The sequence below is a fragment of the Hypanus sabinus genome, chromosome 15 (assembly GCF_030144855.1).
Source record: "Hypanus sabinus isolate sHypSab1 chromosome 15, sHypSab1.hap1, whole genome shotgun sequence".
In the NCBI taxonomy this organism is placed as follows: Eukaryota; Metazoa; Chordata; class Chondrichthyes; order Myliobatiformes; family Dasyatidae; genus Hypanus; species Hypanus sabinus.
The window spans coordinates 91,583,510-91,655,598 of record NC_082720.1 but is presented as its reverse complement, the minus strand read 5'-3'; the positions used below and the strand labels follow the sequence as shown (position 1 = coordinate 91,655,598).

The window sequence follows — 72,089 nt, the reverse complement described above, 5'->3', positions numbered from 1 at the left end:
TGTGGGGTGGGGGGTCATTTCCTTGCTGTTACTTGTGGGGTGGAGGGGTCATTTCCTTGCTGTTACTTGTGGGGTGGGGGGTCATTTCCTTCCTGTTACTTGTGGGGTGGGGGGTCATTTCCTTGCTGTTACTTGTGGGGTGGAGGAGTCAATTCCTTGCTGGTACTTGTGGGGTGAGGGGGTCATTTCCTTGCTGTTACTTGTGGGGTGGAGGGGTCATTTCCTTGCTGTTACTTGTGGGGTGAGGGGGTCATTTCCTTGCTGTTACTTGTGGGGTGGGGGGTCATTTCCTTGCTGTTACTTGTGGGGTGGAGGGGTCATTTCCTTCCTGTTACTTGTGGGGTGGAGGGATCATTTCCTTCCTGTTACATGTGGGGTGAGGGGGTCATTTCCTTCCTGTTACATGTGGGGTGAGGGGGTCATTTCCTTGCTGTTACTTGTGGGGTGGAGGGGTCATTTCCTTCCTGTTACTTGTCGGGTGGAGGGGTCATTTCCTTGCTGTTACTTGTGGGGTGAGGGGGTCATTTCCTTGCTGTTACTTCTGGGGTGGGGGGTCATTTCCTTGCTGTTACTTGTGGGGTGAGGGGGTCATTTCCTTGCTGTTACTTGTGGGGTGAGGGGATCATTTCCTTGCTGTTACTTGTGGGGTGGGGGGTCATTTCCTTGCTGTTACTTGTGGGGTGAGGGGGTCATTTCCTTGCTGTTACTTGTGGGGTGAGGGGATCATTTCCTTGCTGTTACTTGTGGGGTGGGGGGGTCATTTCCTTGCTGTTACTTGTGGGGTGGGGGGTCATTTCCTTGCTGTTACTTGTGGGGTGAGGGGGTCATTTCCTTGCTGTTACTTGTCGGGTGGGGGGTCATTTCCTTCCTGTTACTTGTCGGGTGGGGGGTCATTTCCTTGCTGTTACTTGTGGGGTGGGGGGTCATTTCCTTGCTGTTACTTGTGGGGTGAGGGGGTCATTTCCTTGCTGTTACTTGTGGGGTGGAGGGGTCATTTCCTTCCTGTTACTTCTGGGGTGGAGGGGTCATTTCCTTCCTGTTACTTGTCGGGTGGGGGGTCATTTCCTTGCTGTTACTTGTGGGGTGGGGGGTCACTTCCTTCCTGTTACTTGTCGGGTGGGGGGTCATTTCCTTGCTGTTACTTGTGGGGTGGAGGGTCATTTCCTTGCTGTTACTTGTGGGGTGGGGGGTCATTTCCTTGCTGTTACTTGTGGGGTGGAGGGGTCATTTCCTTGCTGTTACTTGTGGGGTGAGGGGGTCATTTCCTTCCTGTTACTTGTGGGGTGGAGGGGTCATTTCCTTGCTGTTACTTGTGGGGTGGAGGGGTCATTTCCTTGCTGTTACTTGTGGGGTGGGGGGTCATTTCCTTCCTGTTACTTGTGGGGTGAGGGGGTCATTTCCTTCCTGTTACTTGTGGGGTGGGGGGTCATTTCCTTGCTGTTACTTGTGGGGTGGAGGGGTCATTTCCTTCCTGTTACTTGTGGGGTGGAGGGATCATTTCCTTCCTGTTACATGTGGGGTGAGGGGGTCATTTCCTTCCTGTTACATGTGGGGTGAGGGGGTCATTTCCTTGCTGTTACTTGTGGGGTGGAGGGGTCATTTCCTTCCTGTTACTTGTCGGGTGGAGGGGTCATTTCCTTGCTGTTACTTGTGGGGTGAGGGGGTCATTTCCTTGCTGTTACTTCTGGGGTGGGGGGTCATTTCCTTGCTGTTACTTGTGGGGTGAGGGGGTCATTTCCTTGCTGTTACTTGTGGGGTGGAGGGGTCATTTCCTTGCTGTTACTTGTGGGGTGAGGGGATCATTTCCTTGCTGTTACTTGTGGGGTGAGGGGGTCATTTCCTTGCTGTTACTTGTGGGGTGAGGGGGTCATTTCCTTGCTGTTACTTGTGGGGTGAGGGGATCATTTCCTTGCTGTTACTTGTGGGGTGGAGGGGTCATTTCCTTGCTGTTACTTGTGGGGTGGAGGAGTCATTTCCTTGCTGTTGCTTGTGGGGTGGAGGGGTCATTTCCTTCCTGTTACTTGTCGGGTGGAGGGGTCATTTCCTTGCTGTTACTTGTGGGGTGAGGGGGTCATTTCCTTGCTGTTACTTGTGGGCTGAGGGGGTCATTTCCTTGCTGTTACTTGTGGGGTGGGGGGTCATTTCCTTGCTGTTACTTGTGGGGTGGAGGGGTCATTTCCTTCCTGTTACTTCTGGGGTGGAGGGGTCATTTCCTTGCTGTTACTTGTGGGGTGAGGGGGTCATTTCCTTCCTGTTACTTGTGGGGTGGAGGGGTCATTTCCTTCCTGTTACTTGTCGGGTGGGGGGTCATTTCCTTGCTGTTACTTGTGGGGTGGGGGGTCATTTCCTTCCTGTTACTTGTCGGGTGGGGGGTCATTTCCTTGCTGTTACTTGCGGGGTGGGGGGTCATTTCCTTGCTGTTACTTGTGGGGTGGAGGGTCATTTCCTTGCTGTTACTTGTGGGGTGGGGGGTCATTTCCTTGCTGTTACTTGTGGGGTGGAGGGGTCATTTCCTTGCTGTTACTTGTGGGGTGGAGGGTCATTTCCTTGCTGTTACTTGTGGGGTGGGGGGTCATTTCCTTGCTGTTACTTGTGGGGTGGAGGGGTCATTTCCTTGCTGTTACTTGTGGGGTGGGGGGTCATTTCCTTGCTGTTACTTGTGGGGTGGGGGGTCATTTCCTTGCTGTTACTTGTGGGGTGGAGGAGTCAATTCCTTGCTGGTACTTGTGGGGTGAGGGGGTCATTTCCTTGCTGTTACTTGTGGGGTGGAGGGGTCATTTCCTTGCTGTTACTTGTGGGGTGAGGGGGTCATTTCCTTGCTGTTACTTGTGGGGTGGGGGGTCATTTCCTTGCTGTTACTTGTGGGGTGGAGGGGTCATTTCCTTCCTGTTACTTGTGGGGTGGAGGGATCATTTCCTTCCTGTTACATGTGGGGTGAGGGGGTCATTTCCTTCCTGTTACATGTGGGGTGAGGGGGTCATTTCCTTGCTGTTACTTGTGGGGTGGAGGGGTCATTTCCTTCCTGTTACTTGTCGGGTGGAGGGGTCATTTCCTTACTGTTACTTGTGGGGTGAGGGGGTCATTTCCTTGCTGTTACTTCTGGGGTGGGGGGTCATTTCCTTGCTGTTACTTGTGGGGTGAGGGGGTCATTTCCTTGCTGTTACTTGTGGGGTGGAGGGGTCATTTCCTTGCTGTTACTTGTGGGGTGAGGGGGTCATTTCCTTGCTGTTACTTGTGGGGTGAGGGGGTCATTTCCTTGCTGTTACTTGTGGGGTGAGGGGATCATTTCCTTGCTGTTACTTGTGGGGTGGGGGGTCATTTCCTTGCTGTTACTTGTGGGGTGGAGGGGTCATTTCCTTGCTGTTACTTGTGGGGTGGAGGGGTCATTTCCTTGCTGTTACTTGTGGGGTGAGGGGGTCATTTCCTTCCTGTTACTTGTGGGGTGGAGGGGTCATTTCCTTCCTGTTACTTGTCGGGTGGGGGGTCATTTCCTTGCTGTTACTTGTGGGGTGGGGGGTCATTTCCTTCCTGTTACTTGTGGGGTGAGGGGGTCATTTCCTTGCTGTTACTTGTGGGGTGGGGGGTCATTTCCTTGCTGTTACTTGTGGGGTGGAGGGTTCATTTCCTTCCTGTTACTTGTGGGGTGGAGGGGTCATTTCCTTGCTGTTACTTGTGGGGTGAGGGGGTCATTTCCTTCCTGTTACTTGTGGGGTGGAGGGGTCATTTCCTTGCTGTTACTTGTGGGGTGGAGGGGTCATTTCCTTGCTGTTACTTGTGGGGTGGGGGGTCATTTCCTTCCTGTTACTTGTGGGGTGGGGGGTCATTTCCTTGCTGTTACTTGTGGGGTGGGGGGGTCATTTCCTTGCTGTTACTTGTGGGGTGGAGGGGTCATTTCCTTGCTGTTACTTGTCGGGTGGGGGGTCATTTTCTTGCTGTTACTTGTGGGGTGAGGGGGTCATTTCCTTACTGTTACTTGTGGGGTGGAGGGGTCATTTCCTTCCTGTTACTTGTGGGGTGGGGGGTCATTTCCTTCCTGTTACTTGTGGGGTGGGGGGTCATTTCCTTGCTGTTACTTGTGGGGTGGAGGGGTCATTTCCTTGCTGTTACTTGTCGGGTGGGGGGTCATTTTCTTGCTGTTACTTGTGGGGTGGAGGGGTCATTTCCTTCCTGTTACATGTGGGGTGAGGGTGTCATTTCCTTGCTGTTACTTGTGGGGTGGAGGGGTCATTTCCTTCCTGTTACTTGTCGGGTGGAGGGGTCATTTCCTTGCTGTTACTTGTGGGGTGAGGGGGTCATTTCCTTGCTGTTACTTGTGGGGTGGGGGGTCATTTCCTTGCTGTTACTTGTGGGGTGAGGGGGTCATTTCCTTGCTGTTACTTGTGGGGTGGAGGGGTCATTTCCTTGCTGTTACTTGTGGGGTGAGGGGGTCATTTCCTTCCTGTTACTTGTGGGGTGGAGGGGTCATTTCCTTCCTGTTACTTGTCGCGTGGGGGGTCATTTCCTTGCTGTTACTTGTGGGGTGGGGGGTCATTTCCTTCCTGTTACTTGTGGGGTGAGGTGGTCATTTCCTTGCTGTTACTTGTGGGGTGGGGGGTCATTTCCTTGCTGTTACTTGTGGGGTGTAGGGGTCATTTCCTTCCTGTTACTTGTGGGGTGGAGGGGTCATTTCCTTGCTGTTACTTGTGGGGTGAGGGGGTCATTTCCTTCCTGTTACTTGTGGGGTGGAGGGGTCATTTCCTTGCTGTTACTTGTGGGGTGGGGGGTCATTTCCTTCCTGTTACTTGTGGGGTGGGGGGTCATTTCCTTGCTGTTACTTGTTGGGTGGGGGGGTCATTTCCTTGCTGTTACTTGTGGGGTGGAGGGGTCATTTCCTTGCGGTTACTTGTCGGGTGGGGGGTCATTTTCTTGCTGTTACTTGTGGGGTGAGGGGGTCATTTCCTTGCTGTTACTTGTGGGGTGGGGGGGGTCATTTCCTTGCTGTTACTTGTGGGGTGGAGGGGTCATTTCCTTGCTGTTACTTGTCGGGTGGGGGGTCATTTTCTTGCTGTTACTTGTGGGGTGAGGGGGTCATTTTCTTGCTTTTACTCGTGGGGTGAGGGGGTCATTTCCTTGCTGTTACTTGTGGGGTGGGTCATTTCCTTGCTGTTACTTGTGGGGAGTGAGGGGCTAAGTGACTTTGGGTTCTAACATTTAACTGCCAATCAATCTTTGGGTCACTCCTCTTCTTTCATGGATGTTTGCGAAGAAGAATTTCAGGATGTATATTTTGTACATTTTTCTGACATGAAAGGTACTTATTGAACCTATTCTGATAGAGGTGGGTGAGACTAGAAGTAGTGGGCATAGCCTCAGGATTCGAGGAAGTAGATCTCGGACAGAGATGAGGAGGAACTGCTTTTCCCAGAGAATGGAGAATCTGTGGAATTCTCTGCCCAGTGAAGCAGTGGACGCTACCTGTGTAAGTATATTTAAGACAAGTTTGGATAGATCTTTGCACAGTAGGAGAATTAGGGTTATGGGGAAACAGCAGGCAGGTGGAGATGAGTCCACGGCCGGATCAGCCGTAATCTTATTGAATGGTGGAGCAGGCTCGATGGCCGACTCCTGCTCCTAGTTCTAGCCCAGCGAGGGAGAGGGAGTGCTGCAGGCTTGCTACTCCTCTCAGTAGCAGAGCTCAGCCAATGTGAGATATACTTCTGCTGCTCGTGACAAAAATCAACAACTTGAATACGAATGTGGAGCAGTACAGCACAGGCCCTCCCGCTCATAGTGTTTACCAACCTTTTAACTTGCTCCAAATCAAACCACATCACCATCCATTTTTCTATCATCCATGCAAGTTTCTCAAATGTCCCTAATGTATCTGCCTCTACCACCACCCTGGAAGCAGGTCCCATGCACCCACCACTCTCTGTATAAATATCTATCTCTGACATGCCCCTATACTTACCTCCAGCCACTTTAAAATCATGCCCTGGTGTATTAGCCATTTCGACCCAGGGGAAAGGAATCTCCCTGTCTTCTCGATCTGTTCCTCATCACCTCTATTGGCACCTCACATCCTCCTTGTCTCCAATGAGAGATGCAACAGGCTGGGACTGTTCTCCCTGAAGAGATGACCAGACAGAGCTATTGGGGCAGATTGAATAAAAACTAATCTTAAACTAAGTTTCAGATGGGAGGAAGGAGGTTGATAGGCTATCTGAAAGGTGAGTGATATCCGAAACTCACTGCCAGTGGAGGTGCCCAGACTTTGACTTCTCCAGTCACACCCAAGGGTCTTGGCCCCAAACATCGACTGTACTCTTTTACATAGATGTTGGGTTCCTCCATCATTGCTGCTTGGATTTCCAGCATCTGCAGATTTTCTCTTGTTTTTGAGTTATCTGGACTGCCTGGACTAGAGCCTGAGGAGACGTTTGTTTCAGAGTGCAGGAGGCTGAGGATAGAGATTTCTAGTCATACCATGCATAGACAGAATCTGTTACCCAGGGTAGAAATGTCAAATACCAGATTACCTGTGTTTAAGTGTAGAGGTGTGGGGAGTCCATTGTTTACTTATGCTGCACACTTCATGCACTTTGAATTACATTTTATTATTTATAGTAATATTTTGGTTTACGTGCTGTGTGATATGTTTTGTGGGTGCACTGTCGTCCAAGAGAATGCTGTTTTGTTTTGTAGTAAATGTGTGCAGACAGATTACAATAAACTTGAACTTATTAACTCTTTCAGAGAGCATGACACACACTGCCTGAGTGTTGGAGGCAGAAGCACCCAAAGCACTGAAGAACCACGGTGGCACAACGCTGCTGCCAACAGTGAATGGGTTCAATTCCCGCCAATGGCTACAAGGAGACTGTACATTCTCCCCATGACCGCATAGGTTTCCTCCGACATTTCAGAGGTATGGGTTGGAGGGTTAATTGGGCACCGCTACGCTGATGCAGCCGGATCCATTAGGACATGTTGATGCTGGGGGTGGGAGAGAGAGACACCTGGTGGGGAGAGGCTGTATTGCACATGAACGCCGACGACCGAACATAACACACAGGAGCATAATTAGGCCATTCAGCCCATCGAATCTGCTCTGCCATTCCATCATGGCCGATCCCAGATCCTACTCAATCCCATACACCTATCTTCTCGGCATATCCTTTGATGCCCTGACCTATCAGGAAACGACCAACTTTCAGCTTAAATATACCCACGGAAATGGCCTCCTCTGCAGTCTGTGGCAGGCCATTCCAGAGATTCACAACTCTCTAGCTAAAAAAAATGCCTCCTTGCCTCTGTTCTAAAGGGTCACCCCTCAAATTTCAGGCTGTGCCCGCTAGTTCTGGATACTGCCATCAAAGGAAACATCCTCTCCACATCCATCCTTTCAACATTCCCTAGGTTTCAATGAGATCGTCACGCATTCTTCTAAATTCCAGCAAGTACAGGCCCAAAGCTGCCAAACACTCCTCATATGTTAACCCCTTCATTCCTGGAATCATCCTCGTAAATCTCCTCTGTAATCTTTCCAATGACAATACATGATTGTGGATGAGAGGTGACCTGATAGAGGTGTATAAGATATTGAGAGATGTTCATCCTGTGGATAGTCAGAGGCTTTTTAATAGAACATAGAATAGTACAGCACAGTAAGGCCCTTCAGCCCACAATGTTGTGCCGACCCTTAAATCCCACCTCCCATATAACCACCCCCCCACCTTAAATTTCTCCATATGCCTGTCCAGTAGTCTCTTAAATTTCACTAGTGTATCTGCCTCCACCACTGATTCAGGCAGTGCATTCCATGCACCAACCACTCTCTGAGTAAAAAACCTTCCTTTAATATCCTCTTTGAACTTCCCTCCCCTTACCTTAAAGCCATGTCCTCTTGTATTGAGCAGTGGTGCCCTGGGGAAGAGGCGCTGGCTGTCCACTCTGTCTATTCCTCTTAATATCTTGTACACCTCTATCATGTCTCCTCTCATCCTCCTTCTCTCCAGAGAGTAAAGCCCTAGCTCCCTTAATCCCTGATCATAATCCATACTCTGTAAACCAGGCAGCATCCTGGTAAATCTCCTCTGCACCCTTTCCAATGCTTCCACATCCTTCCTATACCAAGGCAACCAGAACTGGACACAGTACTCCAGTGTGGCCTAACCAGAATTTTATAGAGCTGCAACATTACCTCGTGACTCTTAAACTCTATTCCTCAACTTATGAAAGCTAACACCCCATAAGCTTTCTTAACTACCCTATCTACCTGTGAGGCAACTTTCAGGGATCTGTGGACATGTACCCCCAGATCTCTCTGCTCCTCCACACTACCAAGTATCCTGCCATTTACTTTCTACTCTGCCTTGGAGTTTGTCCTTCCAAAGTGTACCACCTCACACTTCTCCAGGTTGAACTCCATCTGCCACTTCTCAGCCCACTTCTGCATCCTATCAATGTCTCTCTGCAATCTTCGACAATCCTCTACACTATCCACAACACCACCAACCTTTGTGTCATCTGCAAACTTGCCAACCCACCCTTCTACCCCCACATCCAAGTCACTAATAAAAATCACGAAAAGTAGAGGTCCCAGAACAGATCCTTGTGGGACACCACTAGTCACAACCCTCCAATCTGAATGTACTCCCTCCACCACAACCCTCTGCTTTCCGCAGGCAACCCAATTCTGAATCCACCTGGCCAAACTTCCCTGGATCCCATGCCTTCTGACTTTCTGAATAAGCCTACCATGTGGAACCTTTTCAAATGCCTTACTAAAATCCATGTAGATCACATCCACTGCACTACCCTCATCTATATGCCTGGTCACCTCCTCAAAGAACTCTATCAGGCTTGTTAGACATGATCTACCCTTCACAAAGCCATGCTGACTATCCCTGATCAGACCATGATTCTCTAAATGCCCATTGACCTGATAGAGGAGTCCAAGATGATGAGAGGCATTGATCATGTGGATAGTCAGAAGCTTTTTCCCAGGGCTGAAATGGCTGCCACATAAGGACACAGGTTTAAGGTGCTGGGGAGTAGGTACAAAGGAGATGTTAGGGGTAAGTTTTTTTACTCGGAGAGAGGTGAGCGCGTGGAATGGGCTGCCGACAATGGTAGTGGACGCGGATACCATAAAACCAGATAGACATACTTTATTGATCCCGAGGGAAATTGGGTTTCATTATAGTCGCACCAACCGAGAATAGTGTAGAAATATAGCAATATAAGAAACCATAAATAATTAAGTAATAATAAGTAAATTATTCCAAGTGGAAATAAGTCCGGGACCAACCTATTGTCTGACACTCCGAGGGAGGAGTTGTAAAGTTTGATGGCCACAGGCAGGAATGACTTCCTATGACGTTCAGTGTTGCATCTCAGTGGAATGAGTCTCTGGCTGAACGTACTCCTGTGCCTAACCAGTACATTATGGAGTGGATGGGAGTCATTGTCCAGGATGGCATGCAACTTGGACAGCATCCTCTTTTCAGACACCACCGTCAGAGAGCCCAGTTTCACACCCCCAACATCACTGGCCTTACGAATGAGTTTGTTGATTCTGTTGGTGTCTGCTACCCTCAGCCTGCTGCCCCAGCACACAACAGCAAACATGATAGCACTGGCCACCACAGACTCGTAGAACATCCTCAGCATCGTCCGGCAGATGTTAAAGGACCTCAGTCTCCTCAGGAAATAGAGACAGCTCTGACCCTTCTTGTAGACAGCCTCAGTGTTCTTTGACCAGTCCAGTTTATTGTCAGTTCATATCCCCAGGTATTTGTAATCCTCCACCATGTCCACACTGACCCCTTGGATGGAAACAGGGGTCACCGATGCCTTAGCCCTCCTCAGGTCCACCACCAGCTCCTTAGTCTTTTTCACATTAAGCTGCAGATGATTCTGCTCACACCATGTGACAAAGTTTCCCACCGGAGCCCTGTACTCCTCCTCATCTCCCCCACTGATGCATCCAACAATGGCAGAGTCATCAGAAAACTTCTGAAGATGGCAAGACTCTGTGTTGTAGTTGAAGTCCGAGGTGTAGATGGTGAAGAGAAAGGGAGACAGGACAGTCCCCTGTGGAGCCCCAGTGCTGCTGACCATAGAACACTACGGCACAGTACAGGCCCTTCAGCCCTCCATGTTGTGCTGACTCATATAATCCTTAAGAAAGTACTAAACCCACACTACCCCATAACATTCCATTTTTCTTTCATCCATGTGCCTGTCCAAGAGGCTCTTAAATACCCCTAATGTTTTAGCCTCCACCACCATCCCTGGCAAGCCATTCCAGGCACTCACAACCCTCTGTGTAAAAAACTTACCCCCGATGTCTCCCTTAAACTTCCCTCCCTTAATTTTGTACATATGCCCTTTGGTGTTTGCTATCGGTGCCCTGGGAAACAGGTACTGACTGTCCACCCTATCTATGCCTCTCATAATCTTGTAGACCTCTATCAAGTCCCCTCTCATTCTTCTACGCACCAAGGAGAAAAGACCCAGCTCTGCTAACCTTGCTTCATATGACTTGTTCTCCAAACCAGGCAACATCCTGGTAAATCTCCTCTGCACCCTCTCCATAGCTTCCACATCCTTCCTATAACGAGGTGACCAGAATTGAACACAATACTCTTTAAGTGCGATCTCACCAGAGATTTGTAGAGTTGCAACATGACCTCTCTACTCTTGAACTCAATCCCCCTGTTAATGAAGCCTAGTAACACATTAACTATCCTATCAATCTGTGCAGCAACCTTGAGGGATGTATGGATTTGAACCCATACCCTTTGTTCATCCACACTCTTAAGTAACTGACCATTAATCCTGTACTCAGTCTTCTGGTTTGTCCTTCCAAAATGCATCACCTCACACTTGTCTGGATTGAGCTCCATCTGCCATTTTTCTGCCCAACTCTGCAGCCTGTCTATATCCTCTTGTAACCTTCGACAACCTACAGCTCCATCCACAACTTCTCCAATCTTAGTGTCATCTGCAAACTTACCCATCCTTCCACCTCTACATCCAGGTCATTTATAAAAATCATTTTGTCTGATTTTATCCCTTTCCATAGCTGTGCTGATACAATAGGGTCTTTGAAGAGACTTTTGGATAGGTATACGGTGCTTAGTAAAATAGAGGGAAATAGGTAAACCTAGTAATTTCTAGGGTAGGGACATGTTTGGCACAACCTTGTGGGCTGAAGGACCTGTATTGTGCTGTACATTTTCTGTTTCTATCCTTTCTGAGATTTGGGGCCCAAAACTGTTGACAATACTCCAAGTGTGGCCTGACTAGTATCGTATAAATACTCAGTATTACGTCCTCATTTGATATTCTATTCCCCTTTAAATAAATGCCAACATTGCATTTGCCTTCTTTACCACAGACACAACCTGTAAATTAACCTTCTTGGGGTCTTGCAAGAAGACTCGCAAGTCCCTCTGCACCTCTGATCTTTGAACCTTCTCCCACTAAAATAATAGCCTGCATTATTGTTCCTTTTACCAAAATGCAGTATCATACATTTCCCAACACTGTTCCATCTGCCACTTTTTGCCCATTCTTCCAATTTGTCCGAGTCCTGCTGTAATCACATTGCTTCCTCAGCACTACTTACCCTTCCACCTATTCTTGTATGATCACAAACTTTGCCACAAAGCCATCAATTCCATGATCTAAATCACTTTCAAACAATGTGAAAAATAGCGGTCCCAATACTAAGCCCTGAGGAACACCACTAGTCACTGGCAGCCAACCAGAAAAGGCCCCCTTTATTCCCACTCACTGCCTGCTGCCCGTCAGCCATTCCTCTAACCATGCCAGTGCCTTTCTTGTAACGCCATAGTATTTTATCTTGTTAAACAGCCTCATGTGTGGCATCTTATCAAATGCCTTCTGAAAATCCAAGTAAATGACATCCACTGCCTCTCCTTTGTCCACCCTGCTTGTTACTTCCTTGAAGAACTCTAACAGATTTGTCAGACAAGATTTCTCGTCACAGAAATCTTGCTGACTTTTTTTATCATTAGTCTCCAAGTAGGTCGAATTCTTAGTATTAGACTCCCAACACCTTCCAACCATTGAGGTTAGGCGAACTGGTCTATAATTTCCTTTCTTTTGCCTTCCTCCCTTCTTAAAGAGTGGAGTGACATTTGCACTCTTCCAGTTCTCTGGTACCATGCCAGAATCAAGTGTTCTTGAAAGAACATGACCAAGGCAAAGGGCCTCAGCCCGAAACGCTGACTGTACTTCTTCCTATAGATGCTGCCTGGCCTGCTACATTCCACCAGCATTTTGTGTGTGTTGACCAATGCATTCGTTATTTCTTCAGCAACTTCTCAAGTCTCTGGGATGTAGTCCATCTAGTCCAGGTGACATTTCCACCTTAAGACCTTTGAGTTTGCCCAGCACTTTTTCCTTTGTAATAGTAATGGCACTCACTCCTGCTCCCTGACACTCACGGACCTCTGGCACATTGCTAGAGTCTTCCATATTAAAGGCTAATGCAAAGTACTGTACTCATTATAACCATATAACAATTACAGCACGGAAACAGGCCATCTTGTCGCTTCTAGTCCATGCCAAATGCTTACTCTCTCCTAGTCCCACCAACCTGCACTCTTGCCCATAACCCCATTCCTTTCCTGTCAATATACCTATCCAATTTTTTTTTTAATGACAATATCGAACCTGCCTCTACCACTTCTACTGGAAGCTCATTCCACTCAGCTACCACTCTCTGAGTAAAGTTCCCCCTCATGTTACCCCTAAACTCTCAATAATGTCCTCTTGTTTGAATCTCCCCTACTGTCAATGGAAAAAGCCTATCCACGCCAACTCCATCTATCCCCCTCATAATGTTATCAAGTCCCCCCTCAACTTTCTACGCTTCAAAGAATAAAGACCTAAATTATTCAACCTTTCTCTGTAACTTAGGTGCTGAAACCCAGGTAACATTCAGGTAATTCTCCTCTGTACTCTCTCTATTTTGTTGACATCTTTCCTATAATTCAGTGACCAGAACTGTACACAATACTCCAAATTTGGCCTCACCAATGCCTTGTACAATTTTAACATTACATCCCAACTCCTATACTCAATGTTCTGATTTATAAAGGCCAACATACCAAAAGCTTTCTTCACCACCCTATCCACGAGATTCCACCTTCAGGGAACTATGCACCATTATTTCTAGATCACTCTGTTCTACTGCATTCCTCAATGCCCTACCATTTACCATGTATGTCCTATTTTGATTAGTCCTACCAAAATGTAGCACCTCACATTTATCAGCATTAAACTCTATCTGCCATCATTCAGCCCACTCTTCTAACTGGCCTAAATCTCTGCAAGCTTTGAAAACCTACTTCATTATCCACAACGCCACCTATCTTAGTATCATCTGCATACTTACTAATCCAATTTACCACCCCATCATCCAGATCATTAATGTATATGACAAACCACATTGGACCCAGTACAGATCCCTGAGGCACACCACTAGTCACCGGCCTCCAACCTGACTGACAGTTATCCACCACTACTCTCTGACATCTCCCATCATTGATGAAGACTGTTGAATCCATTTTACTACTTCAATATTAATACCTAACGATTGAACCTTCCATGTGGAATCTTGTCAAAGGCCTTACTGAAGTCCATATAGTCCACATCCACTGCTTTACCCTCATTAACTTTCCTAGTAACCTCTTGAAAAACAATTCAGTAAGATTTGTCACACATGACTTTCCACACACAAATATGAGGGGTGATTTGGGGACTAAGGTAGAAGCAGTCCATTTTAGAAAACCTAGCACATTAATTGTTTCAACATAGTCCCCTACATTTACACACTTAGTCCAGCGGTCATGGAGCATACGGATCTTGGACCTCCAGAAAGTGCCCACAGCAGGGGTGACTGATAAGTTCGTGGCCTAAGGTAGAAGGAGATGAGTTATACAGCTCTCGTTACATACAGTAACTACTTGAACATGCAGTTCAACTCTGAGTGATTATGTAGAAAGTTTGAAGTTAATAACTCATCGGGTGATTGATAAGTTCATGGCCTAAGGTAGAAGGAGATGAGTTACTGGCTCAGTCACGATGAGACAGTCACACACAATGGGGCAGATGGCCTAATTCTGCCCTCATATCTTTTGGCCTCCAAAAATTACACCACCTCACTCCATAGGAGCAGGTACAGCTCTGGGGTGTGTGGCACTATGACCGACCAGCTCGCACCCCTTTATACTACCTCTCCTGGATAAAAGGTCTCAACCCAAAACGTCGATGTTTATTCATTTCCATAGCTGCTGGGTTACTCCAGCTTTTGGTGTGTGTTGCTACAAATTTCAGCATCTGCAGTCTCATGCCCCAAGAAACACCAGGTCTCCAGTGTTGTCTGAGTACCTGATCGAGTAGAGTGGCCAGTCACTGGTGTGTCCCTCCCCAGGTAGTGACTCATACAACAGGTGGCCGCTGATGCTGCTGATTTTACACCCAGGCAAAGGGCGTGGTGAGTGTCCACCCATCTGCTCTGGGGGAGTAGCCTGTGTTTTACCGAGACCTGTACTTAATCTAAGACTTGGTGCCCTCTGGGCAGGATGCTCACCACCTGTGGAGAGGGGTGTGAAGGTGGCCAAAGGGACAAATGGAAACTGAAGGAGTGGGCTGCCCATGTGTGTCTGTGGCCAGAACTTCAGGTTGCCCATCACAGGGCCAAGTGTTTCACTCGCCAGGACCTGTATCACCCACTGGGATACGTCACCATTACATCTGTGAACATATCACCTTTTATAACACCCCCTTCTGCCACCTCCACTGTCCCATTATCCCCTCCCTGGGTTCAGATGTACAGTGACGCTCCCTCCACACCGTCCCATCTCATACTCCCGGGGTCAGACAGAGTGAATCTCCCTCCACACCGTCCCATCTCATACTCCCGGGGTCAGACACAGAGTGAATCTCCCTCCACACACTCCCGGGGTAAGACATGGAGTGAATCTCCCTCCACACCGTCCCATCTCATACTCCCGGGGTCAGACACAGAGTGAATCTCCCTCCACACACTCCCAGGGTCAGACACGGAGTGAATCTCCCTCCACACCGTCCCATCTCATACTCCCGGGGTCAGACATAGAGTGAATCTCCCTCCACACCGTCCCATCACACACGGAGTGAATCTCCCTCCACACTTCCTATCTCATACCCCCGGGGTCAGACACAGAGTGAATCTCCCTCCACACTGTCCCATCTCATACTCCCGGGGTCAGAGTGAATCTCCCTCCACACCATCCCATCACACACTCCCGGGGTCAGACACAGAGTGAATCTCCCTCCACACCGTCCCATCTCATACTCCCGGGGTCAGAGTGAATCTCCCTCCACACTTCCTATCTCATACTCCCGGGGTCAGACACAGAGTGAATCTCCCTCCACACCGTCCTGTCACACACTCCCGGGGTCAGACACGGAGTGAATCTCACTCCACACCGTCCCGTCACACACTCCCGGGGTCAGACACGGAGTGAATCTCCCTCCACACCGTCCCGTCACACACTCCTGGGGTCAGACACGGAGTGAATCTCCCTCCACACTTCCTATCTCATACCCCCGGGGTCAGACACAGAGTGAATCTCCCTCCACACTTCCTATCTCATACCCCCGGGGTCAGACACAGAGTGAATCTCCCTCCACACTTCCTATCTCATACCCCCGGGGTCAGACACAGAGTGAAGCTCACTCCACACTTCCTATCTCATACTCCCGGGGTCAGACACAGAGTGAATCTCCCTCCACACTTCCTATCTCATACCCCCGGGGTCAGACACAGAGTGAATCTCCCTCCACACTTCCTATCTCATACCCCCGGGGTCAGACACAGAGTGAATCTCCCTCCACACTTCCTATCACATACTCCCGGGGTCAGACACAGAGTGAATCTCCCTCCACACTTCCTATCTCATACCCCCGGGGTCAGACACAGAGTGAATCTCCCTCCACACTTCCTATCTCATACCCCTGGGGTCAGACACAGAGTGAAACACCCTCCACACCGTCCCATCACACACCCCCGGGGTCAGACACAGAGTGAATCTCCCTCCACACTTCCTATCTCATACCCCTGGGGTCAGACACAGAGTGAATCTCCCTCCACACCGTCCCATCACACACCCCCGGGGTCAGACACAGAGTGAATCTCCCTCCACACCATCCCATCACACACTCCCGGGGTCAGACACAGAGTGAATCTCCCTCCACACTTCCTATCTCATACTCCCGGGGTCAGACACAGAGTGAATCTCCCTCCACACTTCCTATCTCATACTCCCGGGGTCAGACACAGAGTGAATCTCCCTCCACACTTCCTATCTCATACCCCCGGGGTCAGACACAGAGTGAAACACCCTCCACACCGTCCCATCACACACTCCCAGGGTCAGACACAGAGTGAAGCTCCCTCCACACCATCCCATCACAAACTCCCAGGGTCAGACACAGAGTGAATCTCCCTCCACACCGTCCCATCACACACTTCGGGGGTCAGACACAGAGTGAAGCTCCCCCTACACCATCCCATCACACACTCCCGGGGTCAGACACAGAGTGAATCTCCCTCCACACCGTCCCATCAAAAACTCCCGGGGTCAACAATAGAGTGAATCTCCCTCCACACCATCCCATCACAAACTCCCAGGGTCAGACACGGAGTGAATCTCCCTCCACACCGTCCCGTCACACACTCCCGGGGTCAGACACGGAGTGAATCTCCCTCCACACCGTCCCGTCACACACTCCCGGGGTCAGACACGGAGTGAATCTCCCTCCACACTTCCTATCTCATACCCCCGGGGTCAGACACAGAGTGAATCTCCCTCCACACTTCCTATCTCATACCCCCAGGGTCAGACACAGAGTGAATCTCCCTCCACACTTCCTATCTCATACCCCCGGGGTCAGACACAGAGTAAAGCTCCCTCCACACCTTCCCATCTCATACTCCCGGGGTCAGACACAGAGTGAATCTCCCTCCACACCGTCCTGTCACACACTCCCGGGGTCAGACACGGAGTGAATCTCCCTCCACACTTCCTATCTCATACCCCCGGGGTCAGACACAGAGTGAATCTCCCTCCACACTTCCTATCTCATACTCCCGGGGTCAGACACAGAGTGAATCTCCCTCCACACCGTCCCATCACAAACTCCCGGGGTCAGACATAGAGTGAATCTCCCTCCACACCATCCCATCACAAACTCCCAGGGTCAGACACAGAGTGAATCTCCCTCCACACTTCCTATCTCATACCCCCGGGGTCAGACACAGATTGAATCTCCCTCCACACTTCCTATCTCATACCCCCGGGGTCAGACACAGAGTGAATCTCCCTCCACACTTCCTATCTCATACCCCCGGGGTCAGACACAGAGTGAATCTCCCTCCACACCATCCCATCACACACTCCCGGGGTCAGACACAGAGTGAATCTCCCTCCACACTTCCTATCTCATACTCCCGGGGTCAGACACAGAGTGAATCTCCCTCCACACTTCCTATCTCATACTCCCGGGGTCAGACACAGAGTGAATCTCCCTCCACACTTCCTATCTCATACCCCTGGGGTCAGACACAGAGTGAAACACCCTCCACACCGTCCCATCACACACTACCGGGGTCAGACACAGAGTGAAGCTCCCCCTACACCATCCCATCACACACTCCCGGGGTCAGACACAGAGTGAAGCTCCCCCTACACCATCCCATCACACACTCCCGGGGTCAGACAGAGTGAATCTCCCTCCACACCATCCCATCACACACTCCCGGGGTCAGACACAGAGTGAAGCTCCCCCTACACTGTCCCGTCACACACTCCTGAGGACACAGACAGTGAAGCTCCTTCTCTCACGGCAGTGAGTTCTAAGGTTGGGAAGACAGATCAACAAGACCACAGAAAGGCGAAAATCAACGCAATTCATCAGTTTACGAAGTAGAGTGTGGATGAGCTGTATGAAATGTAAATAAGAGAGAACCTCAGGTATAATAACACAACTGTTTTTATTTAATTCACTGCCTGTAGGAAGTGTGGAGAAGAGCAGTATCAGGGGTCACGTCTCAGAAGTGAACCAAATCTGTGCTTCCCATGCTCAGTAGCAGGAAAGAGAGCTCTGCAGCAAGATTTGGGAATGGATGCTGACAGGTGGGAAAACACAATCCTGCAGTTTACTACGAGCAACACAAGAAGATATGTTTCAAACTGTCAGAAATGGTGCATCAGATTGGCTGGAGACAGGGAGTAGGGCAGGGATACATGACTTCACTGGACCAGCGCAGAGTGCAGCTCCAAGAAACCAGGATAGGGCAGAGAATACTCCGGGACTGATGGAATTCCTGTGTCTGCGAGGGGAGAGGAACAAGTGCAACTCCGAGAAATCAGGGAAGGCAAAGAATGCTCTGGGGCTGATGGAATTCCTTTGTCTGCAAAGGGAGAGGAAAGAGTGCATTTCCGAGAAAACAGGGCAGGGCATGGGACTTTGGGACTGATGTCTGAAATGACGGAATTGTTCCACGATGTCCAGGACAAGGGGGATGTTCCAGGAAATGAAATTCCTGTGTCCGTGAAGGGGATGACAGAGTATACTCTGGGCCATGATGTCTGGGACAAGGGACAAGGGGGCTGTTCCGAGGAGGGTAGGAGGATGATCTACAGTTACTGGAGTGTGGGATTTGACAGGATGCTGCCAGAAATATACACTGTTGCTCTGGGCTGAGAATGGGAGAATTCAGAGTCTTTAAAGCGGCCATCCCAGAGACTGTTTAGTGACTGAGTACATTCGAGAATAGACAGGAGAGAGGATGAGGTACACATCAGCCACGTTTCTGAAGGTGATGCACTTAGCAGGGATTCAGGGGTTTGAACCTGCTCCTCGTCTGTCTCTTGGACAGCAGGCGTCAGCTGAACAGTCTCGATGTTGAGCAATCAGCACTTTCGGCTGATGGGTTGTGTTTGGGAAGTGAAAGAAAGCCAAATGCACTCGGACACTCCTCCCATCAGTTGCAACAGTTTGTACCTACAGTGGTGAGGATACAGCCGGGACTGAGGGTGAGCTGGGTGTGGTCCCACAGGGAGAGATAGAAGAAAGCCAGCCAGCCAGCCATAGCCACGTACACAACACCCTGAACCACTTCCCACCTCACAGAGCTGGTTGTTTGATTCCAACTGTAATGCTGGCTGGGTACCTCAGACAGATTTTGTGCAAAAAGGAAGCTTTCACGCAAAACGGACACGATTACAGAGCAGGGCTGGACAGGAACTATTCGTAGAGCGCACACATTTGCTGTAGAATTTACCTGGGCAGGTAAACCCAAATGTATAGACAAATAACGGCACACAGTGCCCAGGGTCAGCTTCCGGTCGGGGGCAGTGTCGCCGAAACCTTCCAAACACTGCTTTTGCATGGAATCTCCCCTCCTACCACCACCCCCAGCACTGACTCAATTCGCCATCTCAGTGAAAGACCGTCTGCTGCCATTGCTTGTCACGGAGAAAAGGCCAAAGACAGCGTTTCAGGCCCAGCCGGAATGGGGTCCTCTGTCCAATTCCCATCCTCTCCAGGCGTGAGCAGTCCAGGCGGGCATCGTGAGGTCGCAATGTACCGGTGGGAGGGGGATCCGTGACCTGGAGGAGATGAAGACAAATCAGTGTCATTACCAAAATACCTGAAGCATTGTGCGGAACTCAGCACCAGTAAACGCTTGTGAGGGCAAGGCAGAGGGGCCAGAATGGGGTATATACCACTCATCCTTCCAATAATCACATACCTGCTCTCCAGTGTTGGCACGTGGCCAAGTGGTTAAGGAGTATGTCTAATGATCTGAAGGTCACTAGTTCGAGCCTTGGCTGAGGCTGTGTGTGTGTCCCTGAGCAAGGCATTTAACCACGCATTGCTCTGCAACCACACCGGTGCCGAGCTGTATGGGTCCTAATGCCCTTCCCTTGGACAACATTGGTGGTGTGGAGAGGGGAGACTTGCAGCTTGGGCAACTGCCGGTCTCCCATAAAGAAAACCTTGCCCAGGCTTGAGCCCTGGAAACTTTCCAAGGTGCAAATCCATGGCCTATGGAGACTAACGGAGGCCTGCACACACACACGCGCACTCACGAATGCACACACCTGCTCTCCATAACCCTTAACAGCACAGGTATAGGAGCAAAATCAGGCTATTTAGTCCATTGAGATTCGGAGCAAGAAGGCTGCGAGTGGAAGGATTTCAGGAGCTAAGGCATTTTACTACTCGGGGTAAAAGACAGACACGACTACGCAGGCGTGTGGCATCAGCCAGAGCGGGAAAAGTTTAAAAAGACCGCCACATCCAGCGGGTACCGCTTGGAGCGGGCAGTGGAGTGACAGGCAACAGAGTAATAGGGTTTTGGCTCATGGGCTTGGGCGGTAACAGGACGAGGTGAGGTTTACCTGTGTTAATTGCAGAAAAGAAGTATGTGAGTGAGGCCAGTTTTCTGTGCTCGGTGTCAGATGTAGGGGGTCCTGGAGAGTCTCCCAGCCACCAGGACAGCCATATCTGCACCCGGTGTGTCGAGCTACAGCTCCAAAGGAACCGCGTTAATGCAGCTCAATGACCTTCGTCTGGTCAGGGAGAGCAAGGAGGTCATAGAGAGGAGTTATAGGCAGGTGGTCACACCAGGGCCACGGGAGACAGACAAGTGGGTCACAGTCAGGAGGGGGAAGGGGAAGAGTCAGGTATTAGAGAGCACCCCTGTGGCTGTATCCCTTGACAATAAGTACTCCTGTTTGAGTACTGTTGGGGAGGTGGGGGGGGGGGGGGGGGAACAGCCTACCTGGGGGAAGCAGCAGTGGCTGTGCCTCTGGCACAGAGTCCGGCCCTGTGGCTCAGAAGGGTAGGGAAGGGAAGAGGAAGGCAGTAGTGATATGGGACTCCATAGTTAGGGGGTCAGATAGGTGACTCTGTGGATGCAGGAAAGAAACTCGGATGGTAGTTTGCGTCCCAGGTGCCAGGGTCCGGGATGTTTCGGATCGCATCCAAGATATCCTTCAGTGGGACAGAGAACAGCCAGAAGTTCTGGTACATATTGGTACCAATGACATAAGTAGAAAAAGGGAAGAGGTCCTGAAAGAAGACTACAGGGAGTTAGGAAGGAAGTTGAGAAGCAGGACCGCAAAGGTAGTAATCTCGGGATTACTGCCTGTGCCACGCGACAGTGAGTATAGGAATAGAATGAGGTGGAAGATAAACGCATAGCTGAGAGATTGGAGCAGGGGGCAGGGATTCAGATTTCTGGATCATTGGCACCACTTTTGGGGCAGGTGTGACCTGTACAAAAAGGATGGGAATTCCAGTGGACCAACATACTGGCTGGGAGGCTTGATAAGGCTACTGGGGAGAGTTTAAACTAGAATTGTTGGGGGGTGGGAACTGAACTGAAGAGACTGGGGAAGAAGAGGTTGGCTCACAAATAGAGAAAACTTGAAGACAGTGTGTAAGGCAGGATAGGCAGGTGATAGAGAAGGGATGCGCTCAGACGGACGGTTTGAGATGTCTATTTTAACGCAACGAGTATTGTGAACAAAGCGGATGAGCTTAGAGCATGGATCAGTACTTGGAGATATGATGTGGTGGCCATTTCAGAGACTTGGATGGCTCAGGGACAGGAATGGTTACTTCAAGTGCCGGGTTTTAGATGTTTCAGAAAGGACAGGGAGGAAGGCAAAAGAGGTGGGGGCGTGGCACTGTTGATCATAGATAGTGTCATGGCTGCAGAAAAGATGGATGTCATGGAGGGATTGTCTACGGAGTCTCTCTGCGTGGAGGGTAGGAACAGGAAGGGGTCAATAACTTTACTGGTTGTTTTTTATAGGCTGCTCAATAGTAACAGGGATATCGAGGAGCAGATAGGGAAACAGATCCTGGAAAGGTGTAATAATAAGAGTTGTTGTGATGGGAGATTTTATTTCCCAAATATCGATTGGCATCTCCCTAGAACAAGGGGTTTAGATGGGGTGGAGTTTGTTATTTGTGTTCAGGAAGGTTTCTTGACACAATATGTAGATAAGCCTACAAGAGGAGAGACTGTACTTGATCTGGTATTGGGAAATGAATCTGGTCAGGTGTCAGATCTCTCAGTGGGAGAGTATTTTGGAGATGCTGATCATAATTCTATCTCCTTTACAATAGCACTGGAGAGAGATAGGAACAGACAAGTTAGAAAAGCGTTTAATTAGAGTAAGGGGAATTATGAGGCTATCGGGCAGGAAATTGGAACCTTAAGTTGCGAACAAACGCTCTCAGGGAAAAGTACGGAAGATATGTGGCAAATGTTCAGGGGATATTTATGTGAAGTTCTGCATAGGTACGTTCCAATGAGACAGGGAAGTTATGGTAGGGTACAGGAACTATGGTGTACAAAGGCTGTAATAAATCTAGTCAAGAAGAAAAACTTATAAAAGGTTCAGAGAGCTAGGTAATGTTAGAGATTAAGAATATTATCAGGCTAACGAGAAGGAGCTTAAGAAGGAAAATAAGAAGGAAATCTAAGCAAGGAGAGCCAGAAGGGGCCATGAGAAGGCCTTGGCGGGCTGGATTAAGGAAAACCCCAAGGCATTCTACAAATATGTGAAGAGCAAGAGGATAAGACATGAAAAAATAGGACCAATCAAGTGTGACAGTGGGAAAGTGTATATGGAAACGGAGGATGAGCATGTAGATATTAAGAAAGAGGATGTGCTGGAGCTTTTGGAAAGAATCAAGTTGGGTAAGTCACCGGGACCAGATGAGATGTATCCCAGGCTACTGTGGGAGGTAAGGGAAGAGATTGCTGAGCCTCTGGCAGTGATCTTTGAATCATCAATTTAAAGAGGTTGAGGTTCCGGAGGATTGGTGGGTTGAGGATGTTATTCCTTTATTCAAGAAAGACAGCCCAGGAAATTATAGACCAGTGAGTCTTACCTCAGTGGTTGGTAAGTTGATGGAGAAGATCCTGAGAAGCAGGATTTATGAACATTTGGAGAGGTATAATATGATTAGAAATAGTCAGCATGGTTTTGTCAAGGGCAAGTCGTGCCTTATGAGTCTGATTGAATTTTTTGAAGATGTGACTAAACACATTGATGAAGAAAGAGCAGTAGATGTAGTGTATATGGATTTCAGCAAGGCATTTGATAAGGTAACCCATGCAAGGCTTATTGATATAGTAAGGCGGCATGGGAACCAAGGGGACATTGCTTTGTGGATCCAGAACTGGCTTGCCCACAGGAGGCAAAGAGTGGTTGTAGACGGGTCATATTCTGCATGAAGATCAGTCACCAGTGGAGTGCTTCAGGGATCTGTTCTGGGACCCTTACTCTTCATGATTTTTATAAATGACTTGGACGAGGAAGTGGTGGGATGTGTTAGTAAGTTTGCTGATGACACAAAGGTTGGAGGTGTTGTGGATAGTGTGGAGGACTGTCAAGAGTTTACAGAGGGACATTGATAGGATGCAAAACTGGGCTGAGAAGTGGCAGATGGATTTCAACCCAGATAAGTGCAAAGTGGTTCATTTTGGTAGGTCAAATATGATGGCAGAGTATGGTATTAATGGTAAGACTCTTGGCAGTGTGGAGGATCAGAGGGGGTCCGAGTCCATAGGACGCTCAAAACAGCTGTGCAGGTTGACTCTGTGGTTAAGAAAGCATACGGTGTATTGGCCTTCATTAATTGTGGAATTGAATTTAGGAGCTGAGAAATAATGTTGTAGCTATATAGGACCCTGGTCAGACCTCACTTAAGAGTACTGTGCTTAGTTCTGGTCATCTCACTACAGTAAGGATGTGGAAGCCATAGAAAGGGTGCAGAGGAGATTTACAAGGATGTTACCTGGATTGGGGAGCATGCCTTATGAAAACAGGCTGAGTGAATTCGGCCTTTTCTCCTTGGAGCAACGGAGGATGACAGGTGACCTGATAGAGGTGTACAAGATGATGAGAGGCATTGATCGTGTGGATAGTCAGAGGCTTTTCCCAGTGCTGAAATGGTTGCCACAAGAGGACACAGGTTTAAGGTGCTTGGAAGTAGGTGTAGAGGAGATATAAGGAGTAAGTTTTTTTACGCAGAGAGTGGTGAGTGCATGGAATGGGCTGGAGGAAGATGCAATAGTGTCTTTTAAGAGACTTTTGGATAGGTACATAGAGCTTAGAAAAATAGAGGATTATGGGTAAGCCTCAGAATTTCTAAGGTAAGGACATGTTCAGCACAACCTTGTGGGCCAAAGGGCCTGTGTTGTGCTGTAGGTTTTCTATGTTTCAATGAATCTGGTCTGCCATTCCAACATGACTGATTTATTATCCCTCTCAACCCAATTATCCTGCCTTCTTCCTATAACCTTTGACACTCTGACTAATCAAGAACCTATTAACCTCCACTTTAAATATACCCAAAGACTTGTCCTCCACAGACTCTCTCCCCTTTGGTCCCAGACTGCCCCACCAAGGAAGTATCCTCTCCGCATCCACTCTATCTAGGCCTTTCACTATTTGATAGGTTTGGCTGAGATCCTCAGCTCCCCAGAATTAACAATTGGGACATCCAACAAAAGAGGTACTACTGAACTTCCTTCAACAATGTCCCCGCACCGTTCCACATCATGCACCATCAGGACTTGGGAGGTATATTGTGACAGGATATAAACCCTGGAAATTCCACCCTAATAGCACTGTGGGAACTTCACCATGGTCTAGGCACCCACTTCTCTGTGTGTAAAGAAACTTACCTCAAATTTACTTTACACTTACCACTCTAGAATTTATTCTGTATTTACTGGAATTCAGAAGAATGAGGGGTGACACATCAAATAGTGAAAGGCCTAGATAGAGTGGATGTGGATAGGGTGTTTCCTTTAGTGGAGGAGTCTAAGACCAGAGGAGACAGCCTCAGAATAGAGATACGTCCTTTTAGAACAGATGCGGAGGGAATTCTTTAGCCACAGAGTGGTGAATTTGTGGAATTCATTGCCAAAGGCAGATATGGAGGCCAAGCCTATATACATTTATTTAAGGCAAAGGTTGATAGATTCTTCATTAGTCAGGGTATGAAGGGTTTAAGGGGAAGGAAGGAGATTGGGGCTGGGAAAAAATGGATCAGCCATGTTGTAATGTCAGATCTGACTCGATGGGCCAAGTGGCCCAATACTGCTCCTATATGTTATGATCTAAAACCTGTGCCATCTAGTATTTGACATCTCCGCTCTGAGAGAAAAATTCCGCCTACCCAATCTACGCCTTTTATAATTTATAGACTTCTATCAAATCTCCCCTCACCTTCTGACAGTTCAGATTTATCCAACTTCTTTCTCTCTAATCCAGGCTGCGCCCTCTCCAAAACCTTCACAGAAACATCATGTCTGAATGCATTTTGGCCTGGTCTGGCAACTGCTCTGCCTGTGACTACAAGAAACTGCAGAGGGTTGTGCAAACAGCTCAGCATGTCTAGGAAACTTATCTCCCCTACATGGACTTTGTCTATATTCTTCACTGACTTGACTAAAGCTGCCTACCAACCCCGGACAATCTGGAAGTGTAAGCTGAAGGACTACACACCAGTCCTCATCAAGGGATCTGCATGAGCAGTTTCAAGTTCCTGGGTGTCAACATCTCAGAAGACCTATCCTGGGCCCAACATATTGATGCAATTACAAAGAAGGCACGACAGCAGTAATATTTCCTTGAGAGTTTTGGTACTTGAGACTTGGTAGACATTCTACCAAGATATATGGTGGAGAACATTCTAACTGGTTGCAACACCATCTGGTATGGAGGCTCCAATGCACAGATCAGAAAAAGAAGCAGAAAACTGTAAACTAACCACCCCAGCATCAAGGATATCTTCAAAAGTGACATCCATCTGTAAGGACCCCCACCACCCATGCCCTCTTCTCATTACTACCATCGAGGTGGTGGTACAGGAGCCTGAAGGTACATACTCAATGACTCAGGAACAGCTTCTTCCCCTCCATCGGATTTCTAAAGGACAATGCATCCCCTCTTTTTGCACTACTTATTTAATGTAATTTTCTTTTTATATATACTGAATGTACTTCAAAGCTTTTTATATATTGCAATGTAATGCTGCTGTAAATTAACAGATTTCATGACATATTTTAGGTCAGGATATTAAACCTGATTCTTCCTCTTCCTTTGGGCAAAAGATAGACAAATCTGAAAGCACAAACCACCAGGATCAAAGACAGCCTCTATCCCACTGTTCCTGACGGCATAAACATTAATCTCCTTAACTTCTGGGTAATTTCTCTCCTGTCCCCTCTTTTCCCATTCCCAGTCTGGCTCCCATCTCTTCCCACCTGGCCATCACCCACAGCAATAGAAAAGTACAATACAGAACCAGGCCTTTCGGCCCATCTAGTCTGTGCCAAACCACTTAAACCACCCACACCTATCACCCTACACCAGGACCATAGCCCTCCATACCCCTACCACCCATGTACCTATCCAAACTTTTCTTAAACGTTGAAATTGAGCTTACACACACCACTTGCAGCTCATTCACTCACGACTCTGAGTGAAGTTTCCCCCATTGTTCCTGTTATGTGTGATGAGCAAACCATGGGGTCGAGTTGACCCCCCCCCGTGAACTATGCTGCTAACGAGAGAGAGAGAGAGAGAGAGAGAGAGAGATAAAAAAGGAGAGATACCATGCTGCACATGCTGATAATGACAGAGAGAGAGAGACAAGGATTAGAGTTATGGCTCCATGGATGATTTAGTATTATGGCTTCTTTGCTGATTGTTGACTGGAGCGCCAAGGACATTTGGCCTGTTTGTGTGGATCCCGGGTGATGCAGCGAGGAGGAGCCAGGAGATGGACATGGACAGTTGATGGATGGCCAGTACCCCAGCAGGGGAGATAAAAGACGAGTCTGCTGAGACACCGGCAGACACGCCACTGGACACTGAACGAGTGTTGTGCACCCACAGGAAGGTGGGGGCTTGGAGGATCGATTCGGGGGAATCAGTCAGAGGTTCACAGTGTGTGAAGGCAGGCCGGTGGGGGCTTGTGTGTGTGTCCACCCACGTCTGGGTGACGAGCTCACCACTGAAGAATGGTCTGGCTTGGAATGGAGTGGTCATAATCGGAACAAGAAGACAACGGAAGGTTTGCCTGCTATAGCTGCTCATCTCTCACTCTCACTCTCTCTCTCTCTCTCTCTCTCTCACTCACTCTCTCTCTTTCCAACGTCACAACAGCAACTACGTCAGTCCAAACTGAACTAAACTCTGCATTATCTTAAGACTATTAATTTACCCCTAGACTTTGACAGAGCTTGGTTTTGATTTATATTTCCACACCTGTATATATCATTGCTAACCTGTTTTATATGTCTATTTGCATTTTTGATACTGTATTACTTAGTTTACTAATAAACACTTTTAGTTACAGTACTACTGGACTCCAACGTATCATTCCATTTCTGCTGGTTTAGTAACCCAGTCACAGGATACGTGACAAATTGAGGGCTCATCTGGGATTTGTCACATAAACTGTTACTGGGTTACTAAACATGCTGAGTTCCTCCAGCATTGACAAGGAAATCTGCAGATGCTGGAAATTCAAACAACACACACAAAATGCTGGTGGAATGCAGCAAGTCAGGCAGCATCTATGGGAAAAAGCATTGTCGACGTTTCGGGCCGAGACCCTTTGTCAGGTCTAACTGAAAGCATGAGTGTGAACATGAGAGAGAGAGCGTGAGCATGTGTGAGTGTGTAACTTGATGGTAAATACATTTCAAAACGAAGTCCATTGTTTTACAGGACTGGCGACAGTCCCAATCTGGAGCAGTGGAAAGCCTGAATGTGATACAGGTGACAGTAATATGTTAATACCATGGGAGGCTGCTATGAACTGTGTCTCTCTTTACTCAAATAAACAATTGAGAAATATCAGTTATAGTTCTGAATTCTGGGGAGGAGCAGGTTGTCAGGTCTACCTCCAACAGGAGACTGTACAGCACAGCATGCTCTCAGCAAAGTACTGTGCCTGACGCAAACCCGACACACACATACACAGGTCAACTTGACAGACAACATAGCAAGGGATCCTGTGCCACATAACCCCCCGAAAGAACATGAACAGACACACACTCACACTCACTCACCGGTTGCAGGTGATTTCTGGGAAGCCTGAAGACATCTGCCATAGTGCAAGCTATCTCATATTTGGTCATTCGTTCGTTCCCAGACCAGTGGAAGATTCCACTAACTGAAGAGTCCTGCTCAGGGGAAATAATTCCCAATAAGGAAACAGATGTAAATCTGGAAAAAAATCTGCAGTTAACAGTTCCACAAATCCAGAACAGAGCACATGCAACACAGCTAAATGAGGGCTGGAATTCCTCAACACACAACAGTTGAGCACAGGACAGTCCCTTCAGTCCACAATGTTGTGCTGACCTTTTAACCTACTCTAAGATCAATCTACTAATCATATCTGTAACACAAAGGCTTGTACTACGATTTGAGGGGTTATGGAGTCACACAAGGTGAACACAGATGGGCGACGGATGGGGAAAGGGGTAAACGGTTAAACAGGGTGACAGGAGACACAGGATCTGCTATACGTGTGCACACACACTCACCTGCATCCTGCGCTCAGACAGCTCCCTGCACACTCTGGCCACGTCAGCCACATGCGTGGGGAACCGCTGCTGCCAGTGGTCAACACTGGCTAATCTTTCCGGGGACTGGACACTGCTGAAGATGGCACAGACTGCACTTTCCTCCAGCTCCTCTATTGGACCGTAAAGGACAGGAACGCGGAGCACTGCAGCACCTGGGACCCAGTGAACAGACAGGGTAAATACCCCCATAGAGTGAATAATCTCCCCTCACTGAAAATATCCCACCAACAATCTGTCCACACTCTCCCCTTCATCCCCACTCTGTAAATAGCATCCACATATTGACAATCATTCCACTTATAATACCGCCACAGTGAGCAAGCTCTCCACACCAACAGATCCTGAAAATCACCACCACTCAAACAACACCCGCTGTTTACAACCTCTCCCCGTAGATAATCCCCCATACGCACACTCCCAACACTGTAAACTCCTTCTCCACAACAATCTCCCCATCTCCACCATATCCTCCTGCTGACAATCCCCCATCCACACCCTCACTCAGTGAACGTACAGCAACGATATAATGCTGAAGCTTTATAAGGCACTTCTCAGACCACACTTGGAGTATTGCAAGCAGCTTTGATCCCTTATCTAAGAAAAGGTCTATGAGAACTGGGGAGGGTCTAGAGATGGTTCACAAGAATGATTCTAGGAATGAAAGGGTTAATGTAGGAGGAGCATCTAATTACTCTGGGCCTCACTGGAGTTTAGAAGAATAAGGGAAGATCTCATTGAAACCTATCAAATATTGAAAAGCCTGGATAGAGTGGGTGTGGAGAGGATGCTTCCTATAGTGGGGGAGTCTAGGACCACAGATAGAGTAGATGTGGAGAGGATGTTTCCTATAGTGGGGAGTCTAGGACCAGAGGACACAGATAGAGTGGATGTGGAGAGGATGTTTCCTATAGTGGGGGAGTCTAGGACCAGAGGGAACAGATAGAGTGGATGAGGAGAGGATGTTTCCTATAGTGGGTGAGTCTAGGACCAGAGGACACAGGTACAGTGGATGTGGAGAGGATGTTTCCTATAGTGGGTGAGTCTAGGACCAGAGGACACAGGTACAGTGGATGTGGAGAGGATATTTCCTATAGTAGGTGAGTCTAGGACCAGAGGGTACAGCCTCAGAAGAGAGGGTTGACCATTTAGAACAGAGATGAGGATGAATTTCTTTAGCCAGAGAGTGGTGAATCTGTGGAATTCATTGCCACAGATGACTGTGGAAGCCAATTAATTGAGTTTATTAAAAGCAGAGCTGGACATATTCTTGATTAGTAACGGTGTGAAAGGTTACAGGGAAAAGGCAGGAGAATGGTGTTTCGAGGAATAATAAATCAGCCATGATAGAATAGTGGAGCAGGTTTAATAGACCAAATGGCCTAAATCTGCTTCAAGCTCTTATGGTCTTAAATCCACCCACCCCTTCCAAGGCCAATTCCTCCTACCACACATCCTTTTTGTGTGATTTTGAGGTTTCTGGAGAACCTTTACAAGAATCTATGCCTCATTGCCTCTGCTGCCAATGCTGTTACATAACCCTAGTGCCTACCCCTCCTCCACTGCCAACCACAGTCAATGCCCTGCAGCTCACTTCCTGATATGTGACTCCAATGCTCTTCCCTTGCCAGCCCACCCCTCCTCCACTGCCAACACCAAACAGTGCCTAAGGCAGCTTACTTCCTGGTACATTACCCCAGTGCCCACCACTTGCCAGCCCCCCCCCCCGCACTGCCAACCACAATCACTGCACAAGGCAGTTCAATTCCTGCCTCACCAGGGTGGTTTTGCAAAACCTGCCTCTCCCCCGCCAGCTTGCTTTTCCCGTACAGGTTGAGGGGGTTAGGAGTGTCGCTTTCTCGGTAAGGAGGGTGTGTTCCATCAAAAATGTAATCTGTGCTCAGGTATATCATGAAGGCGCCAATCTCAGCTGTAAGGAGCAGAAAATGGCTGTAATTAGTTGAAGTAATTTATTTATGGATACAGCACGCAACAAGCCCTTTGGCCCAATGAGCAGTGCCACACAGCAAGACACTTATTGAACTCTAGCCAAACCACAGGACTATTTACAAAGACCAATTAATGTCTTTGGACTGGAAGCACAGTAGAACACCTAGAGGAAACTCACACGCTCATGGGAAGGAACATACAAACTTGCTTACAGAGGACAGTGGAACTAAACTCCAAACTCCAATGCACCAATCTGTAATAGCAACATGCTAGCTGCTACACTAGTGTGGTGCCGGAAAGTTCTGCTTAGTTCACTCAAGCCACGTTTGGCTTGGTTTCCCAGAATGTTGTGAACCCGGATCTCCAGCCTCTGTCCCAGTAACGTGAAACTTGTATGTCCAAACCCATCTCATCTTGAGGCAGGATGCAGGAATTGCCAACAAGGCTGATAATCAGTACACCACTCTGAATAACCAGAGACTGGAGCACAAGCACAGAGGGAGGTACTCCTGGGGACACATAAACCAGATGTGGAACACAAGAGATTCTGCAGATGCTGGAAATTCAGAGCAACACTCACAAAATGCTGGAGGAACTCAGTAGGCCAGGCAGCATCTATGGGGAAGAATAAACAGTCGATGTTTTGGGCCAAGACCCTTCATCAGGACTGGAAAGGACAGGGGGTAGAAACCGGAATAAGGTGGTGAAAAGAGGAGATGGAGGACATGCTAGAAGATGACAGGTGAAGCTAGGTGGGTGAGGAAGAAGAAAGAAACTGGGAGGTGAAAGGCAGGAAAAGCAAGGGCTGATATATGAGGAACAGTATTCATATTCTAACACAGGCTGTTTGAGAACTTGACTCTACTTTGAAACAACTGAAAAAGAAATTTGATCAAATACCACACAGGGGTGAAACTGAATATATTGAGGGGAACATTCCATCCATCACCTCCTGGTCATTGACCCCAACCCCCTACCACTGACTCCTTGGCACTTTTCTCTACAACCCCAGGAAGTGCAACACCTGTCCTTACACTTTCTCTTCCTAAACCTCACTACCATCCTCAAAGCCATGACACTTCCTGTCTATTTTCAGGGCTCCTTGAGCCGATCTCATTGCAGTACAATTCAATGGAGACAATTAAATATTCCCCTTTCAGCCTGATACAGCTGAGAATCACAACTGCTTCCAAGGTCTGTACAGTCAATAAAGATGTTTTAATGCAAGTGAACAATCTATCATTGTATACATATAGTCTCTAGAAAATAAAAGCTAAGATCTCAGAGCTAGGGTGAGATCCTAATTAACCCCTTCTGAATGGGACACAGTGATTCAGAGTAACAAGTTCACTATGCACCATCAGGATCAGTCTGACAAGAGCAGAGGTGGTGGTGTATGCCTCATGATCAGTTCCTCTTGGTGCAGAGATGTATCAGTGTTGTCCCAATTTTGCTCATCAGACCTGGAATATAGTGCCATCCATTTTACCTGCCACAGGAGAACTCTGTGGTCATTTTGATAGCGGTATACATTCCACCTCAGGCCAATGTCGAAGACGCAATGAAATAAACAATGTAATCAACATAGACGAAACAGCACGTCCTGACGCCTTCACCATTATTTTGGAAGATTTTAGCCAGGCCAACTTGATACAGTCACGGATCACTTGGCTAGAATGGATTCCTGCCTCCTGCATCTTTATCTTATTGTGTTACTTTTGAACTGCATCAGATCCGGAGTAACAATTATTTTGTTCCCATGCCACCAACCAGATCACAACCCCCCTATTTGTACCTGGTTCCACCTGGCCGTCAGCTGCTCCCATCCCACTGAGCAGATCACCTCTCCCAACCAAGCAGATCACCATCCCCCTATTTGTACCTGGTTCCACCTGGCTGTCACCAGCTCCCACCCCAATGACCAGATCACCCCTCCCTCCAACCAGATCACCATCCCCCTATTTGTACCTGGTTCCACCTGGCCGTCAGCTGCTCCCATCCCACTGAGCAGATCACCTCTCCCAACCAAGCAGATCACCATCCCCCTATTTGTACCTGGTTCCACCTGGCCGTCAGCTGCTCCCATCCCACTGAGCAGATCACCTCTCCCAACCAAGCAGATCACCATCCCCCTATTTGTACCTGGTTCCACCTGGCCATCACTTCCACTCTAATAGCTCCCATTATGAACCTTCATACTCATCCCACTCCAGCATGTGAGAGCTTGTGTTCCTGTCCATCGCCCTCCTGTCTCCACCTCACATCAACACACCATCCCCCCCGCCCCACCCCCCCCGCTTTACCAGCCATCTTGCTACCTGCTGGTTGTCTCAAGTAACATTGCAGCTCTATAAAACTCTGGTTAGACCACACTTGGAATATTGAGTTCAGTTCTGATCACCTCATTATAGGAAGGATGCAGAGACTTACCAAGATGCTGCCTGGATAAAATAACACATCTTATGAAGATAGATTGAGCGACCTAGAGCTTTTCTTTTAGGAATAGAAGATGAGAGGTGACTATCTCGATAGAGGTGTACAAGATCTTATGAAGCATAGACAGACAGAGCAGCCAGGCACTTTTTCCTCGAATGGAAATGGCTAATACAGAAGGGACATAATTTTAAGATGATTGGTGGTAAGTAGAGGGGATATCAGAGGTATAAGAACATAGAGGAGCAGAAGTAAGCCATCTGGCCTGTCAAGCCTACACTGCCATTCAGTAAGATGGCACATCTCCACCTACCTGCCCTTTCCCCATAACCTCTAATTCCCCTACAATGCAAAAATCTATCCAATCTCGACAAATATATTTATTGATGTAGTCCCACTGCTTCATTGGGCAGAGAATTCCACAGATTCACCACTCTCTGGGAAAAGCAGTTCCTCCTCATCTCCACCCTAAATCTACTCCTTCAAATCTTGAGGCTATGTCCCCTAGCTTTAGTCTCACCTGGCAGTGGAAACAACTTTCCTGCCTCTATCTTAACTATTCCTTACATGACTTTATATGTTTTCAGAAGATCTCCTCTCATTCTTCTGAATTCCAGCGAGTACAGTCCCAGGCGACTCAATCTCTTCTCATAGTGCAGTCCCCTTATCCTTGGAATCAACTTGGTTCAACTCCTCTGCACCACAAACAAAGCCAGTATATCCATCCTCAAGTAAGGAGACCAGAACTGCACGCAGTACTCCAGGCACAGCGTAACCAGTACCCTGTACAGATGCAGCATAACCTCCCTGCTCTTAAATTCAATCCCTCTAACAATGAATGCCAACATGCCATTTGCCTTCTTGATAGCCTGCTGCACCTGCAAACCCACCTTTTACAAATGGTACACAAACACTCCCAAGTCCTTCTGCACAGCAGATTGCTGCAATTTTTTAACCATTTAAATAATAATCTGGTATTTAATTTTTCCTTCTGAAGTCGACGACCTCGCATTTACCAAAATTGCACTCTGTTTGCAAGACTCCTGCCCACCCACTTAACCGATCAATATCTCTCTGCAGACTCTCCGTATCTTCTGCATACTTTAGTATCATCAGCAAACTTAGATACACTACACTCAGTCCCCTCTTCCAGATCGTTAATGTATATTGTGAACAGTTAGGCCCAGCACCGACCCCTGTGGCACCCCACACACCACTGATTGCCAGCCAGAGTATCCCAACTCTCTGCTTTCTATTAGTTATGCTGATACATCACCCCCAAATCTACAAATTCTTATCTGATGGATAAGTTTTTTATGCAGCACCTTACCCAACACTTTCTGGAAATAACATCTATCTGTTCCCCTCCATCCACTGCGCTCGTTATATCCTCAAAGGACTCCACTAAGTTTGTCAAACAGGACCTGCCTTTGCTGAATCCGTGCTGCACCCACCTGATGGATCCATTTCTTTCCAGATGTCTTGCTATTTCTTGTTCAATGATAGTTTAAAGTATTTTCCCAACTACAGATGTTAAACTAACTGGCCTATAGTTACCTGCCTTTTGCCTACATCCTTTTTTGATCAGTGGCGTGACATTTGCCGTCTTCCAATCTGCTGGGACCTATCCAGAGTCCAGAGAATTTTGGTGAATTATCACCAAAGCCTCTACTATAACTTCTGCCATTTCTTTCAGTATCCTGGGATACACTCCATCAGGACCAGGGGAATTGTCTATCTTCAGGCCCACAAGTTTACTCAGCACCACCTCTTTAGTGATAGCTACTGCATCGAGGTCCTCACCTCCCATCACATCTATAACATCTCTCTTTGGCATGTTAGATGTGTCCTCCGCCATGAAGACTGACACAAAATAGTCATTCAAAGCCTCTGCCATTTCCACATTACTCAAAATGAGGCAGGTGCTTTACAGAGAGTAGTGGGTGTGTGGGAAGTGGGTGTACCTGCAGTGTTGGTAGAGGCATATACTTAGTGATATTTGGAAGAATCTCAAAAAGGCACATGGATGACAGAAAAACGGAAGGTTATGCAGAAAGGAAAGGTTAGATTGATTTTGGAGTAGGCTGATACAAAACTGTGGGTTGAAGGGCCCCTACTGTTCAATGCTGCTTCTCCACTCTCAGTCCTGATACAGGGTTTCATCTTGAAACAATTCCTTTGTCCCTCTCAGATGCTACTCAACCTGCTGAGTTCCTCCAAGTGTTGCACTGGGTCCAGCAGCCTGTGTCTCTGGCATCATTCCTAATGCCCTGTTTCTACTGTTTGGGCCAAACGTGAGCCTCCAGTCCCACATGATCACTGCTTCCTGCAGTTTGCCAGTTAACAGGATACCTGTTACCCTCGGCTCAAACAGCAGGCTCACTGATGACAGATGGTTGAGAGCAGCCTGTGTCTCTGGCATCATTCCTAATGCCCTGTTTCTACTGTCTGGGCCAAACGTGAGCCTCCAGTCCCACAGTTAAACAGTTGCCCTGTGGATTTCTGGCAGTAAGAACAACAAGGATTAAGGCCACAAAAAGATCTGATACCTGACTCCTTGGCTATGCATGCAGAACTGTTCACATTCAACTGCTGGGCATAATCAGGTCGATTTTGCACCACATCAGGTCTACGCTCCGCCGCACAATGAACAACAGCGTGTGGCTGCAACAGGACAAACACAAGAAATTTGTCAGGTTTTTAATGATCACAGGATTGGCACTAACTGTATTCTTACATACATGTCAGCAGAACTCAGATTCATTCCAAATATAAATGGCTCAGGACAGAGATACAGCAACATGAAAATTACAAAACAAAATTTGGATGCATTGGCTCAGACAAACACTGAGCAGGAAATTTTTAGACTGAGAACTGAAAAATTCGCGGCACTTAACATAAAATACATTCTGCATGGAATTTGAGTTTGCCTAGCACTTTTTCCTTTGTAATAGCAATGGCACTCACTCCTGCTCCCTGACACTCACGGATGATGGTTTCCCTCCGAGGTGCCAGGGTTCGGGATGTTTCTGATCACATCCAAGATATCCTGAAGTGGGAGGGAGAACAGCCAGAGGTCATGGTACATAATGGTACCAATGACATAGGTAGGAAGAGGTCCTGAAAAAAGACTATAGGGAGTTAGGGAGGAAGTTGAGAAGAAGGACAGCAAGTGGTCCCTAAACTTCTCCCACATTACTTCTGTGCTTTCCCCTTTGAACATCTGTTTCCAATTTACTCTGGCTAGTTCCTGCCTCATCCCTTCAAAGCTAGCCCTTCCCCAGTTAAGCACTTTAGACATGTTGGTCCAGTCTCCAGGGAGTCATGCAAAGGTAGCTGCCTCTCCACCCTCGGACAACACTGTTTCAGTTGGTGGAGGATGAACACAGGATGCAATGTATTTTGCACCCTGGAATAACTCTGGAATATTATTCGGAGGCCATGGAGGACTTGGTTGGGGAAGGTTGCATTGTGGCCTCTGAGAAAGAGTTCAGGAAGGCAGTGGAAATAAAAGAATACTTTTCTATGGAAAAGGCTCTTGGTGATAATAGTGACGATTTGCAGCAGATTGAAAATCTTGAGCATGTAGATATTAAGAAAGTGGATGTGCTGGAGCTTTTGGAAAGCATCAAGTTGGATAAGTCTGTGGGCCCGGATGAGATGTACCCCAGGCTACCGTGGGAGGCGAGGGGGGAGATTGCTGAGCCTCTGGCGATGATCTTGCATCATCAATAGGGACGAGAGAGGTTCCAGAGGACTGGAGGGTTGCAAATGCTGTTCCTTTATTCAAGAAAGGGAGTAGAGATAGACCAGGAAATTATAGACCAGTGAGTCTTACCTCAGTGGTTGGTAAGTTGATGGAGAGAGAGGCAGGATTTATGAACATTTGGAGAGGTATAATATGATTAGGAATAGTTAGCATGGCTTTGTCAAGGGCAGGTCATGCCTTACGAGCCTAATTGAATTTTTTGAGCATGTGACTAAACATATTGATGAAGGAAGAGCAGTGTAATAGGATTTCAGCAAGGCATTTGATAAGGTACCCTGTGTAAGGCTTATTGAGAAAGTAAGGAGGCATGGGATCCAAGGGGACATTGCTTTGTGGATCCAGAACTGGCTTGCCCACAGAAGGCAAAGAGTGGTTGTAGACATGTCATATTCTGCATGGAGGTCGGTCACCAGTGTTAAAAATATTCTTAACACTTTATTTTTTCATATTATTATTGATATATTGTTTAGCTTTGTTAATCAGTTATTTGTTAACTCTTTATTGTACATAATGGCATATTGACTTAATGTATCTTTTTTTTGTTGATCTTCAATAATAATCAATAAAAAAGATTTTAAAATGAAAATGGAGGTTGGTCACCAGTGGAGTGCCTCAGGGATCTGTTCTGGGACCCTTACTCTTCGTGATTTTTATAAGTGACCTGGATCAGGAAGTGGAGGGGTGGGCTAGTAAGTTTGCTGATGACACTAAGGTTAGAGGTCTTGGATAGTGTGGAGGGCTGTCAGAGGTTACAGCAGAACATTGATAGGATGCAAAACTGGGCTGAGAAGTGGCAGATGGACTTCAACCCAGATAAGTGTGAAATGGTTCATTTTGGTAGGTCAAATATGCTGGCAGAATATAGTATTAATGGTAAGACTCTTGGCAGTGTGGAGAACAGGAGGGATCTTGGGGTCCGAGTCCATAGGACACTCAAAGCAGCTGCGCAGGTTGACTCTGTGGTTAAGAAGGCATATGGTGTATTGGCCTTCATCAATCGTGGAATTAAATTTAGGAGCCGAGAGGTAACGTTGCAGCTATATTCATAAAGTCAGAAGGCATGGGATCCAGGGAAGTTTGGCAAGGTGGATTCAGAATTGGCTTGCCTGCAGAAGGCAGAGGGTCATGGTGGAGAGAGTACATTCAGATTGGAGGGTTGTAACTACTGGTGTCCCACAAGGATCTGTTCTGGGACCTCTACTTTTCGTGATTTTTATTAACTACCTGGATGTGGGGATAGAAGGGTGGGTTGGGAAGTTTGCAGACAACACAAAGGTTGGTGGTGTTGTAGATAGTGTAGAGGATTGTCGAAGACTGCAGAGAGACATTCAGACAGGATTCAGAAGTGGGATGAGAAGTGGCAGATGGAGTTCAACCTGGAGAAGTGTGAGGTGGTACACTTTGGAAGGACAAACTCCAAGGCAGAGTACAAAGTAAATGGCAGGATACTTGGTAGTGTGGAGGAGCAGAGAGATCTGGGGGTACATGTCCACAGATCCCTGAAAGTTGCCTCACAGGTAGGTAGGGTAGTTAAGAAAGCTTATGGGGTGTTAGCTTTCATAAGTTGAGGGATAGAGTTTAAGAGACGGGATGTAATGATGCAGCTCTATAAAACTCTAGTTAGGCCACACTTGGAGTACTGTGTCCAGTTCTGGTCGCCTCACTATAGGAAGGATGTGTAAGCATTGGAAAGGGTACAAAGGAGATTTACCAGGATGCTGCCTGGTTTAGAGAGTATGGATTATGATCAGAGATTAAAGGAGCTAGAGCTTTACTCTTTGGAGAGGAGGATGAGAGGAGACATGATAGAGGTGTACAAGATATTAAGAGGAATAGACGGAGTGGACAGCCAGCGCCTCTTCCCCAGGGCACCACTGCTCAGTACAAGAGGACATAGCTTTAAGTTAAGGGGAGGGAAGTTCAAGGGGGATATTAGAGGAAGGTTTTTCACTCAGAGAGTGGTTGGTGCGTGGAATGCACTGCCTGAGTCAGTGGTGGAGGCAGATACACTCGTGAAGTTTAAGAGACTACTAGACAGGTATATGGAGGAATTTAAGGTTGGGGAGTTATATGGGAGGCAAGGATTGAGGGTCAGCACAACATTGAGGGCCAAAGGGCCTGTAATGTGCTGTACTGTTCTATGTTCTATATAGGACCCTGGTCAGACCCCACTTGGAGTACTGTGCTCAGTTCTGGTCGCCTCACTACAGGAAGGATGTGGAAGCCATAGAAAGAGTGCAGAGGAGATTTACAAGGAAGTTGCCTGGATTGGGGAGCATGCCTTATGAGAATAGATTGAGTGAGCTCGGCCTTTTCTCCTTGGAGTGAAGGAGGATGAGAGATGATCTGATAGAGGAGTAGATGATGATGAGAGGCATTGATTCTGTGGATAGTCAGAGGCTTTTTTCCCCAGGGTGAAATGGTTGCCACTAGAGGACACAGGTTTAAGGTGCTGGGGAGTAGGTACAGAGGAGATATCAGGGGTAAGTTTTTTTTTTACACAGAGAGTGGTGAGTGCGTGGAATGGGCTGCTGGCAAAGGTGGTGGAGGCGGATACGATAGGGTCTTTTAAGGGACTTTTGGATAGGTACATGGAGCTTTGAAAAATAGAGGGCTATAGGTAAGCCTAGAAATTTCTAGGGTAGGGACATGTTTGGCACAGCTTTGTGGGCTGAAGGGCCTGTATTGCACTGTGGGTTTTCTATGTTTCTATGTTTTTGGTTGGTTGCCAGTAACTAGTGGTTTTCCAAAAGGGTCAGTTTTTGGACCACTTCTCTTTATGTTGTACATCAATGATTTAGATGATGAAATAGATGGCTTTATTGCAAAGTTTGCAGATGATACAAAAATTGGTGGAGGGATAGGTAGTGTTGAGGAAAGAGGTAGGCTGCAGAAGGATTTCGATAGATTAGGAGAATGGATAAAAAAGTGGCAAATGAAACACATTGTTGGAAAATGCATGGTCATGCACTCTGGCAGAAGAAATAAATGTGAAGACTGTTTTCTAAATGGAGAGAAAATCCAAACATCGGAGATGCAAAGGGACTTGGGAGTCCTTGTACAGAACACCCTAAAGGTTAACTTGCAGGTAGAGTTGGTGGTGAGGAAGGCAAATGCAATGTTAGCATTTATTTCAGGTCTAGAATACAAAAGCAGGGATGGGATAAGAGTAGAGCTTTATAAGGCACTGGTGAGGCCTCACCTTGAGTACTGTGAACAGCTCTGGGGTCCCCACCTGAGAAAAGATGTGCTGGCATTGAAGAGTGTTCGGAGACGCTTGACAAGGATGATTCCGGGAATAAAGAGGTTATTATATGAGGAACATTTGATAACTCTGGATCTGTACTCACTGGAATTTAGAAGGATGGGGGGGGATCTCATAATAATCTTTTGAATGTTGAAAGGCCTGGTAGAGTAGATGTGGAAAGGTGGGAGAGTCCTGGACAAGAGGGCACAGCTTCAGGATAGAGGGGTGCCCATTTAAAACAGAGAAGCAGAGAAATTTCTTTAGCCAGACGGTGGTAAATTTATGGAATTTATTGCCACAGGCAGCTGTGGAGGTCAAGTCGTTGGGTATATTTAAGGCAGAGATTCATAGGTTCTTGATTGGACATGGCATCAAAGGTTATGAGGAGAAGTGGGGCTGAGGAGGGGGAAAGAAAGGATTAAATGGTGGAGCAGACTCGTGGGTCAAATGGCCCAATTCTACTCCTGTGCCTCATGCTTTATCTGGGGAATGATGAGCTGATGCTCCAGTCTCTCAGTAAGGGGATCACAGTCAAAGACATCGTTTTACAGATGGAACTAGTGACAGCTCCCATCCTCCGGCATGTCACGGTTGGGATGGGGGAATGCGAGTTTCCATGCGGAGATCGTATGGTAGGCACAGGGAGGAGACTCCACGGGGCAGGAAAGTGAAGAAGAAATCCAAACACCCCAGAACACAGAGGTCACACCCACTCCCACTTCCTCTACCCAGCTCACTTGTCCTGAAGTTCAACGGGAAGCTCAGGGAAGTGCACAGGTGGAAGTGGAAAGTGCCACTGCATCAGTAGCTCCTGCACCTATGTGCTCCTCCAGCCTGAAAAGGAGGAGGAGCTCTTCTCCCAGAGGGTAAAGAATGTAGACTGGTGTGGAAATCCAGGTGGAGGCGAGTACTCAACCTCAATCCCCAGAAATAGCATCGAACCCTATGGTAGGTGGGGTGTTTGTGCAGGAAGTTGTTGTTGCCCCTGATCTGGGAACTGAGACAGCCATAAAGCCCTCCCCCAGGACTTATTAGTTAGTGCCTTCCTAGAGGCAAGTGCACTAGATAATGTTAGCAAAGCAGTGGCCTGCCGCTCTCACTCTCAGGATTAGGCTCCTAGAAACAGAGTTGTCGGGGTCCGCCTCTTGCCTGGCTCCTGAGTAAAGAGATTTATTCTTCATGCTGACCCTGATTCTCAGGGAGTTCCTGGGCATGGTCCCTCCACTGTTGTTCTTGGGGGTAGGGCTGATGAGAAGGTGGAGTCGGCAGGTATGAGTAAGGTACTCGCTGTGCAGTGTCAGCTAGAAGTGGTCCCATCTGCTAGTACACACAGAAAGGAAGACGGGGGCTCTTAGTGTCTTAGTGCAGTGACGGGGTGGAGGAAGATTCATTCGATAGTGAGGCGATGGATATCCTCACCCCTCCTGAGAAGTCCCCGTTGATCCTTGTTGAGACCAGAGAGTTTGTTCTCACCTCTGAGAGTGAGAAGTATTGGTCGAAACTCGCCTTCTTGCGCTGGTCTAGCATGCCTAGGCTGATTAGGTTCTTGTGTGTCCTCCTCAGACGGAAAGGGAAGAGGAATAGGAATGCTGTTCCTTTAAATTCCATTAAATACTTCATGGATCACCTGGTGAGAGACATCAGGATGCAGGGCAGCTTTACTCCTTTGGGGGCTGGCAGGTCACAGGGCTGCACTAGCAAAGAGCCTTCTTGGTTTTCCGAGAAAGTGTGATTGAGGGAGCCTCTGCTCTCACCAGGAAGGGTGCTGGCGCAGAGGTCGAGTGTACTCCCAATATGAACATCACCGTAGTTAGTCTAGCTCTGAATGGCAGCAGGGATTCCCTCCACAGGTTTAAAAATTGCTCAGTCCTCAGGGATGGGAGATAGGCAGTGAGCGTCCTGCAGGAAACACATACCATCCCAGGGGACGAGACCACTTGGCTCCTGGAGTGGCAGGGAGGGGTCCACGTAGATCCACCTCTGGTGGGGTGGCGAATCTTTTGGCACCAACCTTCTAGCTGGAAATCGTAGGAGTCCCAAGATAGCATTCCCTGCCAAATGCTCCACCCAGCCATGTGCCTGGATAGTGTACCTCTGCACTTTATCAACGTGTATGCCCTGAGGCACAGGGTGTTGCAGAGGCGCCTATTTCGTCAGGCATCCATTCTTCTGAGCTCCATCAACCCTGTGCACTGCATCATCATCCAGAAAGTCTTCAACTGTACCCTCGTGGTGAAAGACCAATCTGGTCTCCACTGTGACCCAGCATCAGAACTGTTAAAGGAACTAGTAGGCTCCTTTGATTTGGTAGACACCTGGCAAAATCTTCACCCTGACTGTAGCACCTTCCCAAGAAGATCTAGAGAAGGAGGTTTTCCCCATAGACCACCTCTACATCTCTCAGGCATATTAGCATCCTCTTTGCGCTCAGTGTTGTACTCGGACCGTCACCTTGTGTGGATGGAGTTTGCTCATCTGCATTCTTGGGTGGGATTTTGGCACTGGCACTTTAACATTGGTTGCTGGAAGATAATTCCTGGATTCATTCCATGCATTCGGGGTCACCTGGAGAGGGAGACAGGAGGGTTTCTCCTCCCTACAGCTCTGGTGTGATGTGCAAAATGCCCACACCTGGTTTCAATGTCAGGAGTACACTGAGGGTCATCAAAGATGCAGGGCTCTGAGATTGAATGTTTTAAGAGAGATTGTTTTAAGAGTTCCACCTTGGTCTGACCACTGGGGGCCAATAGTTATGGCAGGAGTACCAGGAGAACCACGCTCCAGCAGTCCTGAGGTACATACACAAGATGACGGATCTAAACGCTGCACGATTTGGACCTTGCCTTACCCTTCTACTCACTGCAGAAGTAGAAATGGAAACATAGAAACATAGAAAATAGGTGCAGGAGTAGGCCATTCAGCTCTTTGAGCCTGCACCACCATTCTGTATGATCATGGCTGATCATCCAACTCAGAAACCTGTACCTGCTTTCTCTCCATACCCCCTGATCCCTTTAGCCACAAGGGCCATATCTAACTTCCTCTTAAATATAGCCAATGAACCGGCCTCAACTGTTTCCTATGGCAGAGAATTCCACAGATTCACCACTCTCTGTGAAGTTTTTCCTCAACTCGGTCCTAAAAGGCTTCCCCTTTATCCTTAAACTGTGACCCCTCATTCTGGACTTCCCCAACATCAGAAACAATCTTCCTGCATCTAGCCTGTCGAATCCCTTTAGAATTTTATATGTTTCAATAAGATCCCCCCTCAATCTTCTAAATTCCAGTGAGTATAAGCCTAGTTGATCCAGTCTTTCTTCATATGAAAGTCCTGCCATCCCAGGAATCAATCTGGTGAACCTTCTCTGTACTTCCTCTTTGGCAAGGATGTCTTTCCTTAGATTAGGGGACCAAAACTGCACACAATATTCTAGGTGTGGTCTCACCAAGGACTTGTACAACTGCAGTAGAACCTCCCTGCTCCTGTACTCAAATCCTTTTGCTATGAATGCCAACATACCATTTGCTTTATTCACCGCCAGCTGTACCTGCATGCCCACCTTCAATGACTGGTGTACAATGACACCCAGGTCTCGTTGCATCTCCCCTTTTCCTAATCGGCCACCGTTCAGATAATAATTTGTTTTCCTATTCTTGCAACCAAAGTGGATAACCTCACATTTATCCACATTAAATTGCACCTGCTATGAAATTGCCCACTCACCTAACCTATCCAAGTCACCCTGCATCCTCTTAGCATCCTCCTCCCAGCTAACGCCACCGCCCAGCTTCATGTCATCCGCAAACTTGGAGATGCTGCATTTAATTCCCTCATCTAAATCATTAATATATATTGTAAACAACCGGGGTCCCAGCACTGAGCCTTGCAGTACCCCACTAGTCACTGCCTGCCATTCTGAAAAGGTCCTGTTTACTCCCACTCTTTGCTTCCTGTCTGCCAACCAATTCTCTTTCCACATCAATACCATAGCCCCAATACCCCAATAGTTTGCACTCTAATCTCCTGTGGGACCTTGACAAAAGCCTTTTGAAAATATAAATATACCACATCCACTGGCTCTCCCCTATCCACTCTACTAGTTACATCTTCAAAAAATTCTGTAAGATTCGTCAGACATGATTTTCCTTTCACAAATCCATGCTGACTTTGTCCGATGATTTCACCTCTTTCCAAATGTGCTGTTAACACATCTTTGATAACCGACTCTAGCATTTTCCCCACCACCGATGTCAGACTAACCGGTCTATAATTCCCCGGTTTCTCTCTCCCTCCTTTTTTAAAATGTGGGGTTACATTAGCCACTCTCCAATCCTGAGGAACTAATCCAGAATCTAAGGAGCTGTTACCTGGAATTACCTGCTGCAGACCGTTTCTGCGTCACAGACCCTGATGAAATCAACACAGAAGTCCACTTGTTCTGTGCCCTTATTCTCGCCAGACCTGTCAAATGCAGACACGCGCAGTGAGGTCCGGAAAGATCTGTCTCTGGTCAGCCCGGAGAGGCTGGACACTCCCCTGACTCGGCAGCTCCAGAGGAGCAAGTTCTCTGGCCTAGTTGCCCTGTGGGATGACGACAGCCTTGTCCTAGGGGAGAGTCTAGCCACAAGGGAAATGTCCCTTTCATGGCAGAGAACTGTTGTCCTGCTACCCAAGAAGGGAGACTGCCGCCTACTAAAGAACTGGTGTCCGGTCTCTCTTTTGTTGGTGGACTATAAGATCTTTGCCTGGGCAATGGCTAACCATCTTGGCTCAGTATTGACAGGTGATCCATCCTGACCAATCCTACACAGTCCCAAGTCGGTCCATTCAGAATAATGCCCATTTATAACCATATAACCATACAACAATTACAGCACAGAAACAGACCAACTCGGCCCTTCTAGTCCATGCCGAACGCTTACTCTCACTTAGTCTCACCTACCTGCACTCAGCCCATAACCCTCCATTACTTTCCTGTCCATATACCTATCCAATTTTTTTAGAATGACAATATCAAACCTGCCTCTACCACTTCTACTGGAAGCTCGTTCCACACAGCTACCACTCTCTGAGTAAAGAAGTTCCCCCTCATGTTACCCCTAAACTTTTGCCCCTTAACTCTCAACTCATGTCCTCTTGTTTGAATCTCCCCTACTCTCAATGGAAAAAGCCTATCCACGTCAACTCCATCTATCCCCCTCATTATTTTAAATACCTCTATCAAGTCCCCCCTCAACCTTCTACGCTCCAAAGAATAAAGACCTAACTTGTTCAGCCTTTCCCTGTAACTTAGGTGCTGAAACCCAGGTAAATTTCTGGTGAACCTTCTGTACTCTGTCTATTTTGTTGATACCTTTCCTATAATTCGGTGACCAGAACTGTACACAATACTCCAAATTTGGCCTCACCAATGCCTTGTACAATTTTAACATTACATCCCAACTCCTATACACAATGCTCTGATTTATAAAGGCCAACATACCAAAAGCTTTCTTCACCACCCTATCCACATGAGATTCCACCTTCAGGGAACTGTGCACCATTATTCCTAGATCACTCTGTTCTATTGCATTCCTCAATGTCCTACCATTTACCATGTATGTCCTATTTTGATTAGTCCTACCAAAATGTAGCACCTCACACTTATCAGCATTAAACTCCATCTGCCATCGTTCAGCCCAGTCTTCTAACTGGCCTAAATCTCTCTGCAAGCTTTGAAAACCTATTTCATTATCCACAATGCCACCTGCCTTAGTATCATCTACATACTTACTAATCCGATTTACCACCCCATCATCCAGATCATTAATGTATATGACAAACAACATTGGACCCAGTACAGATCCCTGAGACACACCACCAGTCACCGGCCTCCAACCTGACTGACAGTTATCCACCACTACTCTCTGGCATCTCGCATCATTGATGAAGACTGTTGAATCCATTTTACTACTTCAATATTAATGCCTAACGATTGAACCTTCCTAATTAACCTTCCATGCGGAACCTTGTCAAACGCCCAACTGAAGTCCATCTAGACAACATCCACTGCTTTAACCTCATCAAATTTCCTAGTAACCTCTTCGAAAAATTCAGTAAGATTTGTCAAACATGACCTTCCACGCACAAATCCATGTTGACTGTTCCTAATCAGACACTGTCTATCCAGATAATTGTATATACCATCTCTAAGAATACTTTCCATTAATTTACCCACCACTGATGTCAAACTGACAGGCCAATAATTGCTAGGTTTACTCTTAGAACCCTTTTTAAACAATGGAACCACATGAGCAATACGCCAATCCTCCAGCACCATCCCCATTTCTAATGACATTTGAAACATTTCTGTCGGAGCCTCAGCTATTTCTACACTAACTTCCCTCAAGGTCCTAGGGAATATCCTGTCAGGACCCAGAGATGTATCCACTTTTATATTCCTTAAAAATGCCAGTACTTCCTCCTCTAATCATCATAGTTTCCATAACTTCCCTACTTGTTTCCCTTATCTTACACAATTCAATATCCTTCTCCTTAGTGACTACCGAAGAAAAGAAATCATTCAAAATCTCCCCAATCTCTTTTGTCTCCACTCTGATTCTCTAAGGGATCAATTTTATCCCTTTTGCTATTAATATAACTGTAGAAACTCTTTGGATTTATTTTCACCTTACTTGCCAAAGCAACTTCAAATCTTCTTTTAGCTTTTCTAATTTCTTTCTTCAGATTCTTTTTACATTCTTTATATTCCTCAAGCACCTTATTTACTCCATGCTGCCTATATTTATTGTAGATATCTCTCTTTTTCCGAACCAAGTTTCCAATATCCCTTGAAAACCATGGCTCTCTCAAACTGTTAACCTTTCCTTTCAACCTAACAGGAGCATAAAGATTCTATACCCTCAAAATTTCACCTTTAAATGACTGCCATTTCTCTATTACATCCTTCCCATAAAACAAATTGTCCCAATCCACTCCTTCTAAATCCTTTTGCATCTGCTCAAAGTTAGCCTTTCTCCAATCAAAGATCTCAACCCTATCTCAGGTCCAGTCCTATCCTTCTCCATAATTCTACTGAAACTCATGGCATTGTGATCACTGTACCCGAAGTGCTCCCCAACACTTACCTCCGTCACCTCACCTATTTCATTCCCTAACAGAAGATCCAACACTGCCCCTTCTCTAGTTAGTACCTCTATGTATTGCTGCAAAAAACTATCCTGCACACATTTTACAAACTCCAAACTATCCAGCCCTTTTACAGTATGGGCTTCCCAGTCTACGTGTGGAAAATTAAAATCTCCCACAATCACAAACTTGTGCTTACTACAAATATCTGCTATCTCCTCACAATAGATCAGAAAAGATGGCGGCGCGACGCAGCTTGCAGTGGCCACTCCGGAACTGATTATCAGTTATTTGTGAAGTGGGGTGCCGTGCGCAATCATAATCGATTGAAAACGGACGTGGGAGCACGGAGAAACATCGGGAAATTCCAGGAAGACCTTCTTCATTGCTGCTGCTGCTGTGAGGTCTGGGACTCTGCTGGGAAGAAAAGGCCCCCAGTCCTCAGGGTCGCGTTGCCGATGGCCATTGGTGGGGCCGTCTTAATATGCTCGGCACAGGATGGTGCTCGGAAAAGCTGTGCCGGAGGAGATGGTCGTCGGCTCGGAGGTTTGACGGACTCAGGTCGCTTTCGGTGTGTGCTGCGTCTGCGAGGCTGAGTCGGGCAGTGCCTTGGAAGTCCACAGCGGGGGTATTCCCTTCTGCCGCCAGCATGGGATGACATGTCTGTCGGGACCCTGGGAACTTGTGGAAACTGTGGTGATTTCTTTTGAACTTACAGTCCTTTAACATCATGGACTATTTTTACTGTGCCCATAGTCTGTTTTTTTATCAATTATGCAATTGTTTACACTGTTGTAACTATACGTTGTAATTATGTGGTTTTGTGCAGGTCTTGTAGCTTTAGTTTTTGGTCTTCTTTTATCTGGTGGGTTTGGAGCTCCTTTCCAGGGAATGCGCTAAGACGGTAGCGCGATATTAATACGCAGCAACCTCTCCGGACTCTAGATTGGGGATTGCCAAACGTTACGTGGATTTTCTGGTGTAGTCTGTTTTGTCATATACTTTTGTGATATCATTCTGGGGGAACATTGTCTCATTTTTTAACTGCATTGCATTTGTGGTTTCTAAATGACAATAAACTGAATCTGAATCTGCTCCTCCAATTCTCGCTCCCCGTTAGGTGGTCTATAATACACCCCTGTAAGTGTTACTACACCTTTCCCATTCCTCAATTCCACCGAAATAGCCTCCCTAGACGAGCCCTCTAATCTATCCTGCCAAAGCACCAGTGTAATATTTTCTCTGACAAGCAATGCAACGCCTCCCCCTCTTGCCCCTCCAATTCTATCACACCTGAAGCAACTAAATCCAGGAATATTTAGTTGCCAATCACACCCCTCCTGCAACCATGTTTCACTAATAGCTACAACATCATATTTCCAGGTATCGATCCATGCTCTAAGCTCATCCACCTTTCTTACAATGCTCCTAGCATTAAAATAGATGAATTTTAGAAACTCTCCACTTCTTACTCTCTGCTTATCCCCAACGGTGCAAACAACTTTATTATCTTTTTCTTCCTTCTCCCCTACATCTTCAGTCTGAGCGCTCCCCTTCTCTATCACCTGCCTATCCCCCCTCACACACTGTCTACTAGCTTTCTCTATTTGTGAGCTAACCTCCTCTCTCCTAGTCTCTTCAATTTGATTCCCACCCCCCCCCCCCCCCAATCATTCTAGTTTAGTCCTGGACCTGATCCACCTGTTCCAGGAAACTGGGTCCCCTGCAGCGTTTTGCTCTCTTGACCAGGAGATGTTTGACCAGTGGGCACTCTGTAGGCATTTGGGCTGGCTCCACACTTTTGTAGCCCTATACTGTGCCACATGGTGCCTTGTCAAGATCAATGGATCATTGACAGCACCCATTCCCTTTGGAAGAGGAGTACATCAGGTGTGTCCCATGTCCAGCCAGTTGTATACCATCTACGTAGAGCTGTTCCTATGTCTTCTTCAGCAGAGCGACGGGTCTGGCTCGACGTGAATTGGACATGGAAGACATCCTCTTGGCCTATGCCAACAACGTGCTCCTGATGGTGACAGATCCCAATGATCTGCAGAGAATGTGCAGATGCCAGGAAGTTAGTGGGTCAGTGGCAGGTGGACTCCCTGCCAGAGGGGATGAGGCCTTTTGAGTGAAGCGCCAAACATCTCCTCTATCTGTGAGTCTACCTGAGTCCTTCTGGGGAGACCTGGCTGACAAACTGGCAGGACCTGGAGACGAAAGTCATGGTCCGGCTGGGACGCGGGTCAAGGCTTGTCAGGGTGCTTTCCTATCGAGGCAGGGTGGTGGTCATAAACCAGCTGGTGGCCTCCATGTTGTGGTTACAGACTGTCACCTTGCCCCACCTGCCCCCTTTGTCTCAGGAATGCAGAGGAAGTTGATGGACTTCAACAGGAAACATTGAGTCTTCAGTTCCCCAATGGGAGTGGGCAGACAGTCACCAGTGTGTGTCTGTATGCAGTTGGTGGCTCTCCGCCTCAGACCCCGCTCAGATTCCTGTACGCCGACCACCCTCCCAGGTGGCACGCGTTGGCAACATACTTTCTCTGGCAACATACTTTCCACTGCCTTCACAAAGAGATGCGGCTAACTCCGGCGGGCATTAGCCATGATTTTTTTGAGGAGTCTGCACGGCTTCTATCAGGACCTAATGAAAGTCTGAAAGATAGTTGCCTCAAGCCAGGAATCCTCTCTGACAGATGGCTGTCAGTGCGGCCCAGGTGTGTGGAGTGACTCAGGCTTAGCTCAACTCTGCAGTGGCTTTTTGGGCCCAGACCCAGCAATCCCTTCCGAAAGCTGAGCCCACACAACTCGAGCTGTCTCTCATCGACACCCACAATGCCAGTAGGAGGTACCTGTATGGGCTGCTGCTGCTCCACACCCTCCACTTCCTAGTCCTGACACGCTGTGGCAGACTGTCTTTCCACCTGCAGATGAGTCGAGTCTACAATGGAAGTCCCTTTACAAGGGACTTCTTCCCATGCACCTGGGGGACGTGGGGTGGAGGCTGCTTCAAAGAGCAGTGCCCTGTAACAAGTTCCTTAGTTTGTACATGGATATCACAGCTGCACGTCACTTCTGCGGGCAGGAGGAAACCTTGTACCACGTGCACCTAGAGTGTGCAAGGCTGCAGCCCCTTTTCACTTATCTGCGAGGGTTGTTCCATGCCTCTGTCTGCATTTTAGCCCCATCCTATGGTCATCCAGTAAGGAGGGAGCATGGAGCGATGATGATGTCCTTGTTAACTTGCACCTGGGGCTAGCAAAAACAGCTATCCGAGGTTCCTGGAAGCAGGTAGTGGAGGGATCTGCCTGGGCAAACTGCCTGGCAATGTTTAGGGGTATGTTTGTGCACGGGTAAATATTGAGGGGGAGCACACACTATCCATGGCGACCACAGAGGTGCTCCGGGACCGTTGGGCACGATGGGGGATTAGTGCCACCATTGACAGAGATGGAAACATTTTAGTTTAATGTCGTTTAAGGGTTGTGTAATAATTGTGTTAGTCAGTGGTTTGTATATATTGAAGTAATATAACCATATAACAATTACAGTACAGAAATAGGCCATCTCGGCCCTTCTAGTCCGTGCCAACGCTTACACTCACCTAGTCCCACTGACCCGCACTCAGCCCATAACCCTCCATTCCTTTCCTGTCGAAATTCCCCATGTTACCCTTAAACTTTTGCCCCCTAACTCTCAACTCATGTCCTCTTGTTTGAATCTCCCCTACTCTCAATGGAAAAAGCCCACCAACGTTAACTCTATCTATCCCCCTCATTATTTTAAATACCCCTATCAAGTCCCCCCTCAATCTTCTACGCTCCAAAGAATAAAGACCTAACTTGTTCAGCCTTTCCTGTAACTTAGGTGCTGAAACCCAGGTAACATTCTGGTGAACCTTCTGTACTCTATTTTGTTGACATCTTTCCTATAATTCGGTGACCAGAACTGTACACAATACTCCAAATTCAGCCTTACCAATGCCTTGTACAATTTTAATATTACATCCCAACTCCTATACTCAATGCTCTGATTTATAAGGCCAACATACCAAAAGCTTTCTTCACCACCCTATCCACATGAGATTCCACCTTCAGGGAACTGTGCACCATTATTCCTAGATCACTCTGTTCTACTGCATTCTTCAACGCCCTACCATTTACCATGTGTGTCCTATTTGGATTATTCCTACCAAAATGTAGCACCTCACATTTATCAGCATTAAACTCCATCTGCCATCGTTCAGTCCACTCTTCTAACTGGCCTAAATCTCTCTGCAAGCTTTGAAAACCTATTTCATTATCCACAACGCCACCTATCTTAGTATCATCTGCGTACTTACTAATCCAATTTACCACCCCATCATCCAGACCATTAATGTATGTGACAAACATTGGACCCAGTACAGATCCCTGAAGCACACCATTAGTCACTGGCCTCCAACCTGACAAACAGTTATCCACCACTACTCTCTGGCATCTCCCATCCAGCCACTGTTGAATCTATTTTACTACTTCAATATTAACACCTAAAGATTGAACCTTCCTAACTAATCTTCCATGCGGAACCTTGCCAAAGGCCTTACTGAAGTCCACATGGACAACATCCACTGTCTTACCCTCGTCAACTTTCCTCGTAACCTCTTCAAAAAATTCAATAAGATTTGTCAAACATGACCTTCCACGCACAAATCCATGCTGACTATTCCTAATCAGACTGTCTATCCAGATAATTATATATACCATCTCTAAGAATACTTTCCATTAATTTACCCACCGCTGACATCAAACTGACAGGCCTATAATTGCTAGGTTTACTCTTAGAACCCTTTTTAAACAATGGAACCACATGAGCAATACAACAATCCTCCGGCACCATCCCCGTTTCTAATGACATTTGAAATATTTCTGTCAGAGCCCCTGCTATTTCTACACTAACTTCCCTCAAGGTCCTAGGGAATATCCTGTCAGGACCCAGAGATTTATCCACTTTTATATTCCTTAAAAGTGCCAGTACTTCTTCCTCTTTAATCATCATAGTTTCCATAACTTCCATAAATTACAATGAAATTGTAATAAAGGTATTTTGTTTAAAAAAAAAGGGTCAGACACAGATCAACACTTCCTCTACACCATCTCGTCTCACACTCCCAAGGTCAGACACAGTGAATCTTCCATCCATACCATCTCATAAAATTTCAGAACCATTTTACAACTGGCTCTGAAGTTCTGTAACATGGTAATTTCTGTCAAAGCAGAGATCTCTCTCTCTTGTTCCATGGACATTTGCTGCTCAATGGCCAACAGACCTGCTATAAGGGGCCTGTTACACACACAGAATCCCCGTCCCCCAGCTCCGGACTAATACACATGATGCTGTTCTGCTTGTAAGCACAGGCTGATTGACCCCTCCCTAGCAAAAGCTCTTATCCCAACAGTGACATCAACACCTCCTCCACACCATTCAGTCCCAGCACAGCATGGCTCCACTTCTGACCCTCTCCCAAACCCAGACATAAGAACCAGCCCTTCCCATTACAAATGTCTCCTGCAGCCCAATGGACAGCAGTATATTGAGGTTCAGCACCTTAACCTCCTGGATGATTCTCCGCACATCCCCTGCTTCCAGCAGGTTCACTTTTTCAAACCGGGGTCGAGCTCTCCTGTAACCACAGCCCACCGCATCCCAACCATTTTCCGCAAACTCTTTGTACACGGCTCGGCCCAGCAGTCCTGTTGCTCCAGTGACCAGTACCCGTCTGTCAGGCACTGAGACATCCTCCTGTAAGGAGATGGGCAAAGATTAGTGTTACTGCCAACCCAGGTCAGAGCACTGTGACCAGCACCAAGACCCCTCCCACATGAAATCCACTTTCCAATGCACAGATCCCAAACAGTGAATACCCACAGAATTTACAGCCTCTACAGAGAAGACCCTGACAGGCAGGATTTATGAACATTTGGAGAGGTATAATATGATTAGGAATAATCAGCATGGCTTTGTCAAGGGCAGATCATGCCTTACGAGCCTGATTATATTTTTTGAGGATGTGACTAAACACATTGATAAAGGAAGAGCAATAGATGTAGTGTATATGGTTTTCAGCAAGGCATTTGATAAGGTACCCCATGCCAGGCTTATTGCGAAAGTAAGGAGGCATGGGATCCAAGGGAACATTGTTTTGTGGATACAGAATTGGCTTGCCCACAGAAGGCAAAGAGTGATTGTAGACGGGTCATATTCTGCATGGAGGTTGGTCACCAGTGGGGTGCCTCAGGGATCTGTTCCGGGACCCCTACTCTTCGTGATTTTTATAAATGACCTGGATGAGGAAGTGGAAGGATGGGTTAGTAAGTTTGATGATGACACAGATGTCGGAAATGTTGTGGATAGTGTGGAGGGCTGTCAGAGGTTATAGCGGGACATTGATAAGATGCAAAACTCGGCTGAGAAGTGGCAGATGGACTTCAACCCAGATAACTTCAACCCAGGTGGTGGTGTAGACAGTGTAGAGGATTGTCGAAGATTGCAGAGAGACATTGATAGGATGCAGAAGTGAGCTGGGAAGTGGCAGATGGAGTTTAACCCGGAGAAGTGTGAGGTGGCACACTTTGGAAGGACAAACTCCAAGGCAGAGTACAAAGTAAATGGCAGGATACTTGGTAGTGTGGAGGAGCAGAGGAATCTGGGGGTACATGTCCACAGATCCCTGAAAGTTGCCTCACAGGTAGATAGGGTAGTTAAGAAAGCTTATGGGGTGTTAGCTTTCATAAGTCGAGGGATAGAGTTTAAGAGATGCGATGTAAAGATGCAGCTCTATAAAACTCTAGTTATGCCACACTTGGAATACTGTGTCCAGTTCTGGTCGCCTCACTATAGGAAGGATGTGGAAGCATTGGGAAGGGTACAGAGGAGATTTACCAGGATGCTGCCTAGTTTCGAGAGTATGGATTATGATCAGAGATTAAAGGAGCTAGGGCTTTACTCTTTGGAGAGAAGGAGGATGAGAGGAGACATGATAGAGGTGTACAAGATATTAAGAGGAATAGACAGAGTGGACAGCCAGTGCCTCTTCCCCAGGGCACCACTGCTCAATACAAGAGGACATGGGGGACAGACAGGGGATTCCGTGGATGCAAAAAAGAAACAAGGATGGTAGTTTGCCTCCCAGGTGCCAGGGTCTGCGATTTTTCTCAACATGGCCGCAATATCCTGAAAGGGATAGTGACCAGCCAGAAGTTGCGGTACATATTGGTACCAACAAAATGGATAGATAAAGGGAGGAGATTCTGAAAAAAAGAATACAGTAAATTAGAAAGGAATCTGAGGTACAGGACCTCAACGGTAGTAATCTCGGGATTGTTGCCTGTGCCACACGACAGCAAGAATCGGAATAGAATGAGTTGGCAGATAAATGCGCGGCTGAAGAATTGGAGCAGGGGGCTGGGATTCTGATTTCTGGATAATTGACACCTTTTCTGGGGCAGTTGGGACCTGTACAAAAGAGATGGGTTGCACATGAATCCGAGGGGATCAATATTCTTGTGGGCAGGTTTACGAGAGCTGTTGGGAGTGGTTTAAAGTAATATGGCAGGGGAATGGGAGCCAGTATAATAGAGCTGATGATGAGCCAGTAGGTTTACAAGTAGATGATGGGTGTAATATGAATGTAAGAAAGAACAAGCCAATGATTGGGTACAACTGCGACAGAGCAAGGAGTTAAATTGTACCACGGAGGCAAAATTCAAAGGCAAAGAATGCAGGACTGAAAGCGCTGTATTTAAATGCACACAGCGTTCAGAACGAGGTGGGTGAATATGTGGTGCAATTAGAGACAGGTCGTTATGACATTGCGGGCATCACTGAGGCATGGCTGAATGTCGGCCATGGTTGGGAGCTTAACATCGAAGGATATACCTTGTATTGAAAGGACAGACAGGAAGGCATAGGTGGTGGTGTGGCTCTGTTGGTAAGAGATGGAATTACATCTTTAGAAAGAGGTGACAGGGTCAGAGAATGTTGAATCTTTGTGGGAGGAGTTCAGAAACTGCAAGGGTAAAAAAAAATTATGGAATCAAATATAGGCCTTCAATAGTAGCCAAGATGTGGGCTTGAGTTTGCAAAGGGAGCTGGGAAAGGCGTGTAATAAGGGCAATGGCACAACTGTAATGGAGGATTTCAATATATACAGGATAGGGAAAAATCAGGTTGGTATCAGACTGCAAGGGGGAGTTTGTTGAATGGATACGAGATTTTTTTTAAGAGCAGCTTGTGCTTGAGCCTACTCAGGGAAAGGCTATCTTAGATTGGGTGTTGTTCCATAACCTAGATCTTATCAGGGAACTTAAGGTAAAGGAACCCTTAGGAAGCAATGATCATGATATGATTGAATTCACACTGCAATTTGAGAAAGAAAAGCATAAGTCACATGTATCAGTATCACAATGGAATAAAGGGAATTACAGAGGCCTGAGAGAGGAGCTTGTCCAGGTGGACTGGAGGAGGATACTGGTGGGGAACACAGTACAGCAGAGATAGCCAAAGTTTCTGGGAATAATTCACAAGGTGCAGAATAGATACGACGAATAAGTTCTCAAATGGCAGGGCTAGGCAATCATGGCTCACATGGGAAGTTAAGAACTACATAAAAAAGGGCATATAAGATTACAAAACTAAGTGGAAAATTGGATGATGGGGAAGCTTTTAAAATAAAAGATAATAAAAAAAAGTTATAAGAAGGGAAAAGATGAAATATGTGAGCAAACTAGCCAAGAATACAAATAAAGATACCAAAAGTTTTTTCAGTTATAGAAAGAGTAAAAGGGAGGTGAGAGTTGATACTGGACCACGGGAAAATAAAATTGGTGAGGCAGTAATTGGGGACAAAGTAATGGCAGATGAACTTAATGGGTACTTTGCATCAGCCTTCACTGCGGAAGACACTAATAGTGCGCCAGAGGTCCGTGAATATCAGGGAGCAGGAGTGAGTGCCATTGCTATTACAAAGGGAAAAATAATGGACAACATATTGGTCATGATCTCTCAAGAATCACTTGATTCTGGCATGGTGAGTGCACGTGCGTGTCTGTCTCTATATATATCTGGGATTTCCAGCTTCTGCAGATTTTTGTTTGTTCACCAACTCAAAACCTATTTATTTAACCTTGCTTTTAATGAACAACTTTGTCTTTTATTTCACATTTGCACTTCATCCCATTGTAAAGCATTTTGAACTACATTTTCTGGATGAATAGTGCTCTGTAAGTAAGTTATTATTATATACCAAACATGTAGGGGTTATTAAGCTGTGGATGTTAAGCGCAATTTTCGGGTTTAGCACATTTCTATTTAGCAAATGACTTCAGCCACCAATCTGCAAATCTGAATATAAATTGGAGATTTAATTTAAAATGCATCTCAGAACAATTGGTTCCTCACAGTCGTGAATCAGACCGGACAATGCTGATTAAAATTCATTTATAAGTCCTTGGTGTGGATGTGAAGCAGGATATATTAAGTTTGTGTGTGGTTTCAAAGAAAGCATTGCGGATACATTTTAAATATGGAATTGTCCTTTGATGTTTAGCACACAAAATATCGAGCCGACATTGGGCCAGCCAGACCTTTCCACTGAAAGCATCTCCATATGATGCTGCTGTATCTTGTTTTGCTGAGTACAGAAGCTGCTTCATATCTACCCAAACACGAGGAAATCTGCAGGTGCTGGAAATTCAACAAAGACACACAAAATGCTGGTGGAACACAGCAGGCCAGGCAGCATCTATAGGAAGAAGTACATTCGATGTTTCAGGCCGAGACCTGGGTCCTGACAAAGGGTCTCGGCACAAAACATCGACTGTACTTCTTCCTATGGATGCTACCTGGCCTGCTGCGTTCCACCAGCATTTTGTGTGTATTGCTTCATATCTACCAGTACTTTTCTCTGGTGACTTCAGTCACGCAACAGCGGATATGCTACATTGGTGTCAGAAGCGTGGTGACATTTGCGGGCTGCCCCCAGACCCTGATTTCATTTGACATAAAACGATAGATTTCACTGTTTGTTTCCATGTATGGGATAAATAAAGTTAATCATTATCATGGCTGAGAGTAAGCTGGTTAGCACCCATCCAAAATAGAGACGACTCCTCCATTGTACGTCATTGGCAGAGAGGCTGTGAGATAATAAACATATAACAATTACAGCACGGAAACAGGCCACAACGGCCCTTCTAGTCCGTGCTGAACTCTTACTCTCACCTAGTCCCACCTACCTGCACTCAGCCCAAAACCCTCCATTCCTTTCCTGTCCATATACCTATCCAATTTTACCTTAAATGACAATATTGAACCTGCCTCTACCACTTCTACTGGAAGCTCATTCCACACAGCTAACACTCTCTGAGTAAAGAAGTTCCCCCTCGTGTTACCCCTAAACTTTTGCCCCTTAACTCTCAAATCATGTCCTGTTTGAATCTCCCCACTCTCAATGGAAAAAGCCTATCCTCGTCAACTCTATCTATCCCCCTCATAATTTTAAATACCTCTATCAAGTCCCCCCTCAACCTTCTACGCTCCAAAGAATAAAGACCTAACTTGTTCAACCTTCCTCTGTAACTTAGGTGCTGAAACCCAGGTAATATTCTAGTAAATCTCCTCTCTACTCTCTATTTTGTTGACATCTTTCCCATAATTTGATGACCAGAACTGTACACAATACTCCAAATTTGGCCTTACCAATGTCTTGTACAATTTTAACATTACATCCCAACTCCTATACTCAATGCTCTGATTTATAAAGACCAGCATACCAAAAGCTTTCTTCACCACCCTATCCACATGAGATTCCATGGAGATTCTAATGAAAGATACCCCAGAGGAAGACAGATTTGGGGAACACCTGGCCTTCACCAGCAATGTGTAGGACAGGAGAGTAGTGAGTGGCTAGAATACACGGCCAGGGTATGGCAGAAGCAGACGAACTATGGGTGAGAGGTTGCTGGACTAGATTTAAGATTAGTTTTGTTTGTCACAAGCGACCACTCTCTGCTGAACATCGACGGCTCCTCGGTAGAGATCATTAAGAGCACCAAATTTCTTGGTGTTCACCTGACGGAGAATCTCACCTGGTCCCTCAACACCAGCTCCAGAACAAAGAAAGCCCAGCAGCGTCTCTAATTTCTGTGAAGGCTGAGGAAAGTCCATCTCCCACCCCTCATCCTCATCACATTCTACAGGGGTTGTATTGAGAGCATCCTGAGCAGCTGCATCACTGCCTGGTTCAGAAATTGTACCAGCTTGGATCGCAAGACCCTGCAGTGGATAGTGAGGTCAGCTGAGAAGATCATCGGGGTCTCTCTTCCCACCATCACGGACATTTACACTACACGCTGCATCCGCAAAGGAAACAGCATTATGAAGGACCCCACGCTCCCCTCATACAATCTGTTCTCCCTCCTGCTGCCTGGGAAAAGGCACCGAAGCATTCGGGCTCTCACGACCAGACTATGTAACAATTTCTTTCCCCAAGCTATCAGACTCCTCAATACCCAGAGCCTGGACTGACACTTCACTGCCCTATTGTCCTGTTTATTATTTATTGTAATGCCTGCACTGTTTTGTGCACTTTACACAGTCCTGGGTAAGTCTGTAGTCTAATGTAGTTGCTGTTGCTTTTTTTCCCTCTTTTTTTTAACGTAGTTCAGTCTAGTTTTTGTACTGTGTCATGTAGCGCCATGGTCCTGAAAAATGTCTCATTTTTACTATGTACTGTACCAGCAGTTATAGTCGAAATGACAATGGAAGTGACTTGACTTGAAGTATATCGAAACATATAGTAGAGTGAAATGTATCATTGAGATCAACGATCAAAACAGTTTGAGAATGTGGTGGTGTAACCCATTAGATTCGCCATGCTTCCGGCACCAACATAGCATGCCAACAAGGCTAACCCATACATCTTAAACTCCTTACAGACAATGGCAGACACTGAACCCTAATTTCTGGCGCTGTACAGCATTACACTGGCTGCTGCCCTACCATGTGTCCCAGACAGGGATTATACTCAGGCAAAAGGTTCAGAATAACATGGCAACACCAAAGGGCCGGTCCCTGGACTGTTCTGGCTAATCAGTGTGTCTGGACAGAGGGAATCCACATAGTGATTCAGGGAACAGCCAACCAAGACCAGGAGGGAGCAGCTGACGAAGACCCAGATGACCCTTTCACTGGCAGGCAGTAAGGAGACGCCTTTATCATTACCATCAGCTGTCTCCTTCCTCGTCAAGATCACCGTCAGCTCCAAGGTCACTAGAACATTTCTTCTGGGCTGCAGACAATGAGCTTGCAGCTGCTGACTGTGCTACTGATCACATCAGCAGTGATGCCATCTGCTCCCAAGGCTGTTTCAGTTTTACACTTGAGAAGCTCTATTCATGTGCCCACTCAGGAGCAGGGAATCAAGAGCACTAAGTTACAGAGGAGTACAACTTCAAAGTGTTTCTTACACCTCACAAGTCTCTGACTTCAATCTCTTCCTCAAACTCAAATGACCACATACCAACAGAACCTCGGAGGGGAAATTCCCGTTCTTCCTGACGAAGGGTCTCGGCCCAAAACGTCGACAGTGCTTCTTCCTATAGATGCTGCCTGGCCTGCTGTGTTCCACCAGCATTTTGTGTGTCCTGTTCTTCCTGTTAGGTCTTTCAAAAATGACAGAATAAATCCCAGAATTCGCCACACTCTAGCAGCCGGTTGTTGAAATGCCAGTATACAGACCCCAGCCATGCAGACAGTGCATTGAACTCTGCCCACGCCAGATGGTTGTCTGCGCACGCAACCGGCCACATGGAGGCAGCCGACACCCGGGAGACGTGTGCCCTGACAATATACAGTTGATAAATCTGTGAACCTCCAACCCCTCTATACCTCCAAGAGAAAGCACAGGAGTCAGGGTGAATGCTCCAACAGTTAAAGGACCCGACCAGATCCCGTAACTTCCTAATCAATGCCTGACTACTCTGGGGGCCAGAGGGATCCCTCTCTCAGGTTACAATTGAAGTCACCTTCGAGGATGACTCACCTGTTACGGTCAATGGAACCCGGCAAAGCAGCCACCTGCATCAGCCTGGGCTCAGGGTCGTAGACATTGACACACCATCCTGCCCCACGGCGAGGTAAAACAGGCAGTTCCTGAAATTGCATTCTCTCAGGCTGGTAAAAAGGGGCCACCCCACTGGAAGTAGAGTTGAGGTGATTTATGTGGAACCTCACCCCACCTGCCACCCCCCCCCCCATTCCAGGAGCCTGGGGAATCATCTCCTGAAGCAGAGCAGGATTCCTGTGAGAAACTCACCACACATCTCCCACCCCCAGAGGACAGAGAGATGATGGAATCTACACAATGCCCCCTCCAACTGCCACCATTGATTAAGTGGTGCTACAATTAACTTCATGATGCATCTTACTGACTACTCTAATCACAGAGACCTCATTCTGTAACCATACGGCACCAACCTGTCATGAAGGATGACTTGTCATGCCCTGGGATGAAGGAATAGAGCTTCCCTTTGAGCCCTCCAACACCTTCATCGACATCCTTTCTCCAGTAGTCTCTTAAACTGGTGCCTCCTTGTGCATCACTTCCACACCCTTCTCCTTCTTTTCAAGGATGGTGTGAATGAACCGAACAAACCCTTGCAGATTCAACCGGACCAACTGGTCAGTGGCCAGCTGAACCTCAAACAGTTTCCTCCAGTAGTCCTTCAAAGACTGCTCAATCTCCTCCACAGACTGGCTGAAATCCACCATCTCGGCTTTGAAGGAGTCCTCTCTTCCCCCTTACCACATCCCACACCTTTGTCGGCCTCCAAGCAGTCAGTGCCTCCACCTAACATGCCCACCCCACTCCCTAGGGCTAAGGAATAAAATACCCCTTTAAGCCCTCCCCTGTCTTCACCCAAGGGACTCCAGGAGTCTTGAATGGGAAGTAGGTAAGCAGGTGAGTTTATTTCTTATTTCTTTATTTTACTTAACTCATTAAAGAATGGTGGTATGCCAGTGTTCTGTTCTGGGTGTGTCAGATGTGGGATTTCCAGCAGACTTCCAGCCTCCCCAATGGCCACATCAGCACCAGGTGCATCGAGATGCAGCTCCTTAGAGACCGTGTTCGGGAACTGGAGCTGCAGCTCGATGACCTCCGGCCTGATAGGGAAAGTGAAGCAGTGACAGACAGGAGCTACAGGGAGGTAGTCACTCATGGTTACAGGAGACAGATAAAAGAGGGAAGGTAAAAAGTCAGATAGTGGAGAGCAGCCCTGTGAGTACTATTAGGGAAGCAACAGCGGCCATGCCTCTGGCACTGAGTCTGACCCTGTGGCTCAGAAGTGGACTGAACTGGAGAGGATGGCAGCAATAATAGGGACTCTATAGTTGGGGGGGGGGGCAGATAGGCAATTCATGAACACAAAAAAGAAACAGATAGTAGTTTGCCTTCTAGGTGCCAGGGTCTGCGATGTTTCTGAATGCATCCACATCCTGTAAAGGGAGGCTGAGCAGCCAGAAGTCGTGGCTGCAACTTGGTACCAGCGACGCAGGTAGAAAAAGGGAAGAGGTCCTGAAAACAGAATACAGGGATTTAGGAAGGAAACAGAGAAGCAGGAACTCAAGATAGTAATCGCAGGATTGCTGCCTGTGCCATGTGACAGTGAGAATAGGAATAGAACGAGGTGGTGGATAAATGCGTGGCTGAGGGATTGGAGCAGGGGGCAGGGATTCAGATTTCTGAATAACTGGGACCTCTTCTGGGGCAGCTGAGACCTGTACAAAAGGGTCAGGTTGCACTTGAATCTGAAGGGGCCCAATATCTTTGTGTGTAGGTTTACTAGAGCGGTTGACAGTGGTTTAAACTAATACGACAGGGTGATGGGACCCAGTATGATAGAACTGAGGATGAGCCAGCAGGTTTACAAGTAGACGATGGGTGTAACATGAATGCAAGGAAGGACAAGCCAATGACTGGGTAGAAATGCAGACAGAGCCGAGTTCAATTGTATCACAGAGGCAAAATACAAAAGGATGTAGAATACACGACTGAAGACACTGTATTTAAATGTGCTTAGCATTTGAAATAAGATGGATGAACTCACTGCACAATTAGAGATTGGTCAGTAAGCTGTTGTGGGCATCACTGAGAAGAGGCTGAAGGAAGCTTAAAATCAAAGGATATACTTTGTATCAAAAGGACAGGCAGGAAGGCATCAGTGGTGGTATGGCTCTGTTGGTAAGAGATGAAATTAAAAAGAGGTGACATAGGGTCAAAGAATGGCAAATCTCTGTGGGTGAGTTAAGAAATTAGAAGGGTAAAAAAAACATAATGGGAATTATATATAGGTCTCCAAGTAGTAGCCAAGATATGGGCTTGAGATTGCCAAGGAAGCTGGAATAAGGGTAATCACATAATTGTAATGGGGAACTTCAACATGCAAGGGGATTGGAAAAATCAGATTAGCATCAGATCACAAGAGAGGAAATTTGTTGAATGCCTACGAGATGGCTTTCAGAGCAGCCTGTGAATGAGCCTACTCAAAGAAAGACAATCTTATAATGAGTGTTGAATAATAAACCAGATCATATTTGGGAGCACAAGGTAAAAGAACCCTTAGGAAGCAGTGATCATAATATGATTGAATTCACACTGCACTTTGAGAGGGAGGCACACAAGTCACACGTATCAGTATCACAATGGAATAAAGAGAATTACAGGGGCATAGCCTCTCTCTGAAATTGGATCCCGACTTCCTAACAGGAAGACCACAGTCTGTGCCGATTGGTGATAACATATCATCCTCACTGACGATTAACACTGGTGCAGCTCAGGGGTGTGTGCTTAGCCCACTGCTCTACTCTCTATATATCCATGACTGTGTGGCTAGGCATAGCTCAAATACCAGCTACAAATTTGCTGACGATACAACCATTGTTGGTGGAATCTCAGGTGGTGACGAGAGGGTGTACAGGAGTGAGATATGCCAACTGGTGGAATGGTGTCGCAGCAACAACTTTACACTCAACATCTGTAAGACGAAAGAGCTGACTGTGGACTTCAGGAAGGGTAAGACGAAGGAACAAATACCAATCCTCAGAGGGATGAGAAGTGGAGAGAGTGAGCAGCTTTAAGTTCCTGGGTGTCAAGATCTCTGACGATCTAATCTGGTCCCAACAGACAGTGGCTAAACTTTATTAGGAGTTTGAAGAGATTTGGCATGACAACAAATACACTCAAAAACTTCTATAGTTGTTCCTTGGAGAGTATTCTGACAGGCTGCATCACTATCTGGTATGGAGGGGCTACTTCACAGGACCGAAAGAAGCTGTAGAGGGAGGTAAATCCAGTTGGCTCCATCTTGGGCATTAGCTTATATACCCAGGGCATCTCCAGGGAGCAGTGTCTCAGAAAGGTAGGGCTGCTGCTAACTTAACAAAAATAAATTGATGGCTTTGTGGCAAAGTTTGCAGATAAAGATAGTTGGAGGGGCAGGTAGTGCTGAGGAAGCAATGCAATTGCATCAGGACTTAGACAAATTGGAAGAATGGACAAAGAAGTTGCAGATGGAATACAGTATTGGGAAATGTATGATAATGCATTTTAGTAAAAGGAACAATAGCGTGGAGTATGTCCTAAATGGGAAGATGGTTCAAACATCAGAGGTGCAGAGGGACTCACAAGTCCATGTGCAAAACTCCCAGGAGATTAATTTACAGGTTGAATCTGTGGTAAAGGCAAATGCAATGTTGGCAGTCATTTCAAGGGGATTAGAATATAAAAACAAGGAGATAATGTTGAGCCTTTATAAGACACTCGTCAGGCTGCACTTGGAGTTTTGTGAACAGTTTTGGGCCCCATATGTGATGGTATTGAAGAGTGTCCAGGGGAGGTTCACGATGATGATTTTGGGAATGAAGGGGTTAACATACAGCTTTGAGCCTGCACTCACTGGAATTTAGAAGAGTGCGTAGGGATCTCATTGAAACCTGTCAACCTCTCAAGGGCTACAGAGGGTAGATATGGTGAGGATGTTTCCTACCTTGGTGGTAGCCAGAGGGCACAGCCTCAAACTTTGAGGACAGATCCTTTTAGATTAGAGGTAAGAAGGAATTATTTTTTTTAATCCACACAGTAGCAAATCTATGGAATGCTCTGCCACAGACTGCTGTGGAAGCCAAGACTGTGGGTATATTTAAAGCAAAAAATGATAGCTTCCTGATTGGTCAGGACACCAAAGGTTATGGTGAGCAGGCAGGTGTATGGGGTTGAGTGGGATCTGGGATCAGCCAGGATGGAATGGCAGAGCAGACTCGATGGACTGAATGGTTTAATTCTGCTCTTACGTCTTGTAACCAGCTGTTGGTGCAGCTGGAACTGCTCCACTTCCACGAGTCCCCTCGACACCCAATATGTCAGGATGGAATCCAATCCCCTCACAGCTAACTCTGCCACCCCTCCCCTACTAGCACAGGAACACGGTCTGGTCGAGATTAAACTCCACACCCTCAACAACTCTCAGTAAAACCATGGCCGTTCCCTCAAAGCAGCATGGCTGATGCTGTCCACCGGAAGTTGCAAAGTCCCCAATGGAAAAAGTTGATGCCAGCAAGTGCCATCTCGGAGGGTGGGTCCTGAGGTGGAGAGCTGCCAGCTGGTGCGCAAGTGCCATCTCGGAGGGTGGGTCCTGAGGTGGAGAGCTGCCAGCTGGTGCGCAAGTGCCATCTCGGAGGGTGGGTCCTGAGGTGGAGAGCTGCCAGCTGGTGCGCAAGTGCCATCTCGGAGGGTGGGTCCTGAGGTGGAGAGCTGCCAGCTGGTGCGCAAGTGCCATCTCGGAGGGTGGTCACAGTACCTGAGTGGAGAGCTGCCAGCTGGTGCGCACACACACCAATAGACTCGGGACCACAGCAGAGGCCCAATGCCCTCGATTGCTCCAGAAGTCCACCAGCCTCTTCTGGGTCCTGAGGTGGAGAGCTGCCAGCTGGTGCGCACACACACCAATGAATGGCTGCCCTCCACAATCAGTAGACTCGGGACCACAGCAGAGGCCCAATGCCCTCGATTGCTCCAGAAGTCCACCAGCCTCTTCTGGGTCCTGAGGTGGAGAGCTGCCAGCTGGTGCGCACACACACCAATGAATGGCTGCCCTCCACAATCAGTAGACTCGGGACCACAGCAGAGGCCCAATGCCCTCGATTGCTCCAGAAGTCCACCAGCCTCTTCTGGGTCCTGTAGACAAAGGCAGTGGGCAGGAATAAAGTAACCAGCTGGTACTATATCAGGAAGGCTACCAGCTGATTTAATACGAATGTTTGAAATTGCATGGAGTCCAGACCATCACCCCAGCCAGGGAGAGATTTTTGTCCCTCCAGTTTGCTGGACAGGCCTCCTCTGGCTGTCAGGTAGACCCCCAGGTGGAGGATGTGCATGTACCTCCATGCAACAGGTCTCAGCCCCTCCGACAGAGACCCTCTCACCTGCCACTGGCCCAAGATGCCTGCACACTTTTCCCAGTTGACCCTTGCAGAGGAAGCGGCTGAAAAGATCTTCTGGCAGTCCTTCATCACCTAGAAGTCAAAAGGGTCGGTAACAGGGAGGAGGATGTCATCGGCATAAATCAAAAGAACGACCTCAATGTCTGGTTCGTGCAGAACCAAATCCGTTAATCTCTGATGAAGAAGGCACAGGAAAGACTCCACGCAAATAGAGTACAACTGCCCTGATGGGGCACCTCTAACGCACCACCCTCGCAATGCACAACGGCGCCGTCAAGGACTCATTAGCCTTAACGAGGGACTCCGCAGCCGTGTACAACAGTTGGATGTGAGCCAAAAAATGTGGCCCGAGCGCGAACGCTCGCAGAGTCCCAAAAAGGTACTCCTGGTTACTCTATCAAAAGCCTTCTCTTGGTCAAAGAAGAAAGGTGACTAACAGACCAGCCTTCTGGCACAGGTAAATCAGATCCCAGATATCCAGGATATTGTCCTGGATCAACCATCCTGGGACTATGCAGGACTGATAAAGGTGGACTACTGGGCCAGCACAGAGCCCAGACAACTGGCCATTGTCTGGGCAAAGATCTTGTACTACACACTGAGGAGAGATGCTGGGCGCCAATTCCTCAGGCAACGGAGATCCCCCTTCTTTGGCAGCAGGGCTACAACTGTCCTGCACCATCCACCATGCTTTCCCCCAATACCCTTGAATAATCAAACCCTACGATACCCAGAAGGCCCAGAGAAATTCAATGGTCAACCATCCAGTCCCCAGGATTTGCCTCTCTACAGCTGGCTGAGGGCACTGGTCAGCTCTACCAAAAACAACAGTGCATCAAGCCACTCAGTACCACTTGGTCAGCCCACGAACAGTTAGATGTGAGCCTCGTCCACATCCCACCATAGCCTCAGGGTGGGGAAAGTCCCGTTCTTCCTGCCAGCCTCCAGAACCGGCCAACCTCTAGCAGCCGGTGGTTGAAATACCAGTATGTAGACCCTACCTGTGCAGGAAGCGCCTTCAGCTCCACCCACACCAGGTGGTGGTCCGAGCAGGCAAATGGGTACGTGGATGCGGGTAATACCAAGGAGACATGTGCCCTGAGGCGTACAGATGATCGATCTGTGAGTCTCCACCTCCCAGGATGAGACGCATTCATTATGATCTGTGGACCCCAGCAATGCAGGCACCCTCTGAACAGGCATGCCTGCAGTGGGCCGGGCTCAAAGGTGTACACACTGACAAAATGCATCAGCACACCATCCTGGCACACGGCAAGGTGAAGCAGACAGCCTGAACCTTCACTATTGCAGGCTGGCAAAAAGGGGCCACCCTGCAGGAAGTGGAGTTGAGGTGACTCATGTGGAACCTCCACCATTCCATGAGCCAGTTGGTTTCATCACCTGGAACAGTGCAGGTTTCCTGCAAGAAGTTCACCACATATCTCCCGTCTCAGAGGACAGAGCGATGATGGAATCTGTGGAATGCCTCCTACTGTCACACTTAACTTCATGATGCTTCTTATTGAGGTACTAAACCAGAGCCCTAGACAGGAGCAGAGCTCTCCTTCCAGCCATCTTCTGTCTTTACAACACTTCTCCACAGATTCCAAGAGTTTCTTACACTAACACCTCCTTTTACGGGTCACTTCAATTCCCCTCCCCTCCTGTTGGAGAATAGTGCAGAGAGACTGGTCAATCCCTTACAGATCTGAGCAGCAATCAGTTTCTTCCAGTATTCCTTCACAAACATTCGGATCTCCTCCACAGAGATGGCCTGTGACCGTCTGCCTTCTCAGCTTCACGTCACCCCACTTTTCCCTCACTGCGTCCCAGGCTCTCCTCACTACCCAAGCAGTCATCATCTGCATCCGATGTGACCACCTCACTTCTCACTGCAGCCCTAACAGAAGACTCCACCATGGGCGCTATCCCATCCTCAGGACCAGTGACAGAGGGAGGCCCCGCCATCCCTGGGACCAGAATCACTCCCAGAGCCAGGATACTTTGGGCCATGCCCATCTGCACATCCTTGTCGCCCTCCCCAGAATCAGCACGAGGAGAGTCCACTCCCACCTCACCCCTTAGGACATCCTCTCTCTGATTAGCTGCACAGAATGACGATCCAGGGTTGCTCTGTTCACCTCATGGACCTGACACTCCTCTCCTCAGCAGAGTATTTAGCCTCGATTGAGGCAATCTGGGAAATTAATCCCACTGGTGACCCTCCACCACAAGCAATGCCCTTCTACAGGGCTTTGCTGCACCTCAGTTCTGAGTGAGCTGTCTCAACTGAAGGTGTCTGCCTCCCCACACTGCTCCTCTACAATGACACCACTCACCAGCCAAGAGGATGCATGTTCTGGTGATGCGACCCCAGCAGAGGGCAATCCTCCAGCTCCGAGGGGAATATAGCCTTTACCAGGGACAAATCTTCCTCAAGTGGCCCCTGGTCTTCAGGCTCAGTGGAAGCATCCCTCCGAAGGTTCAGGACACATTCGCTGAGGCATGCCGATCTCCAATTCGGAGGCACCACTTCCCCTCCTCCGACAACCAGGCTCTTCCTGAATCTCAAGGGCCCCAGGACCCCTCTGAGCTCGCTTCAACAACTACCGCCCACTCCTTCTCTCGGGGGAAAAGCTTCTCCTTTTCCACCTTCCTACTCGTCACCCAAACCCACACTCAGCGTCATTCCCTGACTGGGATATTACACAGTCTGCACCCAGAGGAACACCAGTGAACAGTCAAAAACAGACAGTTCAGAGATGAGACAGGACGGAGGGGAGAAAAGGGGTGGACAGGCAGGGGAAGTCCACGAGGTGTTAAAACCTCAGCACATCCGTGTGGCTACAAACAATGAAGGGCCAGTCCATTCTCAGCTGCTTCAAAGTCCTCTTCAGCAGCTACCCTGGGGATAAGCACTCCAGAGGAGAAATTTTCCTTTGTTACAAACAGAATAAATCCATCCCTGCTCCTGGCAAAGTTAGATTCCAAACTTTGGCAATCTGCCACGCGCACCAACTGCTCAGCATGGTCCAAAAAACTTCACCAAACTAAAACTTTCAGTCCACTGCTGAGATGATACTCCACACTCCCAAAGTCTTCTGATGGTCCCCAAATCTTTTCTTTGTGATTTTGCCACAAATTTGCAACTTTGGGAGAGAGTTCCTACAGGTTGAGCCTCTCTCTCATTACACCTCCCTCCCACAGTGCGACCCTCCCTCAGTACCACCCTCCCACAGTGTGACCCTCCCTCAGTATCACAATTTTTTTTTAAACTACATTCATTTACATCACATATACACAAGGCACAGACATTCAGTATTTACAAGACAGTAAGCACACTCTGATTAAAATATTGTCACTACTGTCTGTAAAACAGTCAATACCACTGAGGGACGACCTCTCACGGAAATCCCCCAGTGTGCCCGTTGTGACTGTGTGCTCCCTCTCCAAGGACAGCTGGGCACAAACGTATCTTCGGAAAAGGAGCAGGCAGTCGGCCCAGGCAGCGCCCTCCACCTTGACTCGTTTATGACCGTCTTGGCCAGGCCCAGGACCGACCCAGCAGGAGATCGTCCTGTGACCCACCCCCTTCTGAACTGGGTGTCCATATACGAGGAGCACGTGACTGAAGTCAGCCAGAAACTCAGCAGCAGCTCTCTGAGAAACTCAAAGAGCGGCTGCAACCTCTCACATTTCATGAAAGCATGATGCACTGACTCCTCCTGCCCACAGAATGGACGGGGTGTCAGTGAACCTGTTCGAGAACCTATTGTATGGTATTACCTGATTGAACACTTTCCAACCCAGTGTGCCTCTCCCTCAGTATCACCCCCTCCCACACTGACCCCCCCTCAGTACCGCCCCTCCCACAATGACCGTCCCTCACTACAGCCCATCCCAGTGACTCTCCCACGGTACCACCCCTCCCACAGTGACTCTCCTTCAGTACCACCACCCCCCACAGTGTAACCCTCCCTCAGTACCACCCCTCCCAGTGACTCTCCCTCGGTACCACTCCTCCCACAGTGACTCTCCTTCAGTACCACCCCCCCATAGAGTAATCCTCCCTCAGTACCACCCCTCCCACAGTGTGACCCCCCCTCAGTACCTCCCCTCAGTGACTCTCCTTCAGTACCACCCCTCCCAGTGTGACCCTCCCTCAGTACCACCCCTCACAGTAACTCTCCTTCAGTACCACCCCTCCCAGTGTGACCCTCCCTCAGTACCACCCCTCCCAGTGACTCTCCCTCAGTACCACCCCTCCCACAGTGTGACCCTCCCTCAGTACCACCCCTCCCAGTGTGACCCTCCCTCAGTACCACCCCTCACAGTGACTCTCCTTCAGTACCACCCCTCCCAGTGTGACTCTCCCACATTGACCGTCCCCCACTACAGCCCCTCCCAGTGACTCTCCCTCACTACAGCCCCTCCCTCACTACAACCCCTCCCAGTGACTCTCCCTCACTACAACCCCTCCCAGTGACTCTCCCTCACTACAACCCCTCTCGGAGGGGAACTTTCCTCCGGGCCCAGCTTCGAGGCGGGGCCGTTACTGACGCGACTGCGGGGACCGACTGCACCGGATTGAAGCCACAGTAAGGGGGCCAGCGACCGGTATCCCGGTGTTCTGAGGGCCGCTTACCTCAAGCAGCTGCACACAACCTGGACTGAAGTGGATAGTTAACTCCTTCTCCTTGCCGACCATGGCCGAGCCCACAGTTCCACCCCGCCCCTTCCGCCCTAAATGACGTCTCAGTGGCCTATAGGACATCCGCCTTGCCCGGCTGCAGTTTTATGAGTGACGTCAGCTCTCGCCAATCATCCACAACCACGGACAGTTGCTCATTCTTAATTGGACAACGGGCGCCATTATTCTCACCTTGGCGAAAGGGTGCACGAATCACATCATCGGATTACTGAAGATCCCGCCTTCTACTGCATCTGGCCGGAGTGCGGGCTCTGGTAATGACTGACATGGTAATACTCCAATCACCTTCACGCTCTTCCGCTCGGAGAGATGAATGGCATTTGAGCTAACAAATCAATATGTAAGAGCAGCAGGGTATTATAATTTATCTTTAAAATCCCACGGCGGCTCTGAGTAACGGAGAGGAGGAGGGCTGGCGAATAAACTCCTCCGGCCTCCACACCACACACCGTCAGGTTCAGGAGCAGGAACTACCGCTCAGCCAGAGCGCTCACTCCTACAACTTCATCTCCTGGTCTTGATATTTATTGCTGTTTTGTCTTTCTGTATTTGAACTTTGTTGTCTTTTGCACGGGCAATCTTTAATTGATTTTATTGTGTGTTTTTTTGTATTTATTGTGAATGCCCACAAGAAAATGAATCTCAGGTTGACATATATACTTTGATAATACTTTGAACTTTGGAACCAAATGAAGGGCAGATGGAGAGAATTTCCTTCAACCTCACTCTTCAGCACTCCTGCCCATCTGAAATGTCTGGAATCTCCCTTCCTCTCTACAGGCGTCCTGAATACACTGCTGGAGAGGGCGGAGGATGGGTCACACATAGCAATTAAAAAAGGACTAACTTAGTAATTTTGGAACATATAGTAATGATTCAGAAACAGCTTCTTTCCACCCACCATAAATCCACAAATAAATCTCATTATTTGTCACACCATTTATTTTTAATAAGGGCAATGTTATGATGTTAATGAAAGATTTTAACATGGAGGCTGGGAAAATCAGGCTGGAAAAGGATACCGAGCGAGTTTGTTTAATGTCTACAAGATGGCTTTTTAGAGCAGTTTCGTCAAGAGTCCTCCTGAAGGGTCTTCACCCGAAATGTCGACTACTTTTTTTTCCATAGATGCTGCTTGGCCAGCATTTTGTGTGAGTTGCTTGGATTTCTAGCATCTGCAGGTTTTCTCTTGATGGAAATATGAAAGCAAGTTAGCAAACAATATCAAAGGGGTTAGGGTTAGGGGCTTCCCTTCCTCCATCATCAACTTGGCTCTCAAATGCATCTCTCCCATTTCACGCACATCTGCCCTTACCCCATCCACCCGCCACCTCTCTCAGATTAGGGTTCCCCTTGTCCTCACCCACCTGCCTCCAGGTCCAACATTAATTCTCCATAACTTCAGCCACTTCCAACGGGATCCCACTACCAAGCACATCTTTCCCTCCCACCCCCTTATGCTTTCCACAGGGATCGCTCCCTACGTGACTCGCTTGTCCATTCGTTCCTCCCTATTCCTTCCCACCCATCTCCCTCCTGTCACTTATCCTTGTAAACGGAACAAGTGCTACACCTGCCCTTACACTTCCTCCCTCACCACCATTC

At 47.6% G+C, this 72,089-nt stretch overlaps 1 protein-coding gene across 4 annotated transcripts; it reads right to left on the bottom strand.

Annotated features, from left to right (window-relative positions):
• Positions 1 to 18,039: 18,039 nt before the first annotated feature.
• Positions 18,040 to 70,534, bottom strand: mat2b (methionine adenosyltransferase 2 non-catalytic beta subunit methionine). 4 transcript variants are annotated; one of them, XM_059990740.1, is made up of 8 exons: positions 70,419 to 70,529; positions 59,796 to 59,937; positions 52,823 to 53,017; positions 35,638 to 35,752; positions 30,483 to 30,635; positions 28,667 to 28,860; positions 28,187 to 28,300; positions 18,040 to 19,679 (listed from the first exon to the last, which is right to left on the bottom strand). In XM_059990740.1, exons 2-8 carry the CDS (start codon positions 59,907 to 59,909, stop codon positions 19,509 to 19,511), a joined length of 1,056 nt encoding a protein of 351 aa, XP_059846723.1. In that variant the 5' UTR covers positions 59,910 to 59,937; positions 70,419 to 70,529; the 3' UTR covers positions 18,040 to 19,508. The 4 variants fall into 4 exon arrangements, with proteins under 4 accessions (XP_059846723.1, XP_059846721.1, XP_059846722.1 ...); XM_059990738.1 differs by lacking the exon at positions 59,796 to 59,937 and adding an exon at positions 65,756 to 65,845 and having other exon boundaries at positions 70,419 to 70,503; XM_059990739.1 differs by lacking the exon at positions 59,796 to 59,937 and having other exon boundaries at positions 70,419 to 70,534.
• Positions 70,535 to 72,089: the final 1,555 nt, after the last annotated feature.

What these genes read in the sequence shown, in the direction of transcription:
- mat2b (XM_059990738.1), bottom strand. Translation starts at nt 70,481, where the DNA reads ATGGTCGGCAAGGAGAAGGAGTTAACTATCCACTTCAGTCCAGGTTGT. An exon ending in ATGCATAGCCAAGGAGTCAG is followed by an intron (nt 30,636 to 35,637) that starts GTATCAGATCTT and finishes TGCTCCTTACAG; the next exon opens with CTGAGATTGGCGCCTTCATG. An exon ending in TGTCTGAGCGCAGGATGCAG is followed by an intron (nt 28,301 to 28,666) that starts GTGAGTGTGTGT and finishes TCCCCTGAGCAG; the next exon opens with GACTCTTCAGTTAGTGGAAT.